This window comes from Symphalangus syndactylus, chromosome 12 (assembly GCF_028878055.3).
Source record: "Symphalangus syndactylus isolate Jambi chromosome 12, NHGRI_mSymSyn1-v2.1_pri, whole genome shotgun sequence".
Classification (NCBI taxonomy): domain Eukaryota; kingdom Metazoa; phylum Chordata; class Mammalia; order Primates; family Hylobatidae; genus Symphalangus; species Symphalangus syndactylus.
Genome location: NC_072441.2, coordinates 81,136,090 through 81,208,178, shown reverse-complemented (window position 1 = coordinate 81,208,178; position 72,089 = coordinate 81,136,090). Strand labels below are relative to the sequence as shown.

General features: G+C 40.3%; 5 protein-coding genes across 5 annotated transcripts; 1 reads left to right on the top strand and 4 right to left on the bottom strand.

The window, feature by feature from the left end:
- Positions 1 to 17,602: 17,602 nt before the first annotated feature.
- Positions 17,603 to 34,740, bottom strand: LOC134734706 (late cornified envelope protein 1C-like). Its single transcript, XM_063628066.1, has 2 exons — positions 34,688 to 34,740; positions 17,603 to 18,257 (listed from the first exon to the last, which is right to left on the bottom strand). The coding sequence occupies exon 2, from the start codon at positions 18,234 to 18,236 to the stop codon at positions 17,904 to 17,906; it is 333 nt and encodes a 110-aa protein (XP_063484136.1). The 5' UTR covers positions 18,237 to 18,257; positions 34,688 to 34,740; the 3' UTR covers positions 17,603 to 17,903.
- Positions 24,022 to 25,868, top strand: LCE1C (late cornified envelope 1C). Its single transcript, XM_063628064.1, has 2 exons — positions 24,022 to 24,105; positions 25,202 to 25,868. The coding sequence occupies exon 2, from the start codon at positions 25,222 to 25,224 to the stop codon at positions 25,576 to 25,578; it is 357 nt and encodes a 118-aa protein (XP_063484134.1). The 5' UTR covers positions 24,022 to 24,105; positions 25,202 to 25,221; the 3' UTR covers positions 25,579 to 25,868.
- On the bottom strand, positions 33,287 to 34,789 carry LOC134734705 (late cornified envelope protein 1D). The gene is made up of 2 exons (XM_063628065.1): positions 34,688 to 34,789; positions 33,287 to 33,683 (listed from the first exon to the last, which is right to left on the bottom strand). The coding sequence occupies exon 2, from the start codon at positions 33,659 to 33,661 to the stop codon at positions 33,329 to 33,331; it is 333 nt and encodes a 110-aa protein (XP_063484135.1). The 5' UTR covers positions 33,662 to 33,683; positions 34,688 to 34,789; the 3' UTR covers positions 33,287 to 33,328.
- An 8,734-nt stretch (positions 34,790 to 43,523) lies between these two features.
- Positions 43,524 to 45,666, bottom strand: LOC134734703 (late cornified envelope protein 1E). The gene is made up of 2 exons (XM_063628063.1): positions 45,616 to 45,666; positions 43,524 to 44,646 (listed from the first exon to the last, which is right to left on the bottom strand). The coding sequence occupies exon 2, from the start codon at positions 44,622 to 44,624 to the stop codon at positions 44,292 to 44,294; it is 333 nt and encodes a 110-aa protein (XP_063484133.1). The 5' UTR covers positions 44,625 to 44,646; positions 45,616 to 45,666; the 3' UTR covers positions 43,524 to 44,291.
- A 15,167-nt stretch (positions 45,667 to 60,833) lies between these two features.
- Positions 60,834 to 62,719, bottom strand: LOC134734702 (late cornified envelope protein 1F). The gene is made up of 2 exons (XM_063628062.1): positions 62,669 to 62,719; positions 60,834 to 61,508 (listed from the first exon to the last, which is right to left on the bottom strand). The coding sequence occupies exon 2, from the start codon at positions 61,484 to 61,486 to the stop codon at positions 61,130 to 61,132; it is 357 nt and encodes a 118-aa protein (XP_063484132.1). The 5' UTR covers positions 61,487 to 61,508; positions 62,669 to 62,719; the 3' UTR covers positions 60,834 to 61,129.
- Between the last annotated feature and the right edge of the window lie 9,370 nt (positions 62,720 to 72,089).

The window sequence follows — 72,089 nt, the reverse complement described above, 5'->3', positions numbered from 1 at the left end:
TCAGGATGAAGGCAGATATACTGAATGACATGCTGATTCTTCTCGTAAGTCTATGCCTTGGATGCAAAGGTTCCAAAGTATGTGTAAGAATGTTAAAAAGTAGCACTTTTTATAAAGTACAAAGTGAAAACAAGGTAAGTACCCAATTTCAGGTGAATGCATTTTAAGTAAAGTATGAATATTCTTACACTGGAATGCTATACAATAGTGAGAATAAATTAAAATGAAATTGAGTCATCTGTATCAACATAGATAAATGTCTCAAAGTCATGGAGTAGATCACTTTTAGAAAATTAAAAATACAAATTATAATTAATATAGAAATAAGTTATAAATAAAATATAGCTAAGTACAAATAAAGTACAGAGGAATTGTTACATTTTTAACTTATAAATAAATTATAAGTTAAGGATAGATAAACACAGGAAAGTATATGCATTACACAGGAAGGAAAAACAGAAAATACAGAATAATGAATATCTCTAGGTAGAAGGGACATATAAGGGGGTGGTTTCAATTATATTTATGATGGTTTATTTCTTAATATGAATGGAAAATACACGCATGCGGTGTTTACCAGGAAATCCTTTTAAGTTTGTATCTGTGTAAAATATTTTATTTAAGAAATTTATACATATGTAAAATTTAACACATACTTATGTAGTAAGGTATTAGTCTATCATATTTCATATATATTAAAATATTTCAAAAAATTATTTTACTTAATTTTGTTTTCTTCTCTAGCAAAATATTTAATTTAATATGCATGTATTTGTGCCTATTTTTCTTTATAATTTCTTTAATTGTTTTTATATTGAGAATGTTTTTCTCAATCCTGGGAGAAGATAAACATTTAGTTACAAGTACTTCTTTCTTTATAATTCAATTTCCTCAAAATATTTAATCCCATGGATTTTGTCTTGGCATCTAATACTAAATGAGGGTTTACATTTTCTTTTCAGTTATCAAAATTCCCTAACTCCAGGTATTGAATAGCCATCTTTTCCCCATTGATAACCATCACCTGCATCATCATATTTTAAATCTTTGTGTGTGTGTATATATATAGATTTAATAGTATATATGTATACATACATATGTGTATACATACATAGGTATATGTGTGTATATACATACATATATGGATGTGTGTGTATATATGTGTATATATATACTATTACATTCTTTTTGTTTTTTAATTTGCACCAGTCTCAAGATTTGGGGTTTAATTACATGAAAGTTACAGATAAGTATTTTATCAGATTGGGACTTGTGGTGGATAAGAAAAATCCTCTAGATTTCTGGCAAACAAAAGGAAGAAAGAGAATTTCCTGGGACTAGAAGCTTAGGATACTGCCCTCTTTGTCCTTTGCCAGGGAGGAGCCTGCAGGTGAATTCCTGATATGGGGGATATACAGAACGAGGACCCAACTATTCCCTCAGGAAACGTGGAGGAAATGAAACCAGTTTTGTCATCTAAGCAAAGATGAGTTTCTAGTTCCTCTGCAAGTGTGGATCAAATGATGCATGAGTGCTTTCTATGACCAGATGTGGATCACATTGGAAAGACCAACTGTTCTTAGCCATTTATCCCCTGTCTAAGAGAAGATTCTGGAACCAAGGCTGAACTTTGAGAAATTCACCCTGGAGAGGCATCACTCACATCATAGATAGAGGGGAGACACTAAAATGCCCAAGAGAGGAGGAGTCAGAAGTTGGATTCTGCTTCCTGGTTGCTGTCAGAAGGAAATTGTGCCTACATGTCAGCTTGAGCCTCTTCTTTGTTCTCCATTCAGAAAATACATTTAGAAAGCTGGAGAAGGACAGATATTAGGTGGGGAATCAGTAGAAGGACCAGGCTCCCTTTCTCTGGTATAGTGGGCCAGCCCACTGGAGCAGGGGTATGGGCAAATATGCCATTCAGTCAAATTTGGGGCCAGGCAGAGTGGCTTGTGCCTGTAATCCTAGCACTTTGGCAGGCTGAGACAGGCAGACCACTTGAGGCCAGGAGTTCGAGACCACCCTGGACAACACAGCAAAATCCTGTCTCTAAAAAAAAAAAAGTACAAAAATCAGCCTGGCATGGTGGTGTGCACCTGTAGTTCCAGTTACTCAGTAGGCTGAGGTGAGAAGATCACTCATTCCTAGGAGGTTGAGGCTGCAGCGAGCCATGATTGCACCACTGCACTCCAGCCTGCACAACAAAGTGAGACTCTGTCTCAAAAAAAAAAAAAAAAAAAAAAAATCAATCAACCAACCAATCAAATTTGGCATTGATATTGTTTTTCCGACTGGATATTTCATTACTGAACTGAAACCAAGTTTGTAATTTTTTTGTTTTAGAGATGGGGTCTTGCTTTGTTGCCGCACTTGGTCTCAAACTCCTAGGTTCAAGTAATCCTCTCTCTCGGGCCTCCTGAAGTGCTGAGATTATAGGCATGAGCCACTGCACTGGGCCCACGTTTGTGATTTCAAGTAACAAATCACTTTCCATTACTTCGAAAGAGCTGTAAAATCAGTTGGCCTTTCAATTTTTCATTTAGGAATGGAAAACCATCCCACTGAGTAAAATTTTAAGGACAATTTTACTTTTAAAATTTTTAAATTTTTAAAAAGCTATAATTTTATTACATCCTCCAAGCTAAGCTTGCTCAATGTGAGGGTTATAGACAGATTTTTTAACATGCACCAGCTTAAGAAAACACACAATCGGATAAGATTTCATAGAAGGATGACATTTGAGGTGAACCTTAAAAGAGGGACAGAATTACAAAATGTCCAGATGGTGGGGAGAGATTTGGAGGAACTTTGATAGAGGAAATAGCAAGTAATGCTGCTAATAGTGATAGTAAGTAGTGATTATAGTAGTTAGTAGTGATAGTAAGAGTAGCAGTAGTAGTAGTGGCAACACTTATAAAATATCAAGAGAAGCTACTCTTTATTGAAGACATAGTATTCTGGATACAGAGCTATGAATGGTAAATTCTACTTACAGCTTTTCAGAAAAAAAAAGGATGAAGATATACAAGTGTAAGTTGCTTAGTGCAGCAAGAACATGGGGTGTCATGGGAAGCATGAATGGTAAACCTTAGAAAAGAAGTTGGAAACAATTCCTCCTGAGTCTCAAATGTAATACTTAAGAAGCACATGCATTTTTCTATAGAAAGCCTCTGTTTTGCAGAAGTAGAGTGACAATTTCAGACATGTGGTATAGAGAATGTGTTCTGGAAAAAAGTGCAGAGAATTTAATGGAGATGGAAGAGGAAGAAAGAGATAAGATTTAATGGAAGGTTAATACAAGTGCAATTTTTACACAAAGATATGCCTCAAACTAAACTGATTTCAGAAGTAGTTAGTGGGAAAACTGTATTTTCAAAATATATTTCTGTTTTTTGCTTTCTATTTTGTTTTATTAATCTATTCATCTATTTTTCTTTTCTTTTTTCTTCCATATGCACACATCCATGTGTGCATGTGTGCGTGTGCACCTGTACATGTGTGGAAGTGTGTGTATTTGCATGTGATGTGTGTGTATGTGCATACATGTGTGAGGGAGGAAGGATGTTGGGTGGAGCTAGATGAGGAGGAGAAGATGGTGCTCACAGAGGGAGAGGAGCATGGAGAGACCAGTCAGGGCCTTGAAGGGGACCAGAGGCAAAGGAGCTGTGTTTACAAAAGACATTTCAGACTTGGTCACATGCAACGCTGCTTCAGGCCAATTGACATAGGACAGACAGCGTTGGAAATCCCTTCCCACTCCTGCCCTCATTGGCCCCAATTCAAGCCAGAGTGTCCCACTGGCCCCTGAAGTCCCAAGGCCACCACCTGCAGAGGACAGGGTGAGGAGAACAATAGCCACTCAAGGAGAATAGGGGAAGAGGTATGTACAGAGATCTCTTTAAATGAGCGAAAAATATATTTGTGTTACATATGAATGTTTACTAAACAATAACCTTAGCAGAGACTTTAATAAATAAGTGGATAGGATAACCTATTCTGTGGATACCAGTCAGACTCTTTGCCCAGCCTCTCCTGTCATTTCCCAATGAGCTCATGAACAAAGTGGCCATGGTGGAAGGTAAGATAATGAAGTTGTATTGCTGCCCTTGCCAGCTGAAAACAAACTGATTCTGGTAGTCATTACTAACAGGTGAGAAGAAAAAAAATCCAGATCAATAGCTGCATAATAGGGGATGTGCTAATTTGCTCAAGGAAATACCACACCTAGTACAACACCTGTAAATGGAATCACCCCCTGGCTAGGCTTATAATAATTCAGTGTATTAGTCTGCTCGAGCTGTCATAACAAAATACTATAAATTAGGTGGCTTAAATAATAGAAATTTATTTCTAGTAGTTCTGGAGGCTGGGGAGCCCACCAAGGTCAAGGTGCCAGACGATTTGTTTTCTGATGAGAGCTCCTTTTCTGGCTTACAGATGGCTACCTTCCCATTGTGTCTTCACATGGCTAAAAGGAAATCTCTGGCATCTGTCTCTCTTCTTATAAGGGCACAAGCCCTATGAGACGAGGGCCCAACACTCATGACTTTATCACCTTCCTAAAGGCCCTAACTCCAAATATAGCCAGATTGGAAGTTAGGACTTCAACGTATGGATTTTGGCGAAACATAAATCAGTCCATAGACACCCAATTTCATTCTTCAAGATTCAACTATTTTCTGAACAAGTTAAACAGGTGAGTTGAATAGGGATGTGGTGAGAATTATCATCTCTGTGTCTTTCAAGTCCTTGATAATGGCACCAATATCTGCAATCTCTCCAGTAATATGGTGTTGCTCTTTGTTCATTATTTTCCCAGGTGGAAGCAGTTCTAAAGGCTTCCACTTGGCCTTTTCCACCCTAATAGCCGTCACTCCACAGGTCAGGGAACTGATAAGAGGATTCTGCCAGTTGCCCAGCATGCCTGTTAAAATTATGCCTTCTGGAACTGAGTAAATAATCACAGAATGGGTACAGAGACACACTATGAGGTGGAACTGAGCTAAAATTCCATGGATCACTGAACTTCCATAAGTTCCTACTCTGAGTGGTGGAGTAAAGTGGCATTTTAAGTCTCTTGAAATTAGTGTCAATTTAGAGCCAGTGTCCAGTTATCCAAAACAGTCTGATTATTATTTCCTTTTTCCCATCCTGGTAAAAAGCTGTAGGTCCCTTTGGGAGAAAGAAAAACAGTATAAATGTTTAGCAGTGTACTAGGCTCTTTCTTCAAGGAGATCTGGCCTCTCCTTCCTTCATAGAGTTCTGAGTCTATAAAGTAGCTCAAGCCTGGGCTTCGATTGAGGAACTGTGACTGTTTTTATGACTCAAGTTGGACTTTTTTTCACTTATCTAGAACTCTTCTCTTACACAGATCAAAAAATAATTTACTAGACTTCCCATTTATTTCACTTCCAGGGATAGCATGACCAACTAGCCAGCACTCTACATGCCTGTGGGTCAGAATATTTTGATTGCTGCTTGGATTCTGCTGTCCATCTGGTAGCCACACCCACCTACTTTGCCTTTGGTGATTAAGTGCCATTCCTTAGCCCCTGACACCAGGGATCCAATTTTCCCCATCGTTTTCAGGTTTTCCAATTCAGTAACAGCAGATCCCACTGAAATTGTTGATCTACAGAGAAAATGGCAATCTGAGCTTTTTCTTTTAATTATACTTTAAGTTTTAGGGTACATACGTGCAGGTTTGCTACATATGTATACATGTGCCATGTTGGTGTGCTGCACCCATTCACTCGTCATTTACTTTAGGTATATCTCCTAATGCTATCCCTCCCTGCTACCTCCACCCCACAACAGGCCCCGGTGTGTGACATTCCCCTTCCTGCATCCATGTGTTCTCATTGTTCAGTTCCCACCTATGAGTGAGAATATGCAGTGTTTGGTTTTTTGTCCTTGTGATAGTTTGCTGAGAATGATGGTTTCCAGCTTCATCCATGTCCCTACAAAGGACGTGAACTCATCATTTTTTATGGCTGCATAGTATTCCATGGTGTATATGTGCCACATTTTCTTAATCCAGTCTATTGTTGTTGGACATTTGGGTTGGTTCCAAGTCTTTGCTATTGTGAATAGTGCCGCAATAAACATACGTGTGCATGTGTCTTTATAGCAGCATGATTTATAATCCTTTGGGTATATACCCAGTAATGGGATGGCTGGGTCAAATGGTATTTCTAGTTCTAGATCCCTGAGGAATCGCCACACTGACTTCCACAATGGTTGAACTAGTTTACAGTCCCACCAACAGTGTAAAAGTGTTCCTATTTCTCCACATCCTCTCCAGCACCTGTTGTTTCCTGACTTTTTAATGATGGCCACTCTAACTGGTGTGAGATGGTATCTCATTGTGTTTTTGATTTGCATTTCTCTGATGGCCAGTGATGATAAGCATTTTTTCATGTGTCTGTTGGCTGCATAAATGTCTTCTTTTGAGAAGTGTCTGTTCATATTCTTTGCCCACTTTTTGATGGGTTGTTTGTTTTTATCTTGTAAATTTGTTTGAGTTCATTGTAGATTCTGGATATTATTAGCCCTTTGTCAGATAAGTAGGTTGCAAAACTTTTCTACCATTCTGTAGGTTGCCTGTTCACTCTGATGGTAGTTTGTTTTTCTGTGCAGAAGCTCTTGAGTTTAATTAGATCCCATTTGTCAATTTTGGCTTTTGTTGCCATTGCTTTTGGTGTTTTAGACATGAAGTCCTTGCCCATGCCTATGTCCTAAATTGTATTGCCTAGGTTTTCTTCTAGGGTTTTTATAGTTTACCAAAGCCTGGCAGAGACACCACAAAAAAGGAGAATTTTAGACCAATATCCCTGATGAACATTGATGCAAAAATCCTCAATAAAATATTGGCAAACTGAATCCAGCAGCACATCAAAAAACTTATCCACCATGATCAAGTGGGCTTCATCCCTGGGATGCAAGGCTGGTTCAACATATGCAAATAAATAAATGTAATCCAGCATATAAACAGAACCAATGACAAAAACCACATGATTATCTCAGTAGATGCAGAAAAGGCCTTTGACAAAATTCAACAACACTTCGTGCTAGAAACTCTCAATAAATTAGGTATTGATGGGACGTATCTCAAAATAATGAGCTATCTACGACAAACCCACAGCCAATATCATACTGAATGGGCAAAAACTGGAAGCATTCCCTTTGAAAACTGGCACAAGACAGGGATGCCCTCTCTCACCACTCCTATTCAACATAGTGTTGGAAGTTCTGGCCAGGGCAATCAGGCAAGAGAAGGAAATAAAGGATATTCAATTAGGAAAAGAGGAAGTCAAATTGTCCCTGTTTGCAGGTGACATGATTGTATATCTAGAAAACCCCATTGTCTCAGCCCAAAATCTCCTTAAGCTGATAAGCAACTTCATCAAAGTTTCAGGATATAAAATCAATGTGCAAAAATCACAAGCATTCTTATACACCAATAACAGACAAACAGAGAGCCAAATCATTAGTGAATTCCCATTCACAATTGCTTCAAAGAGAATAAAATACCTAGGAATCCAACTTACAGGGGATGTGAAGGACCTCTTCAAGGAGAACTACAAACCACTGCTCAATGAAATAAAAGAGGATATAAACAAATGGAAGAACATTCCATGCTCAGGGGTAGGAAGAATCAATATCGTGAAAATGGCCATACTGCCCAAAGTAATTTATATATTCAATGCCATACTCATCAAGCTACCAAAGACTTTCTTCACAGTATTAGAAAAAACTACTTTAAAGTTCATATGGAACCAAAAAAGAGCCTCCATTTCCAAGTCAATCCTAAGCCAAAAGAACAAAGCTGAGGGCATCATGCTACCCAACTTCAAACTCTACTACAAGGCTACGGTAACCAAAACAGCATGGTACTGGTACCAAAACAGAGATATAGACCAATGGAACAGAACAGAACCCTCAGAAATGATGCCACATATCTACAACTATCTGATCTTTGACAAATCTGACAAAAACAAGCAATGGGGAAAGGATTCCCTATTTAATAAATGGTGCTGGGAAAACTGGCTAGCCATATGTGGAAAACTAAACTGGATCCCTTCCTTACACCTTATACAAAAATTAATTCAAGATGGATTAAAGACTTAAATGTTAGAGCTTTTTTTTTTTTTTTTGAGACAGTCTCTCTCTGTCACCCAGGCTGGAATGCAGTGGTGCGATCTCGGCTCACTGCAACCTCTGCCTTCTGGGTTCAAGCAATTCTCCTGCCTCAGCCACCTGAGTAGCTGGGATTACAGGTGCGTGCCACCATGCCTGGCTAAGTTTTTGTATTTTTAGTAGAGACGGGGTTTCACCGTGGTAGCCAGGATGGTCTTGATCTCCTGACCTCGTGATCTGCCCACCACGGCCTCCCAAAATGCTAGGCTTACAGGCGTGAGCTACCATGCCCGGCCAATCTAAGCTTTTTAGAGCTCTTCAAGGATGCTGACCTTCCCCTCACAAATATATGTTTCACAATTGTGATGAAAGGTGAATCATCTGGACCTTCCAAGGTGGGTGATTTGTCATTTCATGACAAATTAATTCTAATATTCCAATCTCCCTAATGCTCTGAATCTCTTCCTCTGCAGCAAACCAAGGCAGGCCTGTCATTTCTAGGTCACACACACTGGGCCACCTTTCAGGCCATGTTTTGGCCAGCCAACCAAACAAACTCTTAGGGCCTTTTCGTACTCCCCGAACTGTAACATTGCCTAGAATCTCTGCAATCAATTCAGCCTCATCCCATCTTATATTCCTTCCACAATTGTTCCACATTCTTAATATCCATTTCCACATGTATTCCCTGAATGTCTGTCTGTAAACACTGTAGTTCTTTTGGAGCACAGTGCACCTTGCCATGGGTCACATGTTGTATCTCACCATTGGGGACCTGCTGGGACTTCACTCTAGAAGCAAAACGAGGTGATAGGATGGGGTCCTGAGAAGAATCATCAATGTCTTTCAAGGCAACTGCCTCACAGGAGCCCATTACAGTTTCCTTAGGAAAATCAGGGTCAGTCTCCTCAAGTGGATGCGGAAAGGCTGCTTCTACCGGCAAAGAAGACTCAACCAAACCAAACTCAGAGGTATAGTGTTTCCACGGTCATCAGGATTTTCTCATTGGTCCTCATTCCAATTTTCAGGGTCCCATTTCTTCTTCTTCTCCTTTTTTTTTATTATTTTTTTTTTGAGACAGAGTCTCACTGTGTCACCCAGGCTGGAGTGCAGTGGTGAGATCTTGGCTCACAGCAACCTCTGCCTCCTGGGTTCAAGTGATTCTTCAGCCTCAGCCTCTAGAGTAGCTAAGATTACAGGTGTGTGCCACAATGCCAGGCTAATTTTTGTATTTTTTTTTTTTTTAGTAGAGACAGGGTCTCACTATGTTGTCCAGGCTGGTCTCGAACTCCTGACCTCAAGTGATCCACCGACCTCTGCCTCCCAAAGTGCTAGGATTACAGGCATGAGCTACTGCGCCTGGCCCCCATTTCTTCTTAACCAGTGGTCTCATTTTAACGGTAGACATGCTGAGAATTTGGAAATTTAATTGGCATTTTAATTCAGTCATTCACTGAAAAGATTTTGGGTTTAGTTTTTAGCAGTCTCAGCTCTGAGACTACAGAAGATAAGGGTTCTTTCAGAACAGACATAGAAACTTTCAGGTTATTTATGTGCTGCATGGTTATTTATGTGGTGCACAAACTGAGGATTCCAATCCTGGACCTCATCATTTTCTTCTCCCATCTTACTTAACACAATAAGGAGCAACCAGCCAATCTCTTTATATTCATTAGTTTGACAAAAGTATTCTCAGGTAGCAAATCCATAGCCACTCAAAACCTTGTCTCTTACAAGCATTTGATTAGAAACATCCAATAGTGATATTTTGCAAATCCCTATAGCCACATTTACTATCAGTGTTCTCTTCACTATGGGAAATAGGGTTCATTAGTGCACTTAAATCTAGTTAGGCTAGAGAACAAATTCCAGAAATCCCAGAACTCATTCAGAAAACTTGTCCTTAAGATTCTATTCCTTTAGATTCTGTTATGTTTTGGTAAAGTAAGTGTGAGCAAGAAAGAGAGAAAGAGGACTATTTTGCAGCATTGGTTCAAGTGACTATTAGGGATGGCAAAACCAAAATTTGTAGGGAAGGATGGCAGGATGCAGATTCAGGGGAGAGCTGATGTTGCAGTCTCAAGTCCAAAATCATTCTGGAGGCAGATTTTGTTTTAACTTCTTATTTTCAGTTTAGGGGTACAAGTGCAGGTTTGTTACATAGGCAAACTTGTGCCATGGGGGTTTGTTGTACAGATTATTTCATCACCAAGGTACTAAGCCTAATACCTACTAGCTATTTTTCCTGATCCTCTCCCTTCTCCCACCCTCCACCCTCTGACATGCCTTCTATGTGTCCATGTGTTCTCATCATTTAGCTCCCACTTATAAGTGAGAACATGCAGTGTTTGTTTTTCTGTTCCTGTGTTAGTTTGCTAAGGATAATGGCCTCCAGCTCCATCCATGTCCCTGTAAAGGACATGATCTCATCCTTTTTATGGCTGCATAGTATTCCATGGTATATAGGCACCATATTTTCTTAATCCAATCTATCATTGATGGACATTTAGGATGATTCCATGTCTTTGCTATTGTGAGTAGTGTTGCAATGAACATACATGTGCATGCGTTTTTATAATAGAATAGTTTATGTTTCTTTGGGTACGTACCTAGCGATGGGATGGGTTGGTTGAATGGTATTGCTGGTCTTTGAGGAATTGCCACACTGTCTTCCACAATGGCAGAACTAATTCAGACTCCCACCAAGAGTGTATAAGCATTCCTTGTTCCTGGAGGCAGAATATTTTTTCCCTCTCTGGATATCAGTCTTTTCTCTTAAGACTTTTGACTGATTGGCTGAGACCTGCCCATATTATGGAGGGTAATCTGCTTTACTCAAACTCTACTGATTTAAATATTAGTCACATCTAAAAAAAAATATGTTCACAACAACATTTAGACTGGTGAGTGGTGCTAGAGCAAGATCTAGGAAGCATAGCCTAGCCAAGTTGACACACAAAATTAACCATCACATATGTACATATACATGCAAAGATAATGGCAAATAAAATTCAGAAAGGCTGGGCATGGTAGCTCACACCTGTAATCCTAGCACTTTGGGAGGCTGAGGTGGGTGGATCACCTGAGGTCAGGAGTTCAAGACCCACCTGGCCAACATGGTGAAATCCCATCTCTACTAAAAATACAAAAATTAGCAGGGCATGGTGGCAGGCACCTGTAATCCCAGCCACTTGGGATGCCGAGGCAGGAGAATCACTTGAACCCAGGGGGCTGAGGTTGCAGTGAGCCAAGATTGCACCACTTCACTCCAGCCTGGGCAAAAGAGTGAAACTCCGTTTAAAACAAGCAAACAAAAAAATTTCAAAAAACATGTTCAACTTTACTGATATTCAAACAAATGCAAACAAAATAAAAAAGAAATATCTTGAATTTGAGAAAGGAGACTAACAGATTTATTTACTTATTTCAAAATGACAATTATTTTAATGACTAACAAAATAGTATGTGACAGTTGGTAATAAACATATTTTGAGATGGTAGTATGAATTGGCATAACAATTCTGGATAGCAATTTGGTACTTATTGAGGTGTAATGAGTTTAAATTTATAATAAGCAAATCTTTTTACACAAAAACATTGTGTTCTAGGAATTTACCTGAAAGTAGAGTTAAATATAGGAGAGATAAATGGATAAGGATGGTCATCACAGGAAATTAGATATAATAAGAGTTCAACAAGAAGAAATTGTAATGGCCTTCCTTCCAGTAGTTGTGTTGCAGGACATTGCTGATTTTGCTCAGGACCCATCCTCACCACCTCTCTTTGCTTTACATATGTACATAGATTCAGGGTATTAGATAAATATATGTTAAAAAACTATACTCAACGATACCAGCAACACTATAATAATAATAATTTTGTAAAAGAACATCAATTATACTAAAAAAGTTTGGGGAAAATGTTTGATACAAAATAAATGTTTAGTCTGGACACTGTGGCTCACGTCTGTAATCCCAGCACTTTGGAAGGCTGAGGTGGGCAAATAACTTGAAGTCAGGAGTTCAAGACCAACCTGGACAACATGGTGAAACTCAATCTCTACTAAAAATACAAAAAGTAGCTGGGCATGGTGGCACACACCTGAAATCCCAGCTACCTGGGAGGCTGAGGCAGGAGAAATGCTTCAACCCAGGAAGTGGTTGTTGCAATGAGCTGAGATAGTGCCACTGTGCTCCAGCCTTAGTGACAGTGAGACTCCAACTCAAAAAAAAAAAGTTTAAATATTCTCTCCTTCATAAGTTTTTAATTCAAAGGAATAAGTATTAAATTTGCAATAGAGAAAGCTGGCAGATCAAGTGGTCAAAGTTATATCTCCAGGAATGGGACAATTAGACATGATGTAAGGCTTGATATCATGCTCTAAGGACAACACCACTTTTGTAGGATATTTGCAAAAATGTGTAATCTGAGCCTGGTCAAGAAGAAACATCAGACAAACCCAAATTGAGGGGCATTCTACAAAACCAATGGTTCTTTAAAAAGGTCAATGTCAAGGAAGACAAAGAAAGACTGAAGAGGCCTGGCAGTCGGCAGGCAGAGCCAAAGAAGGAAGGCTTCCCTGACCGGTAATTGAACCCAGGCCGCGGTGGTGAGAGCGCCAAATCCTAACCACTAGACAGGAGAACTTCCCCAATCTAGCAAGGCAGGCCAGCATTCAGATTCAGGAAATACAGAGAACGCCACAAAGATGCTCCTTGAGAAGAGCAACCCCAAGACACATAATTGTCAGATTCACCAAAGTTGAAATGAAGGAAAAAATGTTAGGGCAGCCAGAGAGAAAGGTCGGGTTACACACAAAGGGAAGCCCATCAGACTAACAGCTGATCTCTCAGCAGAAACTCTACAAGCCAGAAGAGAGTGGGGGCCGATATTCAACATTCTTAAAGAAAAGAATTTTCAACCCAGAATTTCCTATCCCGCCAAACTAAGCGTCATAAGTGAAGGAGAAATAAAATACTTTACAGACAAGCAAACGCTGAGTGATTTTGTCACCACCAGGCCTGCCCTAAAAGAGCTCCTGAAGGAAGCACTAAACATGGAAAGGAACAACCAGTACCAGCCACTGCAAAAACACGCCAAATTGTAAAGACCATCGAGGCTAGGAAGAAACTGCATCAACTAACGAGCAAAATAACCAACTAACATCATAATGACAGGATCAGATTCACACATAACAATATTAACGTTAATATAAATGGGCTAAATGCTCCAGTCAAAAGACACAGACTGGCAAACTGGATAAGGAGTCAGGACCCATCAGTGTGCTGTATTCAGGAAACCCATCTCACGTGCAGAGACACACATAGACTCAAAATAAAGGGATGGAGGAAGATCTATCAAGCAACTGGAAAACAAAAAAAGGCAGGGGTTGCAATCCTAGTCTCTGATAAAATAGACTTTAAACCAACAAAGATCAAAAGAGACAAAGAAGGCCATTACATAATGGTAAAGGGATCAATTCAACAAGAAGAGCTAACTATCCTAAATATATATGCACCCAACACAGGAGCACCCAGATTCATAAAGCAAGTCCTCAGTGACCTACAAAGGGACTTAAACTCCCACACAATAATAATGGGAGACTTTAACACCCCACTGTCAACATTAGACAGATCAACGAGACAGAAAGTTAACAAGGATATCCAGGAATTGAACTCAGCTCTACATAAAGTGGACCTAATAGACATCTACAGATCTCTCCACTCCAAGTCAACAGAATATACATTTTTTTCAGCACCACACCACACCTATTCCAAAATTGACCACATAGTTGGAAGTAAAGCTCTCCTAAGCAAATGTAAAAGAACAGAAATTATAACAAACTGTCTCTCAGACCACAGTGCAATCAAACTAGAACTCAGGATTAAGAAACTCACTCAAAACCGCTCAACTACATGGAAACTGATCAACCTGCTCCTGAATGACTATTGGGTACATAATGAAATGAAGGCAGAAATAAAGATGTTCTTTGAAACCAACGAGAACAAAGACACAACGTACCAGAATCTCTGGGACACATTCAAAGCAGTGTGTAGAGGGAAATTTATAGCACTAAATGCCCACAAGAGAAAGCAGGAAAGATCCAAATTTGACACCCTAACATCACAATTAAAAGAACTAGAAAAGCAAGAGCAAATACATTCAAAAGCTAGCAGAAGGCTAGAAATAACTAAAATCAGAGCAGAACTGAAGGAAATAGAGACACAAAAAACCCTTCAAAAACTTAATGAATCCAGGAGCTGGTTTTTTGAAAGGATCAACAAAACTGATAGACCGCTAGCAAGACTAATAAAGAAGAAAAGAGAGAAGAATCAAATAGATGCAATAAAAAATGAAAAAGGGGATATCACCACCGATACCACAGAAATACAATCTACCATCAGAGAATACTACAAACACCTCTATGCAAATAAACTAGAAAATCTAGAAGGAATGGATAAATTCCTCGACAAATACACCCTCCCAAGACTAAACCAGGAAGAAGTTGAATCTCTGAATAGACCAATAACAGGCTCTGAAATTGTGGCAATAATCAATAGCTTACCAACCAAAAAGAGTCCAGGACCTGATGGATTCACAGCTGAATTCTACCAGAGGTACAAGGAGGAACTGGTACCATTCCTTCTGAAACTATTCCAATCAATAGAAAAAGAGGGAATCCTCCCTAACACATTTTACAAAGCCAGCATCGTCCTGGTACCAAAGCCTGGCAGAGACATAACCAAAAAAGAGAATTTCAGACCAATATCCCTGATGAACATTGATGCAAAAATCCTCAATAAAATACTGGCAAACCGAATCCAGCAGCACATCAAAAAGCTTATCCACCATAATCAAGTGGGCTTCATCCCTGGGATGCAAGGCTGGTTCAACATACGCAAATCAATAAATGTAATCCAGCATATAAACAGAACCAAAGACAAAAACCACATGATTATCTCAATAGATGCAGAAAAGGTCTTTGACAAAATTCAACAACCCTTCATGCTAAAAACTCTCAATAAATTAGATATTGATGGGACGTATCTCAAAATAATAAGAGCTATCTACGACAAACCCACAGCCAATATCATACTGAATGGGCAAAAACTGGAAGCATTCCCTCTGAAAACTGGCACAAGACAGGGATGCCCTCTCTCACCGCTCCTATTCAACATAGTGCTGGAAGTTCTGGCCAGAGCAATCAGGCAGGAGAAGGAAATAAAGGGTATTCAATTAGGAAAAGAGGAAGTCAAATTGTCCCTGTTTGCAGATGACATGATTGTATGTCTAGAAAACCCCATTGTCTCAGCCCAAAATCTCCTTAAGCTGATTAGCAACTTCAGCAAAGTCTCAGGATACAAAATTAATGTACAAAAATCACAAGCATTCTTGTATACCAATAACAGACAAACAGAGAGCCAAATCATGAGTGAACTCCCATTCACAATTGCTTCAAAGAGAATAAAATACCTAGGAATCCAACTTACAGGGGATGTGAAGGACCTCTTCAAGGAGAACTACAAACCACTGCTCAATGAAATAAAAGAGGATACAAACAAATGGAAGAACATTCCATGCTCATGGGTTGGAAGAATCAATATCGTGAAAATGGCCATACTGCCCGAGGTAATTTATAGATTCAATGCCATCCCCATCAAGCTACCAATGACTTTCTTCACAGAATTGGAAAAAACTACTTTAAAGTTCATATGGAACCAAAAAAGAGCCTGCATCGCCAAGTCAATCCTAAGCCAAAAGAATAAAGCTGGAGGCATCACGCTACCTGACTTTAAACTATACTACAAGGCTACAGTAACCAAAACAGCATGGTACTGGTACCACAACAGAGACATAGATCAATGGAACAGAACAGAGCCCTCAGAAATGATGCCGCATATCTACAACTATCTGATCTTTGACAAACCTGACAAAAACAAGAAATGTGGAAAGGATTCCCTATTTAATAAATGGTGCTGGGAAAACTGGCTAGCCATATGTAGAAAGCTGCAACTGGATCCCTTCCTTACACCTTATACAAAAATTAATTCAAGATGGATTAAAGACTTATATGTTAGACCTAAAACCATTAAAATCCTACAAGAAAACTTAGGCAATACCATTCAGGACATAGGCGTGGGCAAGGACTTCATGTCTAAAACACCAAAGCAATGGCAACAAAAGCCAAAATTGACAAATGGGATCTCATTAAACTAAAGAGCTTCTGCACAGAAAAACAAACTACCATCAGAGTGAACAGGCAACCTACAGAATGGGAGAAAAGTTTTGCAACCTACTCATCTGACAAAGGGCTAATATCCAGAATCTACAATGAACTCAAACAAATTTACAAGAAAAAAACAAACAACCCCATCAAAAAGTGGGCAAAGGACATGAACAGACACTTCTCAAAAGAAGACATTTATGCAGCCAAAAACCACATGAAGAAATGCTCATCATCACTGGCCATCAGAGAAATGCAAATCAAAACCACAGTGAGATACCATCTCACACCAGTTAGAATGGCCATCATTAAAAAATCAGGAAACAACAGGTGCTGGAGAGGATGTGGAGAAATAGGAACACTTTTACACTGTTGGTGGGACTGTAAACTAGTTCAACCATTGTGGAAGTCAGTGTGGAGATTCCTCAGGGATCTAGAACTAGAAATACCATTTGACCCAGCCATCCCTTTACTGGGTATATACCCAAAGGACTATAAATCATGCTGCTATAAAGACACATGCACACGTATGTTTATTGCGGCACTATTCACAATAGCAAAGAGTTGGAACCAACCCAAATGTCCAACAACGATAGACTGGATTAAGAAAATGTGGCACATATACACCATGGAATACTATGCAGCCATAAAAAATGATGAGTTCATGTCCTTTGTAGGGACATGGATGAAACTGGAAAACATCATTCTCAGTAAACTATCGCAAGGACAAAAAACCAAACACTGCATGTTCTCACTCATAGGTGGGAATTGAACAATGAGAACTCATGGACACAGGAAGGGGAACATTACACTCCGGGGACTGTTGTGGGGTTGGGGGAGGGGGGAGGGACAGCATTAGGAGATACACCTAATGCTAAATGACGAGTTAATGGGTGCAGGAAATCAACATGGCACATGGATACATACGTAACAAACCTGCACATTGTGCACATGTACCCTAAAACCCTAAAGTATAATAAAAGAAAAAAAAAAAAAGAAAGACTGAAGAACCATTTCAGATTGGAGGAGACTGAAGAATCATGGCAACTACGTCAAGGCAATGGAGGATCCTGGATTGGATTTTGAACCAACAAAATTTTCTTTTGTTATAAAAGATATTAGTAGGAAGATTGGCCAAATTTGAATAAGGTCTGTAGATACTAACATCTTGGGAGAGCCTGCAGGTGAGGACAGAGTATGAAAAGCAATGAAGAAATAACAATCAGTCAAGGCAAAAAGGAATGCATATTTCTGGTTTTATTGTTTCACATCAGGCTGAGCTATGCAAAAAGACAAGCTGTAAAGGGATATAGGTCTGTGCTTTGGGCTTCCCAGAGCAACCACACATATGCAAACTGAGGTCATTAAATGGCTTGGCTTTGAGGGAGAAGTTTTGGGCCTCTGAACTCCAAGACAGAAGAATCCTCTATGCTTGAGTTGAGCCCTCACCAAGACCTCTCAACCAGGCAGGCCCAGAAGGAGAAGGAAGACGAGAGGGAAATATTTGGCCATTTGTGTTCTTCTAGGCTCAGGATCCACTTCAGCAGCAGCCTCCAGAGTGCTGGCCACTCCCCCCTCCACAGCAGCTGGAGCCCCCTGAGGGCTGGCTGCAGCAGCCAGAGCTCTGGGGTCTGTGGCAGTGGGACCTACGGCGCCTGTGGTGGCTCAGGCAGCAGCCACCTCCCCCAGAACTGCAGCAGCCCCCAGAGCTGGAGCCACAGCAGCCTCCGGAGCTGACACTGCAGCAGGAAGAGACTGGAGGACACTTAGGGGGACACTTTGGGGGGCATTTAGGAGTGGGGCACTTGGGAGGGCACTTGGGGATGCACTTGGGAGGGGGCTGGCACTGCTGCTGGTTCTGCTGGCAGGACATCTTGGTGCAGGTGTTCACGAGCTGAGAGAGAGTCAGACAGCAAGTTAGACCCAGGCAGAGGCCACCCCTGCCTATTCTTGCCCTTTCAGCGTCATTTCTAATCCCTACATTTTGATGAACTGCTTAGTGTAGTTGTAGCTAATTAATCACGGGAAGTTTCATTATGTCTAATAGTTGGCTAAACACACTTATAGCCTCTGTTTTGAACCTAATGCTTTTTATACACGTATAAAATCATAAAGCATTTTCAACTATTTTATAATTAGAAAACCGAAGCCAAAAGATATTAAGAAAGTATTCTCAAAATCAAGCATGTAGTATGTAGAGGAGACATTCTGCTTCAACTACACACCTAAATCATGAAAACAATCTAGAAAGGGGTTTGGAAATAAAATTGTTTCTCAAGGGAAACAGTCATTCTCTCTTGGAAGAATTTTCTAGATTACCTTGTTGTAAGGACATAGAAGTTCAGAACTGCAAAGGATGTTGGAGAACTAACTGAGGAAAAATATCATTGAATTAAGTTGAGAATTGTGTACAAGTTTCTGACTTAGTCCAGTGCTCTGGCATTTTTCAGCAGACAAACACCTGTACCGAATGCTCAGCACTTATATTTTGTTTGTCTACTGTACATGTCTCACCAAGTTAAATACCAGTAAATGTGAGTTTAAGAGAGTCAGTTAGCTGTGATATTCTCTACACTGGCTGGGAACCACTGTTTCCATCTCATCTTTTCAGGAAAGGACAGCTATATTTTTCAAGGTAAACCTCCCTTCCTGAAAGCAGTTACAGGTGAACATGGCAGGCAATGTTGCAACGCCTTCAGACTAGAGACCCAAGAACTCTAGATCCATCTCATTTCTCCAGAACACCAAGTCATCATCACAGGACTCCTCATTCTCATGTCCCTGGTCTGTCCCCATTGCCTTTGCTCAGTTTTCTTGAGACTCCCTCCTTCACTCATATGGATGCCAGCACCACCCCAGCCCTGGAGGCCCTGCCTGCCCTCCCCTCCTGCCCTGATCTAGGCATCCATTTGTGGAAGCCCCTGCTTAGGTACCCAGGGAACACTTACTGAGGTCACAAGCAGCACAGGGTCCTTCAGCACCTCAGGAGGTGAGTGGTTGGGGTGCTCTGGCCCTGAGCCCTTTTATCCTGTCCTTTGGGCTCTTCCTGCAGCAGTGAGACAGGGCTTGGGCATGAGAGGATCTGCCTCCTGACACCCACGTAGGTCCTGTGACAGGTGGTGACTGGCAGCTCTGCACATGTCTGCCTTCGTGGGTGTTCAGGAGAGCTGCTGCCAGCATGGAATGTGGCCACTTAGAAATAGAGGTGGGGTGGGGAAATCCCTAGCATCATCTCCTACCTTGATCTGCCTGAAGGGCACCTGCCTTTAAGGTTCTCACTTCTCATTCTTGGAGCTTTGAAGTTTTGGCCCTAATACTACCCTTCTTGCCTCCCCAGTGTTAATGAGCCCATGCAACCTGGTTCAAACCAAATTGTAATGTATTCCTTCCAATTTTATTCTGTACAGGTTACCCTGATACAATATATATTATGGATTACATGGTTTTAACTCTATAGAAATGGCATCATACTTAAGACACTCATTTTTGACTTGTTCTCTTCCTTAAACACTATTTTTGCTAGTTACTCAAGTTGATGTGTATAGCCATAGTTTATTCATTTTTACAACTGTGTAGTATCCATCTTATGAGTGCATCATAATTTGTTAGCTTCTCTCTTTTGGATGGACATTTAGAGTGTTTTCACTTTTCACTGTATCAATATTGCAGCTAAGGAAATTTTTGTGCATGTCTGCTTGTGTATTTGTGGGACAGTCTCACCAAGTTATGTAGGTATAAGTGGAACTGTTGAATTTTGGATCACACCCATCTCTCTAAATTGCTCATATGGATTTCAGTTTGCACCTATGTTGTATAAGAATCATTCTTGCTGCACATCGTTGCTAAACTTCAATAATTGCCATTCGATGGATGTACACTGGTATCTGTCTGTAGTTTAATATGTGTTCCTCTGCTTTGTAGTGATCAGAGCATCTTTTAATATATTTTTGGTTAGTTGAGGTTTCCCTTCTGTGACTTGTCTGCTTTTTCTCAAAAATGTTTTTCAATTTGTTTATCTCCTTTTGTTAGTATTTGTAAATGTTCTTTACCTATTCTTGTTACTAATGTGCTGCTATTAAATGCGTTGTGAATATCTTTCCCAAATATGTTCTTGTTTGCATTTTAATGGTGTCACTTGATGAACTAGTGTTTTATTTTTAACATAGTTGAATTTCTGCAACAATAACTATATTGTTTGCGATTTTCATGATTTTAATAAATCTCAACCATTTGTAAGTTTAGAAATCTTTTCCCTAACTTTAAAAAGTTGAAAACTTTTTCTTTTTAAAAACGAAGGTTTTTGTTCAATCAAGAAAGGGATTTTTGTACATTTTATATATTTTAAACATTTTCCTGAATGGATAACCAATTGTCTTAGTATTGTAATCAAATTTTCCATTTTCCCCCACTCATCTGAAATACCTATGGGTCAGAATCAATTTTTCACATTTCTGTAGATTTATAATTGGGTGAACAATTCTTGTCATTGCCAGTTTGTCAACACCTCTGAGAACATCCTGCTGCCTAAATTACCATAGGTGTATAATCAATTGTGATATCTAAATCACACAGGTTCCATCATTCCTTAAGATTGTCTTGGTGATTATTAAACCTTTGTTATTTTATATAAACATTAGAGCCAGTTTGTCACATCCCACACAATGAAGATGAAGCAAAACAAATCATTATTAGAATTTTGATGAAAACCATCATTGAGAATATGCATTAATTTATGAATAATTATTATATTTTATTATAATTTTTTTCTACTTACCCGTAAATATGGTATATCTCTTTATTATGGTATTCTGTAATGCTATTTAATAGTCTTCTCATTTTATTAAATGTATTTTACATTAAAATTGTATTTTAGACTTTATGTATTTTTGCTATTTTAAATGGCAATTTTTAAAATTATATTTTTGAATTATTTGTTGCTGGTTAATGTAAATTTATTCTTATATCTTGCAACTTTTCTAACTCTTAATATTATTTTAATCTTCTATAGTAATCATTCTTGTCTATATATCTTCTTTCTCAAAGTTTTTTCTCCTTAAGTTAAATTCTTGGAAGTACAACTGTTGGATAAAAAGCATGCGCGTTTAAAATTTTGATTTATATGCAGAAAATTATTATTTGTTGAGTAATGGGTCACCAAATGTCATCTTAATTTTCATTATTATGCCAATTTATAAGACCCATTTCCTATCACCTTCAGTAATACTGTTTTGTTATTGATTTTAAGTTTCTTCTAGTTCAATATAAAGGAATATCTTCTAATCCTTATCATCCTTGAAATGGATGGGCTGTGCTTCTAGAGCAGAACTACTAACGTAAGCTGAGTAACCAATGTCTTAACTACTCTCACATTAAATACATTGTTTGGAACAACATGAGCCACAGCCAGGCAATTCAGTGGCAGACTCAGACCTCATCCTTGAAAGACCATCCTTGTTTTATACACAAGTCTTTGGTTATTTGTATATGTAAATATGAAATAACAAATTTCAAAATGTGTTGGTCATGTATTTCTTTCCAAGCTATCTGTTTGTTCATGCACTTTGCCCATTCATTTGTAGATAGGCTTATTTCTTTTCTATAAAGTTGTAAGGACTTACTATTTATCATAGATTTTAATACTATTCCTGACTTACATACTTTACTTTTTCTCAGCTGGTTATTTATATTTTTCATCTTTTAAAATTGTGCTTTCTGACATATAGTATTTCTTTCACTATGTGATGAGATTTATCAAGTTTTTTCATGCTTAAATATTTTATCTAATTCTTTATAAAGAAATAATTCGATAGTCTATATATTCTTCTAATAATTTTGGAGTATCAGTTTATTGTTACTACTCTATGCAGGGGTTGCAGAGGAAGGAAACAAATTAAAAATCAGTCATGTGTGGTGCTGGCTCTGGGACACAGTAAATCCACTGTGTCTAAGTTAATTTTTACTGGGTCTCAGCATTCTTCCAACCAATCTCTTGTGATATGACAGCCTGACAACATAGAAATGTATTCTCAAAAAATCACTCCTTTGCTAGTGCATATTGTTAGCATTAAAATGGTACCAAATTCAATAAATTTCAAATGCTATTGAAATCTAACACCAAACATAAGGAAACAATCCTCATGATGTTACATCATATTGCTACCTTATTAACCCAATCCATGTCAGATTAATTGACAGTTTGGGTGCTACCCTTTGTGGTATCAGAGTCATGGATAGAATAGCTTCTAATCCTCATCATCCTTGGAATGAGTGGGCTGGGCTTCTGGATCAGAACTGCCAATGTAAGCTGAGTAATCAATATCTTGGCTACTCTATTATTAAATACATTCTTTGGAACAACATGAACCATAGCCAGGTAATTCAGTGGCAGACTTCTGCAGGGTGATAAGGCTAGTGTACTGTAATGTAAATGTCTCAGAGTGAGAATTCCAATGATGATGGCTTAAGTCATACACAAAGTAAAGATGATGCTAATAGAAATCAATTCATTTTTAAATTGCTTACCTATGGAGTCCACCTCTGTTTTAGAAACTGTTGAGGAGTACATAAATATAAGAACAAAGCTGCAGAATCAAGGATAGTTTATTGTAGTCATATTTTAAAATTAAGACTCATAAAGAAGTTACAGTTGAATGGCACTGTTTTAGAAATGCATAGGTCATGGACTAAAGCCTGGATGTTGAAGAAGGAGGGTTACCCAAATGAATATAAATTGTTCTATCATAATGACATATGAATGTATATGTTCACTCCAGCACTATTCACAATAGCAAAGACATGGAATCAACCTAAATACCCATCAATGGTAGACTGGATAAAGAAAATGTGGTACACATATACCATGGAATAGTATGCAGCCATAAAAAAGAATAAGATCATGTCCTTTGAAGAAACATGGATGGAGCTGGAGGCTATTATCTCTCCTTAGAAAGCAGCTATAATTTAAAAATATTAATGCATTGGCATTTGTTTAGAGAAAATGACATGTTATAAGCTCTCCACCAGAAACTTCCTTTGCATTATTTCATTGACTCTTAGCCATCCCTGGACAATTATTTTTATATTATCTCTATTACAGAGTTGACAAACTGAAAACAAGAACGATGAAGTATTAATGTTTTTCATAAGGTCATGCAGGTAATAAGTGGCAGAATCAGGTCTCTCTCTAGGTCTGACTCTTTAACCAGTTACCTAATGGCTGTAACACAGAAAAACACACACACATGCACACAGACACAGTCTGTCTCTCTACCTCTGTCTCAGAAACACACACACACACACACACACAACTATAAGATAGTTGAGGGTTGGAGGATTTATGAAACTTGAGTTAAGCCAGGTTGCCCAGAGCCACAGAGGTAAGATTTGGGAGTTAACAAAACAGAGAACTCAAGCTCAAAAACTAAACAGATTAGGTATTCTCCACGGAGAACAACACAGGAAATGATGGTAGGGATTTTCCCACTCCATTTCTATTTCTAAGTGGCCATAGTCCAAGCTGGGAGCAGCTTTTCTGAGCCCCATGGAGGAAGGCAAGTGAGGAGCTGCCAGTCACCACCCACCTGAGAACCCATGTGGGTGTCAGAAGGCAGGTCCTCTCATGCCCAGGCCCTGTCTCACAGCTGGAGGCAGAGCCCAGACCAGGATAAAAGGGCTCTGGGCCTGAGCACTCCATCCACTCATCTCCTGAGGTGCTGTATGACCCTGTGCTGCCTGTGACCCCGGTAAGTGTTCTTTGAGAATAGGAGCTGAGGCTTCCACAGAGGGTTGCTCAGCCCTAGGCAGGAGGGGAGGCTGGGCAGGACCTTGAGGGCTGAGATCCATCTGGATAGAAGTCAAGACCTCAGAAAGATTGAAGGAGGATGTGCAGCACAGGAGGCAGGGAGAGGGCCAACTGGTAACACAAATAAGAATTAGATGTCTCTGTCTTTGTGCTTCAGCTGGCTGAGTTTTAAAGACAGAGGGAGTTGAAGCCCAGGCAAATAGACTCTGCTAGGACACCTTCAAATAGGACACTTACTTTTCAGAGCAAAACTGTGACACTCCTTGCAAATTTGAGCTGGAGATAGTAGTTCTCAATCAGTGGAGTAGAGATAATTAATGGATCTTTTTGAAACCCACTTATCTCTAGATTCAAATTGGAATTGAGAATCTCTTTAAGTAGTTAGACATAGCAAGCTAAGGATCACTGTGCCAAGATGTTACTGTGAGGCCTTTGTGTGATGAATATGGCAGTGCACCAGCCTAGAGCCAGGGCGCCTGAGTTCAAATCCCCTCTATGCACCAAAAATACTGTTCTTCAGCATCTTCCTTAACAAAGGGAGCCTGTGAGACCAGCCTGTCTCCAAAACCATTTACAATTGTACATGCGCTGGTTTTTACAAGACAAAGTCTCCTAGGAAGTTACTCCAAGAGATAATCCTTCATTATCTTTTTCCAAGAAAATATTTATATCCTCAGGTTTCCACACTGGACAGTTTCAGGGTTTTATTTGACACAATGAGAAAAATTGCTTCCTTTAATTTGCTAAATGTTTAATCTTGACAGATTTTTTTTCATATGGGTTACTGCCTCAGTTTCCTTCTTTGTAAAAGATATAGTAATTCTTGACTGTCTTAAGATGAAATTGTGAACTCAAAAGATACAGTGTGAGAGCGTTTGCCAAACTACAAGAAATAACAAAATTTTCAGTGATTAATGATTTACCATGACATTTGAACAGTTCATCAAAATGAAGGAAATAGAAACAGTGTGGAAAGGACAAGAATAGGCAGGGGTGGCCTCTGCCTAGGTCTGACTTGCTGTCTGACTCTCCTTCAGCTCCTGAACCCGCCACCAAGATGTCCTGCCAGCAGAGCCAGCAGCAGTGCCAGCCCCCTCCCAAGTGCACCCCCAAGTGCCCTCCGAAGTGCTCCACCCCAAAGTGCCCCCCAAAGTGTCCCCCTAAGTGCCCTCCTGTCTCTTCCTGCTGCAGTGTCAGCTCCGGAGGCTGCTGTGGCTCCAGCTCTGGGGGCGGCTGTGGCTCCAGCTCTGGGGGATGCTGCAGTTCTGGGGGTGGCGGCTGCTGTCTGAGCCACCACAGACGTCGCAGGTCCCACTGCCACAGACCCCAGAGCTCTGGCTGCTGCAGCCAGCCCTCGGGGGGCTCCAGCTGCTGTGGAGGGGGGAGTGGCCAGCACTCTGGAGGCTGCTGCTGAAGTGGACCCTGAGCCTAGAAGAACAGAATCCAGGACAGCAAACTGCCAAGGACATCCCCCTTCTCCTCCTAGTCCTGCTTGAGAGGCTCACAGGTCCAAGGGAAAGCTCTGAACTTGCCAAGAGCATATCTTCTCCCTGGAGTCCAGAAACTCAGATCCTCTCCTGGATCTCCATTCACTGGCCTTGGACCTCACCTTTCTGGCTACCCTCCCACCCTCTGTCTAAGCCCCTAGCTCACTCCATGTCATTTGCTGTGTGCATCTGCTGATTAAAGGAATAAAACAAGGAATCTGCTCAGTGTCTTGTTCTATGAGGACCCTATTCTCCTTGAGTGGCTCTTGTTCTCTTCACCTTGTCCTCGCAGTTGGTGGCCTTGGAACCTCAGGGGACAGTGGGGCCCTCTGGAGTGAATTGGGGTTGATGGGGGCAGGAGTGGGAAGGGACCATTGCTCCCAACTCTGTCTGTCCTATGTCAACTGGCCTGAAGAAGCATTGCTTCTGACGAAGTCTGAACTGTCTCTTATAAACATAGCTTCTTTGTTTCTGGTCCCTTTCAAGGGCTTGACCAGTCTCTCCATGCTTCTCTTTCTCTGTGAGTGCAGTCTGCTCCTCCTGACCTAGCCCCACCAACATCCTTCCTCCCTCACACACATCACATGCAAAAACACACAGTTCTGCACATCTCCAGGTGCACACACAAACACGCACACGCATGCATGTATATACATGGATAAAAAAGAAAAATATAATAAATAAACAAATGAAATAAAAGAGAACAAAACCCATGAATATATTTTGAAAATACAGTTTTCCCACTGACTACTTCTGCAATAAGTTTAGTTCCAGGCACATTTGCAAGTAAAAATTGCTTTTCTGTTAACCTTCCATCAAATCTTGTTGCTTTCTTCCTTCTCCATCTTCATCAAATTATCTACACTTTATTCCAGAACACACTCCCTGTACCATATTTCTCAACTTGCCTGAGACTCTCTATAGAAAAATGCATTTGCTTCTTAAGTATTACATTTAAGGCTTAACAGAAAGTGTTTCCAACTTCTTTTCTAAGTCTTACCATTCATACCTCCCATGAAACCCCAGCACTAATACTGCTGACAGGATTTAAAAAGTTTTAACCACCCATGTGGCCATGACCTTGTACTAGTAGCTGATGGAGACTACACAATATAAGTCACAAACTGTGCTGTCCAAAGTTTTGTTAAAACCTGATTCATGAGGTATGTCAAAAAATAAAAATAAAAAAAGGAAAATGGAGCAAGTGAGATTTGAACTGCAGTGTCTCAGAGAGAAAAAAAAATATTAGAATAAAACATAGAGGTAAAGTAGGAAGAGACATCTTCAAAGTATAGCTAATAGGCAGTCCTGCTTAGCAAAGCATAATTAGAGGAATTGTACAGGGTCTTATGCACAGAGCCTTGAATGTCACTCAATGGACATTGACCTTGATCCTGAACACAGTGCAGAGCTCTGGATGAGATTTTCTTAATGGCCAGCAGTAATTATTTCTGGAGTGCTGGGTAGTGTGGAAAGATCATTTTTCAATTCCAGTGAAGATTAGAATCATGGAGAAACCCTAGAGAAGTGAGGCATTGCAACTTCAGGGAAGGCCATGCATCTTGAGATACATGATTCTGTAATAATAGAACAAGGCCAAGTATATATCCATATCTATATAATCTACTTCTATATCTATCTATGCCTATGTTCATATACGTATCTCAGATATTGATTGTCTATACCCGTTATGACCTGGATATTGGTATTATTGTGGCCATTTCTACCTCATCACACGTTCTGGAGAATTGTTTTGGACACTTCCTGAAAAAAGAACTTTTTCACATGATTACTCCCTAGTCTAATTTGCTTTCATCTAATTAGTTCTTTCATTTTTTAAATAATATTGCCCTCAAGATACAAAAGGAACACCTGTTATATATCAAATTAACATTAGTAAATCTTAATCTCCTAAAAATGTTTTTAAATAGACCTTCAGACAAAATATTTTGTTCATGTTGAAACAAAGCAATAACACTAAAACTTTCCCATTGTATTTCAAGTCCTCCCATTTTTTCAGGTCTTCTAGCCTCCTCCACTAGGGAACTCTTTTCCATGGGGTCCTTCACTCCACATAGTGCCTGAGACTTGGACCATCTCAAAAAGTGTTCATTCCCTTTAAAATTATTGATAGACAGGTGTTTCATATGAGGGTTCACTGTGTTACAGGAACTTTAATGGGCATTTTCTTTCTACAATTTCATTGATCCTCACGACATCCTGGAGACTAATCTTTATTACCTTCATTTTAAATTTCAGGGAATGGAGGATGAGATAATTTGGGATTTTCAGAAGTCACACAGCTAATAAGTGACAGAACCAGGATTCTGTCCCAGGTGTGTCTGACTCCTACCAGGCTTGTAACTGTGATGGCATAGACATGTATTTGCACACGCATGCGTACACCCACACACACACACACAGAATCTGGGACACATCAGGGACATTAAAAGACTTCTGTAAAATTTTGGTTTAAATGATACCATCAGGGATATAGAAAAAGAGGGCTTGGGAGGCCAAACTCCAAGAAAAAGGCCTAAGGCAGCTCCAAGAAAAATGAAGTGGCACTGATGGGAGCTATTCTGATCTCCTGTGGAGCGAGGCAGGTGAGAAGCTGCTGGTTATCACCTGGTCATACAACCCATGTGGGTGACAAGAGGCAGGTCCTCTTATGCCCAAGTACTGCCTCACCCATCAGGAGCACAGCCCAAGGTCAGGATAAAAGGGCCTCCTTGATACTGTTCCAGTGTGAGATTCAGGAAAAGACTCTCTCATCTCTATAAATAATTAACACTCAATCAGTATTAAAGTCTTGTTCAGGACTGCACACTGTTTAAGGGTAAATGTCCAAATTCCTGCAGTGAAATAAGACTTTGTGTGCTCCCTCTCATTTAAGCCTTTGTCGTGTACTCTCAGAAATGACCTGAAGCTGAACTGGATTATTTTTTGTACTTTGATTATGCTTTTCTCTGCGATGCAAGCCATGGGCTCTGCCCTTCCAGGACAGTGTGGCTCAATCCCACTTTTTTTTCCCTTCCTGCAGCATATAACTCCAATGAGGTAATAGTAAATTATTTGATGGCCTGCCTTGGGTGTTTTATATTTCTTTACCTCAATTATTCAACACAGTGCTATGCGCACAATGGATATTAAATGACTTTTAAATCCTCTCATTGGTAATAGCATTGACTTTACAGTTATAAACAGCTATTCCTTATGACTCAGGCCACCATCATAGGAGACACACTCTGAGACAGGCAGAGTGAGGTGTGTGAGCCACATCACCTTGAGAGGTCCAACACCATCTTTCCTGGGTATGACGTTTGTTCTCCTGCTCAGATTGTTCCAAAAGGCTTAGTAATGGGGGAGTGCTCAGGACATTGGTTCCCAGGTTGTTACAATGGCAGGTCTACTCAGAAGTTCAACTCCTGGTATCTAGGATGATGGGGCTGGGATGCCATCTGGTCCATGCCTCTGCCTTCATGCAGGGCAACACCCAAGCTCTCAACTGACGTAACTCAGATGTAGGTGATGAGTCAGCAACATAGTTGTATCAGGAAGACTGGAAATTAAGTCTTGGCTTTGAGAAATCACAGCCTAGGTATCAGGTCAGTACAGACATGTTGATCAGCAAAGCATTGATTTTTCTGAGGGTCAAGGAATTTATCTTTTACATCATCAATATTTTATCCTAACATGGGATGGAAGGAAACATTACTGAGATCTAACTGGAAATATAATAATTTAAGCAGAGTTGTATTTTTATCTCTGTGCATCAGAGCCAGCACCAAGGAAACTGGTGATCTTGTTTTGCTTTCTCATCTTGACAAACTCTTAATAATTATACATGAAGGAACTCATACAACTGAATGGCAACAACCAAACAACCCAATTTAAAAACGACCAAAAGACTGAATAGCTATTTCTCAAAGACATACAAATGTCCAACAGGTATACAGAAAAAGGTGCTCAATCTCACTAATCATCAGGGAAACGCAAATCTGAACCACAATGAGATATCACTTCATGCCTGTTAAAGTGGCTATTATCAGAAGGATGAAATATAACAAGTGCTGGCAAGGATGTGGCAAAAAGGGAATTCTTGTATACTGTTGGTGGAAATATAAATTGGTACAGCCATTATGGACAACCATATGGAATTTCCTAAAAGTATAGAAAATAAAACTACCTCATGATCTACTAACTCCACTTCTGGAAATAAAATCAGTATTTTCCAGAGATATCTGTACTCCCAGCATTATTTCGGCATTATTAGCAATAACCAAGATCTGGAAACAACCTAAATGTCTGTCAGTGGATGAATGAATTTTAAAAATTCTGAATATATATACTATATAGCAGAGGGAATATTATTCAGCCTTAAAAAAGAGGACAATCCTTGATTCTGCTGATGTGATGCATTATGTCTATTTATTTGCATATGTTGAACCATTCTTGCATTTCTGGGATGAATCCCACTTGATCATGGTAAATAATCTTTTTAGGGTAGTGTTGAATTCTGTTTGCCAGTATTTTGTTGAGGATTTTTGCATCTATGTTCATCAGAGATATTGGTATGTAGTTTTCTTTTTCTATTGTGTCTGTTTGATTTTGATATCAGTGTGATTCTGGCCTTGTAGAATGAGTTTAGAAGTATTTGGTGTTCTTCAAACAGTATGACCAAACACGAGACAACATATTAGTAACGGTTGTCTCTGGGGATTAGAATTGTCAAAAGCAGAAAATGAACTTTCATTTTCTACTTTGTACTTACAGGTATACATATATGTATAGGCACACACACGGTATTTTCATAGAACCGTAGAGACAGCTATGAAAATAGAGAAATTCTAACGAATCCAATCATCATTTAAGTAAATAGAGCAATGAACTGTTACCAAAAGGCCCAAATTCTAGTCCTGGACAGCTAACTTTAGACAAGTCACCTTTAAATATTAAGTATCTATCAGGATCCTTGACAACTATATGATATATGCTACAGCTTATAATAAAGAGGCATAAACAAAGAAACATTTAAATTTTTTCCAAAGCACTATAAACTTTGAAAACCTCATACATAATTTCAAATAGGTGATTTTATCATAAGTGATTATAAATTATATACTCAAATTATTTTGTAATGCAGATTTTAATGCCAAAAATTACTCAGAGGTTATTATTGAAAATGTGACTAATTATTTGATATAGAATATAAGAAGTGGCACTCTATACTAATGTTTTAAAAAACTGTAAAAATAAAACACAAGATATGTTTATTTTATTATAGGACTTTTGAGGAATGGGGCAAAATTCCCAGACTACTCTTGCCGTCTTTCTGGTTTAAACAAACTCATTCTCTTTTGTTTACAGATAAAAAAAACCAATTATATATGTTAAAAAAAAAGTATTTGATGTTCTTCAGTTTTTTGAAATAGTTTGAGTAGAATCAGAATTAGTTCTTCTTTAAATGTTTGGTAGACTCCAATAAGGAATCTATCAGGTCTGGGGCTTTTTCTTGATGGGAAACTTTTTATTACTGCTTTAATCTCATTACTCATTATTGGTTTGTTCAGGTTCTCTATTTCTTTATGGTTCAATATCAGTAGGTTGTCCAGTAATTTATCTATTTTTTTCTAGGTTTTCCAATTTGTTGGTGTACAGTTGTTCATAACAGTCTCTAATTATCCTTTATATTGCTGTGATATAAGTTATTATGTTTCATTTTTTATCTGATTTCATTTTTCTGGGGCTTCTCTCTTTTTTTTTGGTCTAGCTTAAGTTTTGTTAATAGATGCTGAAAAAGCATTCAATAAAATTCAACATCTCTTGGTGGTTAAAAGCCTTCAAGACATTTCATGTAGAAGGAACATACCTCAACATGATAAAACCCACACCTAATACCATATTGAATGAAGAGAAATGGAAAGGCTTTCTACTAAGTATGAAATAAGACAAGGATGCCCACTTTCACCACTTTAATTCAACATAGGGTAGAAGTCCTAACCGGAGTAATTAGCCAAGGAAAAGAGATAAGTGGCATCCAGATTTGAAAGGAAGAAGTCAAATTACCCTTTTTGCAGATAACATGATATTAGATTTAGAAAAACTAAAGACTCCACCAAGAAACTCTTAGAAATGATAAATTTAATAAAGTGGCAGGATACAAAATCAACATACAAAAATCCGTAGTGTTTCTACACACTCATAGAAATCAATCTGAAAAAGAAATCAAGAAAACAATCTCACTTATAATAGCCACAAAAATAAAATAGCCAGAAATAAATTTAACCAAAGAAGTGAAAGAACTACAACGAAAGCTAAAAGCATTGATGAAGAAATAGAAGAAGACACAAACAAATGGAAAGATGTCTCAGGCTCATGAACTGGAAGAATTAATATTGTTAAAAAGTCTACAGTATTCAAAGCAATCTACAGATTCAATGCAATCTCTGTTGAAATACCATGCAAGCCAATTCTCCCTAATAAACTTCTTTTCATGTATACATATATCCTATTAGTTCTATCCCTCTGGAGAACCCTGACTAATACAACAGAAAAAAAAGGCTTAACATTTTTATGGAACCATAGAAGACTCCAAATAGCAAAAGTGCTCCTGAGTAAAAAAGAATAAAGCTGGAGGCATCATACTACCTGATTTCAAATTATACTACAAAGTTACACTAACCAAAACAGTATAGTACTGGCATAAAAACAGTACAAAAAAACAAAATAGAAAATCCAGAAATAAATCCATAAACTTACAGCTTATTTTTAAACCTTACTGCAAATAATGATTAATAAATAATCAACTACATTTTTAGAGTGTTCCTTGCAATTGTGGTTACAAGAGTGTATACATTTGGTACAACTAATTGAATTGTATATTTTAAAAAGGGGTTTTATTGTGTGAAAGTTATACATCAAAAAAAGCGATTTAAGTTTAAAAACTAAAGATTTATTCCATATAATGTGAGTATATATAAATATGTGTGTATATATACACATATACACACACACGTGTATTTATATGTCTACTACGTGTACATACCATCTGAAGGAGGAGTCTGGGAGATTGTTAGTGAAAGGAGTGGGGAACGAGGAACACAAGAGTGAAGAGGTGACAGTGAGAAGGAGGATGAAGTCGGCCTCCTGGCTATGCCTGACGGATGCAGTTACATAGGTGAAAGGAACCAGAATTTGAAAGAACAATGCTTCTTAAAGCTACTTCAGTCCTTTGGTTTAAAAGGAAAACACAGAAAGAAGAAAAAACACAAAACACACAAAAATGCAAGCTTTTTCCTCCTGACCCCTTTCCCCATCCTCTGTCCACCAAGGCCTCAGCAGCCACCAGCAGACACAGGGGAGGAGAACAAGGATGACACAAACAGGAAAATCAAGCAGGCTGGTAGCAAGTTGGGGGGCAGATTCTGGATTTTATTTCTTCAGTTCAGGCAGCAGAATACAGCAGCGTGAGCTGTGGAGGAACTAGGTGTGTGCTTTGGAGTTCCCAGGGCAGCCATGGATATGCAGAAGAAAGTCTCTAAATGCCATTAAGGAGAAAGATTTTGGGTTTCCTGACACCAGAGCAGAGGGATCTCCAGGCAAGACTTCAAGCTTTTACTGGAACCTCTCAGCTATTCAGGCAGAATCAGAAGGAAGAGGAAGTGAAGGTCCACTTCAGCAGCAGCCTCCAGAGTGCTGGCCGCTGCCCCCTCCGCAGCAGCTGGAGCCCCCTGAGGGCTGGCTGCAGCAGTCAGAGCTCTGGGGTCTGTGACGGTGGGACCTATGGCGCCTGTGGTGGCTCAGGCAGCAGCTGCCACCCCCAGAGCTGCAGCAGCCCCCAGAGCTGGAGCCACAGCCGCCCCCAGAGCTGGAGCCACAGCAGCCTCCGGAGCTGACACTGCAGCAGGAAGAGACTGGAGGGCACTTAGGGGGACACTTAGGGGCGGGGCACTTGGGAGTGCACTTGGGAGGGGGCTGGCACTGCTGCTGGCTCTGCTGGCAGGACATCTCGGAGGTGGGTGTTCAGGAGCTGAGGGAGAGTCAAATAACAAGTCAGACCCAGGCAGGGGCCACCTCTGCCCCTGTGACACTCTTAGCATCTCTCAAGTATAAAAGCATCATCTTCAGTAGTTCTATTTCCAACAATTTCCTCAAAATCTCGCATCATCTTTTTCAAGATATCTTTGGATGTCAGACAACTGTAAACTAAGACTAAACAATATTGCAAAATGCATCTAAGATTCTGATGTGTTGTCAGTGGAGGAGAAAATTATTACAAATATATCTTAAGACTGAAATTGTCTAATTTATGAGTCATTTAAGGGAAAATTATTTTTAAAGGAAAAGAAGCAGTCATTCTCTCTGGTCATAACTTGCAAGACGATTTTACTTTGGAAGGTCAGCATTGCGCAGGATCTTGGAGACTACTAGGTCAGTAAACTCACTTCAATAGAGGTAGATAAACTTAGCAATTGCTGCAGACCTAGTACTTGAACCCTGACCCCCTGATCTCCAGTTGGAGCTCAGACTTCCTCACTCACCACCTGCTCAGGCTGATGGGCTGACACAGTGGGTCTCAGGCTTGGTGTGTCCTAACTAAGCTGGGAAGTTTGTGAACAAATCTCAGACCCATGAAAATGTGGGGTTCATAAACCCCAAAGAGTCTTTTGTCCCATGTCCACAGCTCTAGTTCTTCCCTTGCAGGCAGAGACAGGGTTGTATCTTCAGAGGTGGGCTTCCCTCCTGTGGGCTGCCAGAGTGGAGCAGGTCTCTGTGCTTCAAAGTTCCCATTCTGGAACACCCACCTCATCCCAGAGCAGTTTGTTTACTCTAGAGTTCAAAGGCACGTGGCACAGTCAGCCAGCTCTTTTCCTCTTTTCATTCCTGCTCCCAGTTAGCGCCAGACCCCTTTTTGCCCCCCGCCCCTTCAGACTTTTCTAAACTCTCCACCTCTGATAACATGGCCCTAGCCCCCGAGGCCCTGCCCCTCCTTCCCTCCAGCTCTGTTCTAAGCATCCCTGCTCCTGTTCTTACCGGAGTCACAGGCAGCACAGGGTCCTTCAGCACCTCAGGAGGTGAGTGGATGGGATGGTCTGGCCCTGAGCCCTTTTATCCTGGCCTGGGCTGTGCCCCAGCTGTGAGACAGGGCCTGGGCATGAGAGGACCTTCCTTCTGACACCCACGTGGGTCTTGTGATGGGTGGTGACTGACAGCTCCTCACCTGCCTCTCTCCCCAGGCTCAAGGCAGCCACTCCCAGGTAGGAAAGTGCCTACTTGAAATGGGGTTCCAGGATGGCTCCTACCATCACCCACCTCATTTACTTGAAGGCTGCTTGCCCTGAAAGCCTCTCAGTTCTCAGTCTTAGAACTTAGGACCGATCTCATTTCTGTCTCTTCCAAAGTACCTGAAGCTCCATGTAGCCTGGGTTGAAGTTGAAGTACTAATCCCTGAGGTTTCCGTGCATGTTTACTTCTGTCCCTGTGCACCACCAAACTGTGTGGCTGGGGGTGCATTGTAGACATCTACACAAGTAAAACCCTGGAAGTAGAACCCGGCCCAGGACCAGGCCTGGCGAGATGGGACTGTTGAAACTATTTAGCCTGTACCATTTTTTAAACCATAAAGCTGGAAGATAAAAAAGAACTAGTTACAGAAGAATTAGTTGGTTGTGAAAGTCAATAAAGCAACACAAAAAAGAGAAAATGTGCCTGATAGAGAGACTGAAACGTTGTAGGCTCTGAATAAGTGAAACATTCATAACTTGCTGAATACAGAGTGAAGATACTGATCTTTGTTTAACAAACGAAGCACAGCTTTTTTCTAATAGAGTGAGTCTGGCTGTTTGGTGATCTGTTTGCTTTTAAATAGCCCTTTTCTTCTGGTGGGGTCCTTGATGTGTCAGCACTGAGATGTGAACAAGGAAGCAGCTCATTAGAGAAACAAGAAGCAGCAGCTCTGCTCTTTGTATTAGTGTGAGAATTTGGACTTTTCTAGGTTCACACTGGGAGCACCGGATGATGGTCACAGATGAGAAACAGGAAGAAAAGAGACATGGTTGTGAGACATTATAAGTCTATGCTTCCATGTGGGGTCAAATGACTGGTGGAACCCCATCCCGGACCATAAGGGGACGGGTGCCTTTTAAGAACAAGAGTCCTTAATATTTAATATGAATGTGTTTATGCTGCTACTTTGGAAGCCCCTGTCCTCTCTCTTCCCTAGAATCACTAGCTTTCTACATGTCCACAGGATTTATACGAATGGAGTGTTTTGAATTTATACATTTTTAGGATATTAATGAAACGGGCTGCTGTTCATTCTAGGACACATGAGTCACTAAGACAGCCATGACTGCAAAGTTATTGACAAATTAAACTATTTCTTCAGAGGAAGACCAAGAAAAGCCAGATTAAATCATATGAGGGACAAGTCCTCTTCTTCCCAGCCCCTGACAGACTCTGGATATGCCTAGAACTTGGGAATGATATCTAGGTCAAAATGGACATGGTGACCCTAACCAAAATGTGGTGGAGATACATGTGTATTTATAAACACATATACAGAGCTTACATATTGAGAGAGATGTATATGTGTGTGTACCACCTGTCTCAGAGCATCAATTATTACAGCTGCCCAGACTCCTGTGACAATGTAGTATCTCCAAACACTGTAGTGTGTCTTTGATTCTGTTCTTTTATGACATCCAAGAAAACACTCTCCCATCCCTGTACATAATTAACACTAAATCATTAGTAAAGTCTTGTTCATGATTGCACACTGTATAAGGGTAAATGTCCAAATTCCTTCAGTGAAATAAGACTTTGTGTTCTCCCTTTAGTTTAAGCCTTTGTCATCTACTCTCAGAAATGTTCTGAAACTGAACTGGATTATATTCTGTACTTTGATTATGCTTCTCCCTGCAGTGCATGCCGTGGCCTGTGCCCTTCCAGGACAGTGTGGCTCAATCCCACTTTTTTATTTATCCTTCATGTGGCATATCACTCTAATGAGATAATAGTAAATGCTTTGATGGCCTGCCTTGGGTGTTTCATATTTCTTTACCTCTGTTTTTCAACACAGGGCTATGTGCACAATGGATATTTAATGACTTTTAAATCCTGTCATTGGTATTAGCATTGATTTACAGTTTATAAATAGCTATTCCCTATGACTCAGGCCACCCTCATAGGAGACACACTCTGAGACAGGCTCAGTGAGGTGTGTGGGCCACATCACCCTGAGAGGTCTGACACCATCCCTCCTGGGTATGATGTTTGTTCTCCTGCTCAGATTGTTCCAAAGGGCTTAGTAATGGGGGAGTGGTCAGGACATTGGTTCCCAGGTTGTCACAATGGCAGGTCTACTCAGAAGTTCAACTCCTGTATCTAGGATGATGGGGCTGGGATGACATCTGGTCCATGCCTCTGTCTTCATGCAGGGCAACACCCAAGCTCTCAACTGATGTAACTCAGATGTAGGTGATGAGTCAGCAACATAGTTGTATTAGGAAGACTGGAACTTGAATCTTGGCTATGAGGTATCATGGCTTAGCTATTAGGTCAAATAAGATATCTTGTCCAGCAAAGCATTGACTTTCTGAAATTTCCTATTTGTCAAGGTTTTTCTCTTTTAGGTAGTCAAAAATTCACCGTCTCATGGGATGTGAGTGAATACTGTTGAGATCTAACCAGAAATAATTCAAATGGAATAATTTTTTTGTGTGTGTTCTATAACCAGTAACAAGTTAAGTTAGTAATCTTTGTTTTGTTCTTTCCATATCTACAACCCTTTAAACAATTACAGTGATGAGAAAATACTATTAAAGTCTAGAAGAAAATTCTATTCTATTTAAATAGTATCTTTTAAAAATATTTTTCTTGCTGTTATTGTTATTTGTTAATATATTGATATAATACAACTGTGTTGAACTCCTCTAAATTTTTACAGTGAACACTTTTCTAAAAAAATTTGGTAAAATACATAATCCAAAATTTACTGTCTTAATCATTTTTTTAGTGCACAGTTTAGCAATGTTAAATAGAATCACATCGTTGTGTAACCAATCTCTAGAATTTTTGTCATCTTGCAACACTGAAACTCTACACCCATTAAGCAACAGTTCTCCCTTACTCCCTCTCTCCAGCACCTGGCAATCACCATTTTACTGTCTTTTTCTATGAAATGGACTACACCTCGTATCTTACATAAGTGGAATCATATAGTGTTTGTCTTTTTGTGACTGGCTTATTTGATTTAGCATATCTTTAGGATTCATTCACATTGTAGCATGTGCATAAATTTCTTACCTTTTTAAGGCCATATAATATCACATTGTATGTGTATGCCTCCTTTTGTTTCTATAATCATTCAGTAGTAAATGCTTGGATTGCTTCCACCTTTTAGCTATTGTGAATAATAAAGCTATGAACATGGGTGTACAAGTACCCTGTCAAGACTCTACTTTCAATCCTTTTGTATTGTGTATACCCAGAAGTGGAATTGCTGGATCCTATATTAATTCTATTAACTTTCTGAGGAATCACCATGCTCTTTTTCATAGTAATTATACCATTTTACATGCTCAACAACAGCGCACAGGGGTTCTGATTCCTCCACATCCTCACCAACACTTGTTATTTTCTGTTTCGTTTTGCTTTATTTTGTATAGTAGTCATTCTCTTGGGTTTGAAGTGGTATCTTATTGTGGGTTTTACTTTAAATAATTTAATCTAATTATGAATGGTGTTGAGCTTATTTTCATGTATCTTTTGGCTATTTGTAAATTTCTTTTGGATAAGTGTCTATTCAGGTCTTTTTTTTCCATTTTTAATAAGGTTGTTTGTTTACTTGTTGTTTAATTGTGGGGATTCTTTACATATTTTGTATAGCAGCCCACTACCAGATACGTGATTTGCTAATATTTGGTTCCATAACAAAGATTTCCTTTTCATGGTATTGATTTTGTTCACTGATGCACATACATTTCTAATGTTTATGTAGTCTAATTTATCTATTTTTACATTTGTTGCCTGTGCTTTTGGTATCATAGTTAAGAAATCATTGTCAAATCCAATGTCATGAAGATTTCCTCCTATGTTTCCTTCTAGGAATTTTGTAGTTTTTTATTTATTTATTTATTTTGAGATGGAGTCTTGCTCTGTCATGCAGGCTGGAGTGCGGTGGCATGGTCTCGGCTCACTGCAACCTCCGCCTCCCGAGTTCAAGCGATTCTCCTGCCTCAGCCTCCCAAGTAGCTGGGACTACAGGTGTGCACCACCATACCCAGATAGTTTTTGTATTTTTAGTAGAGACGGGGTTTCACCATGTTGGCCAGCCTGGTCTCTATCTCTTGACCTCGTGACCTGCCTGCCTTGGCCTCCCAAAGTGCTGGGATTACAGGCATGAGCCACCACGTCCAGCCTGTAGTTTTAACTCTATGTTTATGCCTTTGATCCTTATCGAGTTAATTTTTGTGTATGGTGTAAGCTGAGGGTCCAGCTTCATGCTTTTGCATGTGCATATCTAAATTTCCCAACACCGTCTGTTGAAAAGATTGTCCTTTCTTCATTGAGTGGTATTGGCACCCTTGTCAAGAATCATTTTAATCAGCTAGGCATGATAGTTTGTGCCTATAGCTCCAGCTACTAAGGAGGCTGAGACAGGAGGATTGCTTGAGTCCAGGAGTTTGAGTCCTGCCTGGGCAACATAGCAAGATCCCGTTTTTGGACAAAAAAAGAATAATTTGACCATATATATGAAGGTTTATTTATTTTAAGTTTCTCTGCTACTCTTCTATTCTATTTCATTGACCTATATGTCTATCTTTATGCCAATAACACACTATTTTCTTTACGGTTGCTTTGTTGTAGTAAATTGTATTAATTTATTTTTAGTTTTTTTTAGAGACAAGGTCTCACTATGTCACTCAGGCTTGTCTGGAACTCCTGGGCTCAAGGGATCCTCTATCCTCTGCCTCCTGAGTGGCTGAGACTACAGGTATGCACCACTATGTCTGTCTGTGGTAAGTTTTAAAGTCAGGAAGTGTGTGACTCTAACTATATTTTTCTTCTTCAAGATTGGTTTGGCTATTTGAGGAATAATTCACAATTAGTCATGGTGTATAGTCCTTTTGATGTGCTGTTGAGGATTTTTATCATCCCTCAATATCATCAGAGATATTGTTATGTAGTTTTCTGGCTTTGGCATCAGGATAATGCTGGCCTCAGAGAACGAATTCATAAATGTCCTCTTTTCTTCAATTTTTTGGAAGCATTGAGTAAGATTTGTGTTGATTTCTCTTCAAATGTTTGGTAGAATTAATGAGTGAAGCTGTCTGGTCCTGCACTTTATTCTGTTGGCAGAGTTTTGATATTTGCTAGTTATAGGTCTGTTCAGATTTGTTTCTAGGGATCTATCCATTTCATCTAGGTTATCCAATTTAGCATAGCATTCATGGTATTCTCCTATAATTTTTTATTTCTGTAAGTTAGTTGTAATGCCTTCCCTCTCATTTTTTATTTTAGTTCTTTGATTCTTCTCTTTTTTCTTCGTCAAGCTAGTGAAAAGTTTATCAGTTTTGGTGGTCTTCTCAAAGAGCAGACTTTTGGTTTTGTTGATTTTCACTATTGATTCTTCTAGTTTTCATTTCATTTATTTCTGTCCTAATCTTTTTTTATTTCCTCATTCCTTCTACTAGCTTTATGCAGACTGTTTTTTTGTTGTTGTTCTTGTTTGTTTTGTTGTTTTTTTTTTTGGTTTCTTAAGTCTTAAGGTGTAAAACTAGGTTACTGATTTGAGATTTTTTTTCTTTTTTAATGTAAGAGTTTATAGCTATAAATTCCTCCCCTAGCACTGCTTTCTCTGCATCTCATAAATTTTGGTACGCTGTGTTTTCATTTTCATTTTCTCAAGGTATGTTATAATTTCCTCTGTAATTTTTACTCTGACCCATTGGTTGTATAAGAGTGTGTTGTTTAATTTCCACATATTTGTGGATTTTCCAGTTTTCCTTTTGCTACTGAATTATAGTCTTATTCCATTGTAGTTGGAAAAATATACTTTGTCTAGTGTCAGTATTTTAACATTTATTAAGACTTGTTTTGTGAGCTTCCGTGTGAGGCCTATCCGGGAGAATGTTGCATGTGTATTTGAGATAAATGTGTACTCTGCTAATCTCAGGTGGAGTGTTCTGCATATGTCTTTTTGGTCCAATTGATGTATAGTGTATTCCATGTCCTCTGTATACTTATTGATATTCTGTATGGTTGTTCTATCTATTACTGAAAGTGGAATATGAAGTCCTTACTCTTATTGAAGACCTCTCCATTTCTCCCTTTAACTCTGTCAATATTTGCTTCATATATGTTGGAGCTCTGATTTGAGGCACATGTGTGTTTATAATGGTTATTTCTATATTCTTGTTAAATTATTCCTTTTATCATTATGTAATGTCCTTATTTGTCTTTTGTAACAGTCTTTGAGTTAAAGTCTATTTTGTCTAATAAGTCTCTTAGGTTTTTTCACTTTTCTTTATTTTCTTTTCATTTTCCTCCTCGAATTCAATAATTAAAAATAACTTGTCTTCAAATTTGCTGATTCTTTCTTCTGCCTCTTTGACTCTGCTGTTGAACTTCTCTAATTTTTCTATTAGGTTATTGTATTCTTCAGCCCCAGAACTTCTTTGTGAGTCTTTGTAAAAATAATTTCTATCTGTTGATATTTTTATTTGTTAATACATAATTTTCTTAATTTTATTAGTTGTCTCTGTGTGTTCTCCTTTAATTAAAGAATTAATTAAGACAGTTGTTTTAAAGCTTCTTCAAGGAATTCATTGGCTTGTGTTTCTTTAAAGTCAGTTTCTAGAGATATATTTTGTTTCTGTAAATAGGTCAAGTCTCTGTCTCTTTGCATGCCTTGTGTTTTTTGTTGTTGTTGTTGTTGTTGAAAATTAGATGTTTGCAAAAACAGCTATGTCTTTCCATCTTTGGGAGCTGGCTCTGTGCAGTGGAAAACCTTCAGTGTAGTGTGAAGGCTCAGAGTCCTCTCAAAACTTTTCTGGGGATGCACCTTCCCTGAGCAAGTGTTTGTGCTTGTGTTTGTGTGTGTGCACAGACACTTTCGTTTCAGTTCCCTGACTGCTTTTAAATGTCTACATTTTTCAGAGTCTTACTCTTGCTTCTTCTTGGAGCCTTTGCCTATTTTGTTCCTCTGCTGCTAATCTCTTATCTTTAGGCACTTGCAAGTCTGCAGTCTCCTTGCAGCTGTTTCATGCCACAGTGCAGCCTCTGCTTTCAGCAGCCTTCAACCGAATATTCAGACTATGCCACTGACTCATTGGTGCTCTAAAGTCAGGTGAGACAAAAACCGTTCCTCACACAGTCCTCACACAACCCACAATCTTGCATGCAAGTTCCACTCTTTTCCTTCCATCTGTAAGAAAGCCTGAGAAATTGTGCAGCCTCCTCTGACCACACCACATTATGCATAAGATGTGATGGGGTAGGGGTGAGCAAAAGCACCACAAAATTTCCTGCCATTTGAGTATGGTTACTTTCTTTATTAAAACTTTGCTTGGTTGCTGAAGCTTCTTACTTTGTTTTTAAAGTTTTCAGAAAGCTGTTTTTGTCTGTATATCATTGTCCAATGTCTCTGAAGTGAGGTAGAGCCTGGAGGTTCCTTATTTACCATCTTTTTTTTAATTGTACTTTAGGTTTTAGGGTGTCACTTCAGCAGTGAACACTCTTAAATATCTATTTATTATTATTATATTTTGTCTCATTTGCCTAATACTAGAAATCCAATAAGTATTGTTAAATGAATAAATTAATCACCAAATCTTTTGCATGAATTGTTATGCCAGTTAGCATTCTAAATTACAAAGAGTAAATGATCATTTCCACATAGCTTCAACAACGTTTTGTGAGCTAAAATGCTCACAAAAAGCTTGTGAACCAATAAATGAGTTCTCATCCCCAAAAGATGAGCTGTACTTTTATTAATGAGATTAAATTGCTTTTAAAATCTAATTTCAGAAGTTATTGGTTTTCTTCATTAATTATTTGAGAATTAAATATGAATCCTGCCAAAACTTTTATAGGAACATTTATTTACCCAGTTTTTATGAACTCTATGTTTCTTACCAATATGAGTCATCTCCCTATCACATATATTATAATTTCCCAAAGTTAATTTTTTATCCTTCCTTGCTTTTAGTGGTACTGATACTTAGAATTACTTTTTTATTTTATTTTATTTTATTATTATTATACTTTAAGTTTTAGGGTACATGTGCACAAAATGCAGGTTTGTTACATATGTATACATGTGCCATGTTGGTGTGCTGCACCTATTAACTCATCATTTAGTATTAGGTATATCTCCTAATGCTACACCTCCCCCCTCTCCCCACCCCACAACATTCCCAGTGTGTGATGTTCCCCTTCCTGTGTCCATGCACATGTATGTTTATAGCGGCACTATTCACAATAGCAAAGACTTGGAACCAACCTAAATGTCCAACAACGATAGACTGGATTAAGAAAATGTGGCACATATACACCATGGAATACTATGCAGCCATAAAAAATGATGAGTTCATGTCCTTTGTAGGGACATGGATGAAACTAGAAACCATCACTCCCAGCAAACTATCACAAGGACAAAAAACCAAACACCGCATGTTCTCACTCATAGGTGGGAATTGAACAATGATAATTAGAATTTCATTTCAATGTGGTTAACTGTATCCACATTTTCATTTATGTATTCTAGATTTTGTGTTATTTTGAAAATCTTCTCAATAAATTAACTACATTTTTGGTGTGTTATTGAATTTGTAGTTATACAGCTATAAACATTTGACAAAACTCATTTAATTTTACTTTTAATTTTATTGAATTTTATTGCATGCAAATTATACAGCACTAAATGTGATTTAATTTTTTTACAATGCAGATTCATTTCACCTATGTGCATGTACACATGTGTATGTGAATGCATGCACATACAATATGGAGGAGGAGTCCGGGGAGATTGTTAGTGGAAGGAGTGGGGAACGAGGAACACAAGAATGAAGAGGTGATAGTGGGAAGGAGGATGAAGTCGGCCTCCTGGCCATGCCTGACGGATGCAGTTACATAGGTGAAAGGAAACAGAATTTGAAAGAAAAATATTTCTCAATGCTATTTCAGTCCCTTGGTTTAAAAGGAAAACACAGAAAGAAGAAAAAACACAAAACACACAAAAATGCAAGCTTTTTCCTCCTGACCCCTTTCCCCATCCTCTGTCCACCAAGGCCTCAGCAGCCACCAGCAGACACAGGGGAGGAGAACAAGGATGACACAAACAGGAAAATCAAGCAGGCTGGTAGCAAGTTGGGGGGCAGATTCTGGATTTTATTTCTTCATTTCAGGCAGCAGAATACAGCAGCGTGAGCTGTGGAGGAACTAGGTGTGTGCTTTGGAGTTCCCAGGGCAGCCTTGGATATGCAGACGAAAGTCTCTAAATGCCATTAAGGAGAAAGATTTTGGGTTTCCTGACACCAGAGCAGAGGGATTCTCCAGGCAAGACTTCAAGCTTTTGCTGGAACCTCTCAGCTATTCAGGCAGAATCAGAAGGAAGAGGAAGTGAAGGTCCACTTCAGCAGCAGCCTCCAGAGTGCTGGCCGCTGCCCCCTCCGCAGCAGCTGGAGCCCCCCGAGGGCTGGCTGCAGCAGTCAGAGCTCTGGGGTCTGTGACGGTGGGACCTGTGGTGCCTGTGGTGGCTCAGGCAGCAGCCGCCACCCCCAGAGCTGCAGCAGCCCCCAGAGCTGGAGCCACAGCCGCCCCCAGAGCTGGAGCCACAGCAGCCTCCGGAGCTGACACTGCAGCAGGAAGAGACTGGAGGGCACTTAGGGGGACACTTAGGGGCGGGGCACTTGGGAGTGCACTTGGGAGGGGGCTGGCACTGCTGCTGGCTCTGCTGGCAGGACATCTCGGCAGTAGGTACTTAGGAGCTGAAGGAGAGTCAGACAGAAAATCAGACCTAGGCAGAGGCCACCCCTGCCCCTCTGACACTCTTAGCATGACTTATAATTATAGAAACATCATGTCCAGTAGTTTCACTTCCAATACTTTCCCCAAATTATCTCATCATCTCTTTGCAAGCTCAGGATACTCTTGTGTGTTATCTGCTACACAAAATAGTAAACTAAGACCAAACAATATTTCAAAATGCATCTGACAGTCCAAAGTGTTGTAAGTGAAGGAAGAAATTATTCCAAATATGTCTTCACACCCTGAAATTATATGATTTATAGGTCATTTAGGGAAAATTATTTCTTAAAGAGAAAAAGTAATCACTACCTTTTGTAACTTGCAAGGTAGTTTTACTCTGTAAGATACATATTACAAAAGATCTTGCATATTACTGGCTCAGTAAACTTACTTTGTTGAAGCAGAGACAGACAAACCCATAAATTCCTGCAGCCCTGGAATTTGAAACCTGGCCTCCTGATCTTAGGCTGGAGCTCAGACTTCCTCAGCTCACCACCTGCTCAGGCTGATGGGCGGGCATGGTGAGTCTCAGGCTTGGTGTGTCCTAATCAACCTGGGAAGTTTGTGAACAAATCCTAGACCCATAAAAAGGTCGGTTCCATAAGCCCAAAGGAGCCTCTGGCCCCCTGTCCATGGCTCCAGCTTTTCCCTGCAGACAGGGACAAGGTTGTATTTTCAGAGGTGGGCTTCCTTCCTGTGGCCTATCAGAGTGCCCCAGGTCTCTGTGCTTCAAGGTTTCCCATCCTGAGAGGCCTGCTCCACCCTACAGCAGTTTTCTTGGAGCCCAAAGGCACAGCCAACCAGTTCTTCTTTCTGTCCCAGTTGTTACCAGTCTCCTCCCCGCCGGAGGCCCTGCCCACCACCCCTCCTACCCTGATCTGAGCATCCCTGTGTGGAAGCCCCTGCTCCTGTTCCCAGAGGACACATACCAAAGTCACAGGCAGCACAGCGTCCTTCAGCACCTCAGGAAGTGAGTGAATGGGGTGCTCTGGCCCTGAGCCCTTTTATCCCAGCCTGGGTTTCTGCCTCCTGTGGTGAGACAGGGCCTGGGCATGAAAGGACTCACCTCCTGATACCCACATTGGTCCTGTGATGGGTAGTGACTGGCAGCTCTTCACCTGCCTCCCTCCCTAGGCTGAGGGCACCTGCTGCTAGATAGGAGTAGGGCTGCTTAGAAACAAAGGGTGGGGACAATTTATACATGACCTTCTACCCCATTCTTCCTGGTAAATCCCAGCCTTGACCGCTTTTTAGTTCTCGTTTTTGCACATTGGCCCCCAATTCCTTTGTTCCTTCTTGTTGCCCATGGAACTCATTGGCTCTTGGCAGCTGAGTTTGGACTGTAATTTAGAGATTCTTTCACATTTTCCCTGTTAAGTCTAAGTAATCCTCCCAGGCTACTGGGGGTCAGCTAACTTCTTTTGCAGCCCAAATCTGCCTGCTGCCTGATTGGATAGCCTCCAAGGATTTTATGTGTTTAAATTGTTGAGAAAAGAAAGCAAAAAAGGAAAATATTTTACAACATATAAAAATTATATTAAATTCAAATTTCAGGCTTCATAAAGTTTTATTCTCTGACTCAGATAATGAGCCACATTCATTATTTTATTGATTGTGTCTGTGGTACTTTTCACGCTACAGTGGAGAGCTGAGTAACTGGGATAGAGATGCTATGGTTCCCAAAGCCTAAAACATTTATTCCTTAGAGTTTGTAAAAAAAAAAATGCTGACCCCTGATGCATTCCATTATATTTAAGAGCTTGCAGTCAGACAGACTAGAAAACCGTTCTGGTTCTGCCACCTAGTAGCTGTGTATACTTGTGAAAATTACTTAACTTGACTCCTTTTTAGTTTGTTGTTCTTGTTTCCTCCTCAGTTTAAAAGTACAGATAGTAATACAGATATCTCACAGGGTATTGAGCTAGCCAGTAAACTAATACAAGGAAAAAGTCTGGTAGAAGGTCCGTGACATGATAGACCCTTAAAAAATGTGATGCCTACGTATGCGTCATTAAAGGAATAGGTATTTTGAAGTCATAGATGCTTTCCAAGATGGAGGGGGTGGGGTATAAATCTGGGATTTGGGGTTGTTTGGTTTTCTCGATTATTTCCTTTTTTAGTGTTTAAGACCCCTTTGTTCTGCCAAGAATATTGATGTCTTTGACTGTGAAGTAGGAATGACTGAATGTGAATAGGGAAGGCATTTGTGTGGAGTAGGAGAACTCTAGAACTCTATATCGCTCCACGTAGAGTGAAAAATCCCAGAGTTTCCAAGGACCCTATGTTGGGAAGGAGGGAAGGGCACACATGGGGAGATGGAAGGGGAGAGGGGGACTTGGGGGAAGGCCAGGCCTGAGGTGCAGGACACTGTCCAAGACATGGTGGGAGAGCCTCTAGAAGCTTTTGCACCTCAGCAGCTCCCTCCTCCTAGGTTTCCCCCTATTGTCTCTGCTTCAAAAGTGTTTTCTTTCCCTCTACTTTGAGTAGATGAAGGGAAAGAGCAGGAGTTCCTATCTGGTTCAAGTTTGTGTACAACAATATGGTGAGCTTTTCCAACATAAAACTAATTCATGAATTAGAAGGTGCACTAAAGCCAGAATAAACATGTGAGGAAAAACCCTCTCTTTCCTGTCAGTGGTAGAAATACTGAGGGAACATCTAAAATTCTCCAGAGCCTGAACCAATATAATGCATTAGTGATATCTAGGTCACAAGGGGAAGAGTGAAGAGAGTTCACAAGTAATTGCAAAATATAAATATGTTTGTGCATGTGTATTGGGGTATCCAAATAATATATACACTAAATGTGTGTGTTTATATAAACACACATACATCATATATTTTATAGTGACTCTGTGTGTACATTTTTCTTAGCTGTTTCTCTGCGTCTCACCTTCTTGGTTTCTCTCTCTAGCTCTTCTTCATTAGAACTGTTCTAGAAATAATTGCCTGTGACCTTAATAGAGTGACCAAACATCCCAATTTGCCAGCAACAGTTTGGGATCATACCTTTTTGTCTCAACATATATTATCATAAACCTTCTTTTTGATCTCAATTGTGTCCCAGTTTGGATGTAAATAGTCATGCTACCATTGAACAAGTTTTCTCAAAGTCCTTAGCTGATTCATGATAAAGCCAAAACTCTTACCCTTTGCATTCAAGGACGTGTGTGATGTGACCTTATTCTATTTCTACAAGTTTTTCTTTTCTTTTCTTTCCGCCCACCCGCCCCCACCCCGGCTTTTTTTGAGACAAGGTCCTGCTGTGTCACCCAGACTGGAGTGCTGTGGTGCAAATGCAAATCAGGGCTTACTGCAGCTTTGAACTCCTGCTAGAACTACAGGCACACACCATCATGCCCAGGTAATTTTTAATTTTTTTGTAAAGTTGGAGTCTCATTATGTTGGCCAGGGTCTTCTTGAACTCCTTGCCTCAAGTGATCCTCCTGCCTCAGCCTCCCAAAGTGCTAGAATTACAAGCATGAGCCACTATGCCTGGACAACTGCTTTGCTTTTTCAGAGAAGAAATCCTGTACAGCTGACTTGGTCAGTTAACTCTACTTTGAACAGACTACTCCTTGCCTTACCTGTGTTTTGCTTTATGTGATGTATCTCTGAAACGAGATTGAATATTTTGTCTGGATGTGATGTTTGTATCTTTTATCAGCGCTTAGAGCAAGGATATGCATGTAGTCATTTCATCAGCATATCATAGCACCTGAGAGCTTGCAAATAGCTCTTCCATCTGACTTGAGATCATCCCATATGGGATTGATCCTAAGACAGGCACAGCGATAAGTGCTGGCCATATCCTTTGGAAAGATGCCTCTGTATTATTCAAGGATGATGTTTGTACTTAGGTTGTCCCAAAGGGCTTTGTTATTGTAGGAGAGGTCAGGGTATTGATTCTGTGGCTTACACAGGAAGTACTACTCATACGCCCAGCTCACTGATTCCTGGTATGATGGTATGATGGGGCTGACATGCCACTGAGCCATGCCTCTGTCTCCAGGAAGGGCAGCACCCAACATCAAGTACTCTGACTTGGGTTTGGTGATAAATCAGCAGCATGGTTGTAGTATCATGAGGACTCATTGCTAAGCCTTGGCTATTAGATTTAAATTGGCTGGATATCATCTCAATGGAAAAAAACATTTACTGAAAAGTGATTGGCTTTCTGGGGTTATCTTTTCATCAGGGGTATCTGTCTCTTATAATCTCAGGAGATGAGAGGAAACATGACTGAGATCCATGGGAAGTAATTCTAACTGCATAGATATCACTTTGTTCCCTGGACCCTACAGCCCTTTCCAGAGAAGGATCTCTTACATTAGCAGTTTTTAGTTTATTCCCCTTTTTTTCCAAAACTTTTATTTTGCATTGTAAATTCCTTTTAATGCATACTTAGGTGAAGATATTTATGGTTTCTAATTCATTGATAAAGAAAATTCATTGATAAAGGAAATATAAAAGAAAAATCAATAAGTGCATTTTTAAAACTTAGAAATCTATATAGCAAATAGCATCATAACTAAGACAGAAAGAAAAGTAATCGGTTGGGGGAAATTGCAATACATTTGCTAAGAATATAGAAAAAACAGTCCTTACAATTTAATTGGAAAAATGCAAGTCTGCCAATACAAAGAACAATCAAAGGCCGTGAACAGGCAACACACATACTAGAAAAGAAACACAAATGAGAAAAACAAGTTAAAAATATGTTCAATGTGGCCAGGCACGGTGGCTATGGCTGTAATCCCAGCACTTTGGGAGGCCAAGGTGGGTAGAGTTTGAGACCAGCCTGGCTAACATGGTAAAATTCCGTCTCTACTGAAAATACAAAAAATTAGCCAGACGTGGTGGCGGCACCTGTAATCCCAGCTATTTGGGAGGCTGAGGCAGGAGAATGACTTGAGCCCGGGAGGTGGAGGTTGAAATGAGCCATGATCGGGCCACTGCACTCCAGCCTAGGTGACAAAGAGAGACTCTGTCTCAAAAAAAAAAAAAAAAAAGGTGGAGCCAAGATGGCCGAATAGGAACAGCTCTAGTCTACAGCTACCAGCGTGAGCAACGCAGAAGACAGGTGATTTCTGCATTTCCATCTGAGCTTTGAAGAGAGTGGTGGTCCTCCCAGCAGGCAGCTGGAGATCTGAGAACGGACAGACTGCCTCCTCAAGTGGATCCATGACCCCTGACCCCCGAGAAGCCTAACTAGGAGGCACGCCCAAGTAGGGGCAGACTGACACCTCACAAGGCCGGGTACTCTGAGACAAAACTTCCAGAGGAAAGATCAGGCAGCAGCATTCACAGTTCACGAAAATCCGCTGTTCTGCAGCATCCGCTGCGGAGACCCAGGCAAACAGGGTCTGGAGTGGACCTCTAGCAAACTCCAACAGACCTGCAGCTGAGGGTCCTGTCTGGTAGGAGGAAAACTAACAAACAGAAAGGACATCCACACCAAAAACCCATCTGTACATCATCATCATCAAAGACCGAAAGTAGATAAAACCACAAAGATGGGGGAAAAAACAGAGCAGAAAAACTGGAAACTCTAAAAAATCAGAGCACCTCTCCTCCTCCAAAGGAACGCAGTTCCTCACCAGCAACAGAACAAAGCTGTACGGAGAATGACTTTGACGAGTAGAGACAAGAAGGCTTCAGACTACTCTGAGCTACAGGAGGAAATTCAAACCAAAAGCAAAGAAGTTAAAAACTTTGAAAAAAATTTAGACAAATGTATAACTAGAATAACCAATACAGAGCAGTGCTTAAAGGAGCTGATGGAGCTGAAAGCCAAGGCTCGAGAACTACGTGAAGAATGCAGAAGCCTCAGGAGCCAATGCAATCAACTGGAAGAAAGGGTATCAGTGATGGAAGATGAAATGAATAAAATGAAGCAAGAAGGGAAGTTTAGAGAAAACAGAATAAAAAGAAACGAACAAAGCCTCCAAGAAATATGGGACTATGTGAAAAGACCAAATTTACGTCTGATTGGTGTACCTGAAAGTGACAGGGAGAATGGAACGAAGTTGGAAAACACTCTGCAAGATATTAAGCAGGAGAACTTCTCCAATCTAGCAAGGCAGGCCAACATTCAGATTCAGGAAATACAGAGAATGCCACAAAGATACTCCCTGAGAAGAGCAACTCCAAGACACATAATTGTCAGATTCACCAAAGTTGAAATGAGGGAAAAAATGTTAAGAGCAGCCAGAGAGAAAGGTCGGGTTACCCACAAAGGGAAGCCCATCAGACTAACAGCGGATCTCTCGGCAGAAACTCTACAAGCCAGAAGAGAGTGGAGGCCTATATTCAACATTCTTAAAGAAAAGAATTTTTAACCCAGAATTATCCAGCCAAACTAAGCTTCATAAGTGAAGGAGAAATAAAATACTTTACAGACAAGCAAATGTTGAGAGATTTTGTCACCACCAGGCCTGCCCTAAAAGAGCTCCTGAAGGAAGCACTAAACATGGAAAGGAACAACCGGTACCAGCCACTGCAAAATCATGCCAAATTGTAAAGATCATGAAGGCTAAGAAGAAACTGCATCAAATAACAAGCAAAATAACCAGCTAACATCAAAATCACAGGATCAAATTCACACATAACAATATTAACTTTAAATGTAAATGGACTAAATGCTCCAATTAAAAGACACAGACTGGCAAATTGGATAAAGAGTCAAGACCCATCAGCGTGCTGTATTCAGGAAACCAATCTCACGTGCAGAGACACACATAGACTCAAAATAAAAGGATGGGGGAAGATCTACCAAGCAAATGGAAAACAAAAAAAGACAGGGGTTGCAATCCTAGTCTCTGATAAAACAGACTTCAAACCAACAAAGAGACAAAAAAAGCCATTACATAATGGCAAAGGGATCAATTCAACAAGAAGAGCTAACTATCCTAAATATATATGCACCCAATACAGGAGCACCCAGATTCATAAAGCAAGTCCTGTGTGACCTACAAAGAGACTTAGACTCCCACAAAATAATAATGGGAGACTTTAACACCCCACTGTCAACATTAGACAGATCAATGAGACAGAAAGTTAAAAAGGATATCCAGGAATTGAACTCAGCTCTGCACCAAGTGGACCTAATAGACATCTACAGAACTCTCCACCCTAAATCAACAGAATATACATTTTTTTCAACACCACACCACACCTATTCCAAAATTGACCACATAGTTGGAAGTAAAACACTCCTCAGCAAATGTAAAAGAACAGAAATTATAACAAACTGTCTCTCAGACAACAGTGCAATCAAACTAGAACTCAGGATTAAGAAACTCACTCAAAACCACTCAACTACATGGAAACTGAACAACCTGCTCCTGAATGACTACTAGGTACATAATGAAATGAAGACAGAAATAAAGATGTTCTTTGAAACCAATGAGAACAAAGACACAACATACCAGAATCTCTGGGACACATTCAAAGCAGTGTGTGGAGGGAAATTTATAGCACTAAATGCCCACAGGAGAAAGCAGGAAAGATCCAAAACTGACACCCTAACGTCACAATTAAAATAACTAGGAAAGCAAGAGCAAACACATTCAAAAGCTAGCAGAAGGCAAGAAATAACGAAAATCAGAGCAGAACTGAAGGAAATAGAGACACAAAAAACCCTTCAAAAAATTAATGAATGCAGGAGCAGGTTTTTCCAAAAGATCAACAAAATTGATAGACTGCTAGCAAGATTAATAAAGAAGAAAAGAGAGAAGAATCAAATAGATGAAATAAAAAATGATAAAGGGGATATCACCACCGATCTCACAGAAATGCAAACTACCATCAGAGAATACTACAAACACCTCTATGCAAATAAACTAGAAAATCTAGAAGGAATGGATAAATTCCTCGACACATACACCCTCCCAAGACTAAACCAGGAAGAAGTTGAATCTCTGAATACACCAATAACAGGCTCTGAAATTGTGGCAATAATCAAGAGTTTACCAACCAAAAAGAGTCCAGGACCAGATGGATTCACAGCTGAATTCTACCAGAGGTACAAGGAGGAACTGCTACCATTCCTTCTGAAACTATTCCAATCAATAGAAAAAGGGAATCCTCTCTAACACATTTTATGAGGCCAGCATCATCCTGATGCCAAAGCTGGGCAGAGACACAGCCAAAAAAGAGAATTTCAGACCAATATCCTTGATGAACATTGATGCAAAAATCCTCAATAAAATACTGGCAAACCGAATCCAGCAGCACATCAAAAAGCTTATCCACCATGATCAAGCTTATCCACCATGATCATCCCTGGGATGCAAGGCTGGTTCAACATATGCAAATCAATAAATGTAATCCAGCATATAAACAGAACCAAAGACAAAAACCATATGATTATCTCAACAGATGCAGAAAAGGCCTTTGACAAAATTCAACAACCTTTCATGCTAAAAACTCTCAATAAATTAGGTACTGATGGGACATATCTCAAAATAATAAGAGCTATCTATGACAAACCCACAGCCAATATCATATTGAATGCATAAAAACTGGAAGCATTCCCTTTGAAAACTGGCACAAGACAGGGATGCCCTCTCTCACCACTCCTATCCAACATAGTGTTGGAAGTTCTGGCCAGGGCAATCAGGCAGGAGAAGGAAACAAAGGGTATTCAATTAGGAAAAGAGGAAGTCAAATTGTCCCTGTTTGCAGATGACAGGACTGTATATCTAGAAAACCCCATTGTCTCAGCCCAAATTCTCCTCAAGCTGATAAGCAACTTCAGCAAAGTCTCAGGATACAAAATCAATGTACAAAAATCACAAGCATTCTTGTACACCAATCACAGACAAACAGAGAGCCAAATCATGAGTGAACGCCCATTCACAATTGCTTCAAAGAGAGTAAAATACCTAGGAATCCAACTAACAAGAGATGTGAAGGACCTCTTCAAGGAGAACTACAAACCACTGCTGAATGAAATAAAAGAGGATACAAACAAATGGAAGAACATTCCATGCTCATGGGTTGGAAGAATCAATATTGTGAAAATGGCCATACTGCCCAAGGTAATTTATAGATTCAATGTCATACCCATCAAGCTACCAATGACTTTCTTCACAGAATTGGAAAAAACTACTTTAAAGTTCATATGGAACCAGAAAAGAGCCCGCATTGCCAAGTCAATCCTAAGCCGAAAGAACAAAGCTGGAGGCATCACGCTACCTGACTTTAAACTATACTACAAGGCTGCAGTAACCAAAACAGCATGGTACTGGTACCAAAACAGAGATATAGATCAATGGAACAGAACAGAGCCCTCAGAAATAACACCACATGTCTACAACCATCTGATCTTTGACAAACCTGACAAAAACAAGCAATGGGGAAAGGATTCCCTATTTAATACATGGTGCTTGGAAAACTGGCTAGCCATATGTAGAAAGCTGAAACTGGACCACTTTCTTACACCTTATACAAAAATTAATTCAAGATGGATTAAAGACTTACATATTAGACCTAAAACCATAAAAACACTAGAAGAAAACCTAGGCAATACCATTCAGGACATAGGCATGGGCAAGGACTTCATGTCTAAAACACCAAAAGCAATGGCAACAAAAGCCAAAATTGACAAATCGGATCTAATTAAACTAATGAGCTTCTGTGCAGCAAAACAAACCACCATCAGAGTGAACAGGCAACCTACAAAATGGGAGAAAATTTTTGCAACCTACTCAACTGACAAAGGGCTAATATCCAGAATCTACAATGAACTCAAACAAATTTACAAGAAAAAAACAAACAACCCCATCAAAAAGTGGGCGAAGGACATGAACAGACACTTCTCAAAAGAAGACATTTGTGCAGCCAAAAAACACATGAAAAAATGCTCATCATCACTGGCCATCAGAGAAATGCAAATCAAAACCACAATGAAATACCATCTCACACCAGTTAGAATGGCCATCATTAAAAAGTCAGGAAACAACAGGTGCTGGAGAGGATGTGGAGAAATTTGAACACTTTTACACTGTTGGTGGGACTGTAAACTAGTTCAACCATTGTGGAAGTCAGTGTGGTGATTCCTCAGGGATCTAGAACTAGAAATACCATTTGACCCAGCCATCCCATTACTGAGTATATACCCGAAGGACTATAAATCATGCTGCTATAAAGACACATGCACACGTATGTTTATTGCGGCACTATTCACAATAGCAAAGACTTGGAACCAACCCAAATGTCCAACAACGATAGACTGGATTAAGAAAATGTGGCACATATACACCATGGAATAGTATGCAGCCATAAAAAATGATGAGTTCATGTCCTTTGTAGGGACATGGATGAAACTGGAAACCATCATTCTGAGTAAACTGTCGCAAGGACAATAAACCAAACACTGCATGTTCTCACTCATAGTTGGGAATTGAACAATGAGAACACATGGACACAGGAAGGGGAACATCACACTCTGGGGACTGTTGTGGGGTGGGGGAGGGGAGAGCGATAGCATTAGGAGATATACCTAATGCTAAATGACGAGTTAATGGGTGCAGCACACCAACATTGCACATGTAAACATATGTAACAAACCTGCACATTGTGCACATGTACCCTAAAACTTAAAGTATAATAATAATAAAATAAAAAAAAAAACAAAGTTCAGTGTGACCAAATAATCAAAAAATGAAAAATAACAAAAGGAAATATTTTGGATTTTTCTGATGTAGGTTGTCTGTCCAGTTTATTCATATCAGATTGGCAAAGATTTATCACCTAATAAAAACTCAGTGTTGGAGAGGATTTGTGGAATGGAACACTCATGCTTTATTAGTGTGAAAGCAAATTGCCATAATTATTCTTCATTGTAATGTGATGATTAATTCATTCAACATATGCTTGATTGTGTGTAAATGAGTTAAAATGTAAAATGAACACACTCTTTTACAAGGTTTGAACATCTAGGAATTTCACCTAAGGAAATAAGGGAATGAAGGAAAGAATATATGCATAAGAATGTTTACAGTAGCAAATTAGAAATAATAGGAGTTCAGTAAGTTTACAGAATACAAGACCAATATTTTTATATCTCTGAAAATAACAGAAGATAAAAAATTTAAAGATGCTATTTTAAACAGAAAAATGCATGTTATATAATAATATATATTTTTAATGAACTACATACTCAGGAAAATGGATCACATGACTACAATGAGAAACTATTTCACACTCATCATTGGATAATTATATAAACATCTAATATCACACAGTGTTGCCAGCATGTGAAGCTACAGGCATTCTCACACTAACGGAGGGAGTGTGAGCTGGAGATCAATGTGACAGCATATTGTAAGGTTAAAGATGAGCCTATCCACAATTCAATTGTGTGATCCCTCGGCACATATCCTAGAGAGACTTACCTAGGCATAGAAAACAGAGAATTTTAAATAGTGGAATTATTTAGATTTGCAAGATAATTAGAAACAACTTAAATATTCATTAAAAAGAGATTTCTTAAATATGTAGTAGTGTGGTTGTAAGGTGAAATATTACATAGCGGTAAGAAATGCACTAAGCTAAACCAATTAATAGGAATATCTCACAAATGATTCTGTGATAGGAAAGCAAGTTTGGGTAAGATTGCATCAAGTGTGTAATGTTTGAGTTGAAAATATGTAAACTAAATTGCATATTTTAAAGAAACTTACAATGTAATAGAAGTTTAAAGAAATACATAGGAATACTTAACTCCAAACTCAGGATATTCCTCTGGAGGGGAGGGAGAAGATAGGTGTCAAATGTATAAAATTGTTTGCATCTTTGTTGGGTAAGGGGCAAGGAATTATTTATTAAACAAATATTTATATTTTTTAAATATCAATTTCTCATAACAATTACAAATATTTTAACTAAAACTTTAAATTAAATAAGAACTTTTAAATTTTAACTTTTATTTCAATAATTTAATTTAAAATTTAATTTAAAATTCTGACTTTAAAATGTATATATATGTAAATTGTATATATGCCCTTTTAATTATTAAAAAAAGAAAAAAATGAAACATTTTGTCTTTTTCTGATGTAGGGTGTCTATTCAATTTATTTATTTATATCAAATTGGCAAAGATTGAGTGCCTAACAAGAAATTTATTATATTTTATTATATGAAAATTCTGAAATAGTACTCACTGAAAATCTTTCAATAAAATCAAATCTATGCGTGCAGGAATCTTTTTTCTATTTGCTCACTAGTATGCCTCAACTGTCTAAATAAACTCCTAGAATATTTTAGGCTCTTAGTAAACATTTATTGAATGTTTTATTTATAGTATTATGGCTTTCTAGTTTGTTTCTTTCATATGATTTTCAATGTACTGACAATTTTATTTTGATGGTATTAGATCTATCAAAATTTCTCACTAACATTTTTTCTGTTTCTTTTGTGCATAAAAAATATTTTTCCATTGAGAGTTCTACTTTGTGATTTGATTTTAAAAATTAGCTCCTTAATTCTCCTGAAACTTATTTTGTTACAGAATATAACTTGTTTTTTTTTCTCCAGTTCGACTTACTAAGTAAGCCATCCTTTCTCCACTGATCTATATGCTAACATATTTTAAATTCTTTTCACACTAAAGGGTCTTCTGGCTATTTGTGGTACTCCATTTCCTACCATCGTATGTGTTCAAGATGAAGATATTTTCTTTGCACTTGGGTGTTTTATTGTGCAAAAAATCATAAGGCCTTCAAAATAGCCCCTTTCATCACTCTGAGACCTGTGGAGATGAGGAGTTTTCCGGAGTTTTCCAGAGTTTCTGGGAAGCTAGGGATGGAAAGGGGAATTCTCAGAGGACTGTGATGGGGCCATCTCCTTAGGATCCTGAACACTGTCTTTCTGGGGAAGGTCCACAACACGGCCCAACAGATACCACCCTGGGAGTCCACTCTCTGGCTATCCGTCGTGCGTTTGGTGAGCAGAGGAGGGGGATAGTGTTGGCATAGATAACTGTGGCAAGTATCTCGAAAAAATACTTGCATTTAACTTTCTGTACCTAAATTTCTGATTTTTAAACTGAGGCTAAAAATGGACCTGCTTCATAGAAATTTCAAGGATTAAATAGTATACTGTGAGCACACAGTGCCTGGCATATTGAAATTGCTCAATCAGTGACAGTTCTTGTAATATTACCCATTCATCAGAACACAGAACGATACAGAGTAAGAGATGTTCTTCAGGGAATGAGCAGATGGGAGTCACCAAGGTGGCTGAGAAGATTGTCTTTCCCCTAACAGCCCAGGATGGTGGCACTCCTCTGCCACTGGTCTGAGTATCTAACATGGGAGGAAGTGCTCAGAGAGGGCATTCTGGATCTTATGCTGCTTGGACTGTGTCGCGATCCTGGTCTCAAACTGAGTGGGAATTGTGGAGCATTTGTATGTATGAACAGGAGGGTCTTGTTAAAGTAAATTAAAATGGACACCAGACCTGAAGAGTCCCTGGACAGACAAAGCCAGTTAGGCCTCATAAATGACCTCAACTTTACTTGATCTCCAAACGTACGGGTAACGTAACTTAGGCTATTTCTTGTGAACGCCTATATTAAAGAAAAATGATACTTAAAACCAACCAATCAGAAGCCACCAGCTACCTTAAAATTATGCAACTAGGGACTTTCAGCAGGATAGACTGAGTAAGAAAATGGTGTAACAGCAACCAATCAAATATTTTCTTCACTTTACTTTTGTATTTGCTTTATAAAAGCTTTCGCCTTGTGTTCTCTTGACAGAGCCCTTAAACCACTTTTCGGTTTCATGAATTGCTGTTTGCTCAAATAAACTCTTTAAAATTGTATTATACCTCAGTTTACTTTTTTTTTTTTTTTTTGAGACGGAGTCTCGCTCTGTTGCCTAGGCTGGAGTGCAGTGGCACGATCTCTGCTCACTGCAAGCTCCGCCTCCCGAGTTCATGCCATTCTCCTGCCTCAGCCTCCCAAGTAGCTGGGACTACAGGCGCCCACCACCACTCCCGGCTAATTTTTTGTGTTTTTTAGTAGAGACGGGGTTTCACCGTGTTAGCCAGGATGATCTCGATCTCCTGACCTTGTGATCCACCTGCCTCGGCCTCCCAAAGTGCTGGGATTACAGGCATGAGCCACTACACCGGGCCCTCAATTTACTTTTAACAGTCCCCACATGTGGAAAGCAGAGAAGAAATGAAGTCCAGTCCCACTGCTTGATACTGGTTTCCGGACTCATCAGAGAGCCGAAGAAGAAGGGAAAACTTACAGCGACCCAGCAGAAAACTGATGTCCTTGTATTTAAGGAGCTCCTTACCTTGAAGCATCTGTGAGTCCCTGCCTAAATAGCTCTGGTTCTTGGAGCTTGGAAAAGGCAGGAAAGAGATAAAAATGTTGTCACCTTTAGAGGGAGTACTGTGAGATGTCCTCTCCTCCCTGGAGAGGAGAGTTAAAAGTTAAAACACAGGTTCACCTGCCTTAGGGAGCCACAGGACAAGGAGGGAAGCCCAGCCCTGCTCCTCAGAAATCCCCCAGGATGGTGTAATACCCATATCCCCTGAACTCAGGAAGTCCTTACCCAAGGCCTATATGCTGCCTGTGCCTATGGAGTATCCCTGATCCCAATGCAGAGGGCTGGTAATACAGGGTCTACAATTTATAGGGATTCAAACTGCCTTTTCTTCAGGGACTCCATGCCAGATGTGGAAAGAGGAAGCACATCTGGTTGGTTCCAGGAGGAAAGGACACAAAAAAGCATGATAGGAGAGAGGATAGCCTGAGAATACTAATATTGAAGGATTGAAGTGTTAAAATGGTGTGAAAGTAGAGGACATATTAGGGAAGCTTCCTGGAAATGGAAGAGGCTGACTGATATTCATCCAGAATCCAAACCTCAGGACAGACAATCAGAAGGACCTCTAGAAGCACAGAGGCAGGGTGTCTTTCACAGAGTTGGACATTGTTTCCAAGCTCTTGACACCTGGGATGAACACTGGTGTGTTTGTGTGTATGTGTGTTTGGGTGTGTGTGTGTTTGCATGTGTGTGTCTGAAATTTATGACTCCATTTGTATAGGCAGTGGCAAGAACAGAAACTCTTTGAGGTCCATTTGCAGAAGTGAGCTTAAAGGTTTATTTGTACTAGAGCAGTCTGCATTTTAAAAGTATAAGCTACATGGAGTCATTTTGCTATGTTTGCTGAAGGAGGAGCATGGTAAAATTCTTTGGGAGAATAGCTGGGGAGAGAGCGAGGGTATCAGGAAGAAGGAGGGTGACAGCTGAGTAGGATAATGTCTGTCTTCCTTAATAACCAGGGTTATTAAGTCATCATTGCTCCACTTCGGTCCTCCCTTCCACATCTGGCCTTTATGATGGAGGGTTGGGACTGCCAACCCCATTTCTCTTTGCCGGAGGTTTCCTGAAGTCTCCGCCAGTAGGCGGAGCTAGAGAGAACTTGGAGACTGGCAGAGTGACAAGGACCAGGCTTCCTTAGATTCCCTTAGAATTCTCCAAGTCACCCCAATATTACTTCTCACCCCAGCAGGAGCAATTTATCCCAGTAGCAACAGTGTGGTTCCAGTGTGCAGTTTTTCCTGCTCACAAAACCAACCTTGTTGGGTTCTCATGGAGACAGACCCTAGGGCCAGCACTGGCTTGCACCCCTCCTCAGAAGCCTGAGTCCAGACACACAAGGCCCCTCCTCTGAGCTCAGGGACCCCGGAACCCACGAGAAGGGCCCCTTTCCTAGAGACCTGAGTTTCAGTTCATGGGCCACTGCTCCAAGTTTCTAAGTTTTGATAGTTTCAAGACACTCCCTTTCCCTGCCATTGGTAACATGGTGGCAATGACAGTTACCGCCTCCGTGAGCTCTTTTTGTCTTCTATTGGTCTTTTCAGTTCTCTGATGCCATGTAAGCAATTCTTTATGTAAACTTTTGTCTATTAAAGTACATCTCATAATTCTCTTTCCTGACTTGACCCTGACTGAGGCACTGAGGGGTGATGGTCAGCTCTGGTGAGGACCAGGAGTTGAAGGAGTTAAGCAAGCCATGCTGCTTCAAGGCCCAGATAACTGGGTGATGGAGCTGAGATCAGACATGCTTATTCCCCCCGGCACATTTACAGACAAGAGTAATGCAGTCTAGAAAAAGATGATGAGCAGATTTTTTGTTTTATTGTTTCATGAACAATGGAGATTGCCAAGGAAATCAGGGGAATGAGGCAAGGACTTCTATTTGGTGTTCCCAGGCCAGGTACACAGATGGAATCAGACGTCAGAAGATGAGTTCTTGTGAGAGGGCAGATTTCTGGATTCTAGGTCAGAGGAATCTTCCAGGACAGAGTGTGAAATCTTTACTAAAATGTCCCAGCAACACAGTCAGTCCTAAGGAAGATGAAGTTGCCCCTTTCATGCCTCTAAATCCACTCTTCTAGGCACAGGGTCCACTTCAGCAGCAGCCTCCAGAGTGCTGGCCACTGCCTCCTCCACAGCAGCTGGAGCCCGCTGAGGGCTGGCTGCAGCAGTCAGAGCTCTGGGGTCTGTGACGGTGGGACCTGCGGCGCCTGTGGTGGCTCAGGCAACAATCACCTCCCCCAGAGCTGCAGCAGCCACCACCCCCAGAGCTGCAGCAGCCTCCAGAGCTGGAGCCACAGCAGCCTCCGGAGCTGACACTGCAGCAGGAAGAGACTGGGGGGCACTTAGGGGGACACTTTGGGGGGCACTTTGGGGTGGGGCACTTGGGAGGGCACTTGGGGGTGCACTTGGGAGGGGGCTGGCACTGCTGCTGGCTCTGCTGGCAGGACATCTTGGTGGCGGGTGTTCAGGAGCTGAAGGAGAGTCAGACAGCAAGTTAGATGTAGGCAGAGGCCACCCCTGCCTATTCTTGTCCTTTCTGCATTATTTCTAGACCCTTCATTTTGAAAGCCTTATATCAAACATAGGAAAATCACCTCTAATGTTTTTATCACTCTCAATGTTTACCAAGTGCTTTCATTCATGGATTCTCATTTCAAACCTTATTTGAGATGTTGTCATGCAATATATAATCTCCAAATATGTAAATAAAGTTTCTGCTCATTAAAAGCTCCTAAGTGTGGGAGAGAAGTCCAGGAAATAAACTGGCTCCAGGCCAGCATTCATTCTATCACATCACCAAGAATTCTGAGAATGTTCAATGTTGAGACCAGTCTAGAGATGAAAATCTCTTTAAGGAAAAATCAAAATAAATTTCTATTGGAAGAACTGATATATTTCAGTTTGCAGAAATAGAGAAAACTATAACCGCAAAGGATGTTGGAGTCAATTTGTTCCAACCAACTCAACATATAAATAAAGAAACTGAAGCCAAAAGAGGTAACTTCACCGGCCCAAAGTTATTCACTAGCATGTCACATTTGTTCCTGGGTCCCCTGGTTCCCATCCTGGACTCTGCCCTTTAGCACATGCTGCCTCCCCAGGCCTGTCCCCACGCGCTGTCACATGGCTTCTAAACTCCAGTATGTACTCAGTTTTCCACTACAGATCTTCTTGTTGGCATCTAACAAGATCCACAGGTGTCTCTGATCCTTTCTTCCTCTAAGTAGCAGTGTTCTCAGCATATCTTTTCTAAAAGTGAGTATGTCTCTATTTCCAAAATTATATTCCCACTATGCAGCCCACTCCAGCATAATCCAGTGGCCAATGTGTTTATTCTCTAAAACCAGAGAAACACACTGAGCAATTGAAAATAATTTGGTTCCTCTAAATCTGTGTCATACAGCCCTCTAGATCTTACCAGTTCTTCTTAATCTCTCTCACTCCACCCCACCCCTCTACCTCCTCTTTCCAATTTTCTGCCCCCACCCCATTCCTTGCCAATCACAATTCCAGGCCCCTGGGGCCCTGCCTAGACTCTTCTCCTGCCCTGGTCTGAGTATCCATTCCCTCCTTCCCTGACCTGGGCATCCCTCTGTGGAAGCCCCTGCTCCTTTTTCCAGGGCACACTTACCAGGATCACAGGAAGCACAGGGTTCTTCAGCACCACAGGAGGTGAGTGGATGGGATGCTCTGGCCCTGAGCCCTTTTATTTTGTCCTTGGGTGCTGCCTCCAGCAGTGAGACAGGGCCTGGGCATGAGAGGACCTGCCTCCCGACACCCACATAGGTCTTGTGATGAGTGGTGACTGGCAGTTCTGCACATACCATCCTTCATTGGTGTTCAGGGGAGCTGCTTTCATCTAGGAAAGAGCTTGGTGGAAATGGGGGCTTGTGGTGGGTGAAAATGGACATCATGTTTCCTGGAGTCCTCAGTAGCCTATTTCCTATGAAGATGGCTCTCTTCACAGTCTTGTAGTCACACTTATGAATTCTGCAAAAACAACTTTTCCCTTCTATCCTCGATACTAATTTTCTATCTAGGCCTTTGAGTCCAGATAGCTTGGTTAAAAATCCACATGCCTGCATTTTGGAGTTTGTCCATGTGCATAGGCGCATGTGTGTGCATCATAGTAGTTAAGTAAAGAGGCCTTGGAGATCCTGGCAAAGTACTCAATATTTTTGGCCATTGGCTTTCTGATGTTTTAAATGAAGATAATAAGAGAAATATCTTTTCTGCAGGATTTACAAATTAATTAAGATAGCAAAGGGGAAGTAGCTGAAATAGTATGCGGCATGTGGTTATAATCAGGAAATGGATGGATAGGTAGATAGAGATAGATATAGATAGATAGATAGATAGACAGAAAGAAAGAAAAATAGAGGCAAATCTGAGATTTTAATGGACATTGGGAATTTTTAAAGTCACAGGTGCCTTTTACGTTAGGTGGCTCTTATTAAAACTAAAGGCCATTTTTTTCCTCCTACATACCTCAGTGAATTGGGCTTTCTGAAGTTAGATTCAGAATGGTTATAAGAAAAGAAGACTAAAGAATGTATATTGCCCCAAATTATAGCATAAAAGAATTTGCAGTTTCCTGAGGAAAAGCTGAAGGGATGAGGTAAAATAAAGATGAGAAGGGTGAAGAGAAGAGAACAGCCAATGAGGTGGCTTTGAACTGTGACTTGGAGTGGTGTAGTTGATATAGACAAGAATAGACATAGTCAATATTTAATTTGAAATTATTGGCTTTGTTGCAATATACATTTCCTGGGTTTAATTTCCCAGTTTCCCATGCTCAAAACTAACCAAATGCAAAATCTAAAAGTGAAAAACCAATATTTGAAAAATAAATGTGGTCAAAATCATATATAACATCAAAAAATTATTGGATGGTTTAAGCAGATTATAAGTTGCAGAAGAACAGATCAGTGAACTTGAAGAAATTGTTCAAACTGAACTGAAGAAAGGGAAAATTATTTTAAAAAATGAACAGATGAACAGTGACCAGTTGAATAATATCAAACATTCTAGCACCCATGTATTTAGAGTTTCAGGAAGAGAACTACAAACCACTGCTCAATGAAACAAAAGAGGACACAAACAAATGGAAGAATATTCCATGCTCATGGGTAGGAAGAATCAATATCATGAAAATGGCCATACTGCCCAAGGTAATTTATAGATTCAATGCCATCCCCATCAAGCTACAAATGACTTTCTTCACAGAATTGGAAAAATCTACTTTAAAGTTCATATGGAACCAAAAAAGAGCCCACATTGCCAAGTCAATCCTAAGCCAAAAGAACAAAGCTGGAAGCATCACGCTACCTGACTTCAAACAATACTAAAAGGCTACAGTAACCAAAACAGCATGGTACTGGTACCAAAACAGAGATATAGACCAATGGAACAGAACAGAGCCCTCAGAAATAATGCCACATGTCTACAACTATCTGATCTTTAACAAACCTGACAAAAACAAGCAATGGGGAAAGGATTCTTTATTTAATAAATGGTGCTGGGAAAACTGGCTAGCCATATGTAGAAAGCTGAAACTGGATCCCTTCCTTACACCTTATACAAAAATTAATTCAATATGGATTAAAGACTTATATGTTAGACCTAAAACCATAAAAACCCTAGAAGAAAACCTAGGCAATACCATTCAGGACATAGGCATGGGCAAGGATTTCATGTCTAAAACACCAAAAGCAATGGCAACAAAAGCCAAAATTGACAAATGGCATCTAATTAAACTAAAGAGCTTCTGCACAGCAAAAGAAATTACCATCAGAGTGAACAGGCAACCTACAGAATGGGAGAAAATTTTTGCAACCTACTCATCTGACAAAGGGCTAATATCCAGAATCTACAATGAACTCAAACAAATTTACAAGAAAAAAACAAACAACCCCATCAAAAAGTGGGCAAAGGATATGAACAGACACTTCCCAAAAGAAGACATTTATGCAGCCAAAAAACACATGAAAATATGCTCATCATCACTGGCCATCAGAAAAATGCAAATCAAAACCACAATGAGATATCATCTCACACCAGTTAGAATGGCCATCATTAAAAAGTCAGGAAACAACAGGTGCTGCAGAGGATATGGAGAAATAGGAACGCTTTTACACTGTTGGTGGGAATGTAAACTAGTTCAACCATTGTGGAAGTCAGCGTGGCGATTCCTCAAGGATCTAGAACTAGAAATACCATTTGACCCAGCCATCCCATTACTGGGTATATATCTAAAGGATTATAAAACATGCTGCTATAAAGACACATGCACATGTATGTTTATTGTGGCACTATTCACAATAGCAAAGAGTTGGAACCAACCCAAATATCCAACAACAATAGACTGGATTAAGAAAATGTGGCACATATACACCATGGAATACTATGCAGCCATAAAAACTGATGAGTTCATGTCCTTTGTAGGGACATGGATGAAGCTGGAAACCATAATTCTCAGCAAACTATCGCAAGGACAAAAAACCAAACACCGCATGTTCTCACTCATAGGTGGGAATTGAACAATGAGAACACATGGACACAGGAAGGAGAACTTCACACACTGGGGCCTGTTGTGGGGTAGGGGGAGTGGGGAGGGATAGCATTAGGAGATATACCTAACGTTAAATGACGAGTTAATGGGTGCAGCACACCAACATGGCACATGTATACATACGTAACAAACCTGCATGTTGTGCACATGTACCCTAAAACTTAAAGTATAATAAAAAAATAGAATGGGGGAGAAACAACATATTTTTAAATAATGGTCAAAAATTTTCCAAAAGTGTTAAAAACTATTAACCCATAGAGCCAAGAAATTAATAAATCCCAAGCAAGATAAATACATAGTAAGCCAATAAATGGTACTACCCGTCCAGAAAGAGGATACCAATTAATTAGTCTTGGAAGACTGGTGGAAGAGAGAGGGATTCTGAGGGAGGGTGTCTGGGAAAGGTTTGTTAAGGGCATCTGATAGGATACAGGCTTAAGGGGTGGTGAGGTTTAGATAGCTTAGAGAGATGGAGATGGTAGGGAGTAGGGAGGTATGTGGACGGCAGGAGGGGCAGGTGGTCTTCTGTGGTTGGAATGCAGGGCATGTGAGAGGAGGGTTTGAGCCCAGTTGTACCACTCATTAGCTGAGAAGTGTTGACTCAGGCAATTTTTCTGGCACTCAGTTCCCACATCTATAAAATGTGGCTGAAAATATGTCCACCTGTCTGGATCACACTGAGGATTAAATGAGATAAGCTATTTAAAATACTCAGTATATTATAAAACACTAAAAATATATTTGCTTTTGGCAGTGAAATATTCACCTGGAGAAAAGGGGGATGATTGTCTTGGGGAACGGCCTGTTTGATGAAGGAGGTGGGCCACAAGGGTTATTCAAGCCCAGGCAGGAGCAGAGACTGAATGAGCCACAGGGACGCACATGTAGGGATGCTTGTGGTCAGCAGGGGCAGGCAGGAAGCTTCAAGGAGGAGGAATTGAAGCGGTGGTGGGATATGGAATAGCAGAGAGGACATGGATGGGGCGAATTGGAAAAATGCCTTAAGCAAAACACTGAATCTAGAGGAAGTATAAGATCTGGGGGAAGGAAGTCCAGATGCCAGAGTGAGGGTGGGGTTAAGCACAGCAAGTTCAGCAGCCATCACAGACAGTCATCAGTGTATTGATGCCACTCAGCCAGTGTGCCACCAGCACGGCTCCTTAGTTCACCAGAGAGAGAGGAAATACGAGACAGGGGAGGCTTTGCAGTCAATCAGAAATACTATTTAGGCTCGAATTGGGATTGGGTCCTTAGTCACTGAAAGGTGCCCTTCCTTGACCTGGCCTGAATGTGAAATCTGGATTGAGCAATAAGTTAATTAATCCATCATTTCCACAGCATTTCATCAGCATTCTTCTGAGGTTTGTTTTGTTCAGTGAGAAATCCAGGAGGTGTCTCCAGTGAGTATTTCTCAGCCCCTTCTTCCACACATCTAGCTCAGTACTTCTCCCCTTTTTATACTGTCTAGGATGCTTGCCCAGGTCGTCTTCTTTGCTATATATGTTCTTATTTCCAGATTAGTTGTATGTTTTGATTTATTATATAATTTTTTAAAAATATGCCCAATGTTTATTTGTTTTTCTCTGCTAGAATTTAAACTCCTTGAAAGTAAGGATCTTGTTTTGTTCACTGATCTATCCCAATCATCCAAAATACTGTCTGGCACATAATAAATATTCAATTAACAATGACTAAATATTTGTTAAATGCATGGATGAACAACATGTTTCATTTCCAAACAGTTCTGACTATTACTGTTTCTTTATTTCTAGCCAGAATCTTCTTACAGTTTCCATGTATTGAAACTGAGCTCTTTGTTTTACCAAAAAAGCTGATTCTTTTTCTAAATGCAAGCACTATAAATAATGCAAGATGGAAGCATGCTAGTCCTTTCAAAACGTACTGTTACTCTTCCTTCCACAGGGCGGTAGATCAAGTTTTGGAGCAAGATTAACCTAGGCTTGAATTCCATCACTATCAGGTCTTAGATGTGTGACCAGATAAGCTAGTTAACCTCTCTAGATTTTGTGTCTTCTAATGTCGGCAAAATGGAGTGAATGATGTCACCTTTCCAAGTTGTGAGCATGAGGAATTATTTCCCACCTCAGATGGTGGCTGGCACATAGTAGATCACTATCCTCCAGCCCCACACATTTGACCTGAGCTGACCACAGTGCTCAGGTGTTCCCATATCTGTGCCAAGCAGAATGACCCCATCACACAGAGCTATTCAGAACAGGAGTTCATTGCCATTTGGCACAATCTCACTCTTGGCCCACACTAAGATTCTAATCAACCAAAATTTCTTCACGTGTGCAATTGTGCATATACCCACTCATCTTCTGCAAGTGTGGCTAATCTTTAATGTACATTAAAACTTAATATTTACCTTAATTACATTTTATCTTGTCAGATTAAATTCACTATTCTTGCCCATGTTAAATCAGAATGTTACTCTTCAATTCTCCTTCATGACTTGAAGTAACCTGAAATTTAGGCCAGTTTCTTTTCAAGTTTCTCCCCAAGGTGCTGATAAAAAGTTCATTACAACAGGGCTGAGAATGGAGTCCTGGGACCAGCATAAAACTTCCATATAGTGTTAGGAACCAGGAAGGATATTTAACTAATGAGGACCTACTCCTCACCGGGCTGTCTGTCACTAAGTCAATGATGCTGATAGCATGCCTGCTGTTATCTCTGAGAGGGCAGAAGGCTCCCCTCTCTCCTCCATCATCAGATAACTGCCACTCATTTGTCTCATCTCTGACTTGTAGTTGCCTCCTTTAGGCCCTGGACTTGCTAAACTGCCCCTTTTGTGGGTTTCCATGGTACTCTGAGCCTCCCGTATTGAAGTTCTCACCATATTATTGTCTGCATTGCTCACTAGTGTATCTCCAGCATCAATACCAGTTCCTGGAAGATAGCAGAGCCTCCATAAATATTTGTCAAGTGAATGGATGTGTTGACGCAAGTTCATAAGTGGTTTCCTCCCTCCCTGATGGGCATGCACTAGAGAATAGAGGAAAGTTGTGGATCTAGCTCAGGGTTCCTACGACAAGATGTGATGGGTAGATTTGGCACAGCTTGGGTTATTCCTAGGCCCCTAGATAGGTCTAACTTAGCCTTCCAGAACAGGAAACACCATCTTTTGGAGGAATGAGCTGGATGGTCTCTGGTGATGAGAAGCACGTAGATCATCAGGCATCATCGCGTCTTCCTGACTAGTCTCAGGCATAGGCATGTGGATCCTCTAGAATCCATTCATGCCATGCCAGAATTCATGATTCCCATTACTGCTGTCTACCTATGGATTCTAATATGAACAGCTGAGCTATTCTCTGATGCATAACAGTTGTATTTGTTGATGCATTAAAGGTTGTCATAATGTGTAGGACAAACTGTGGGATGTGGAATTTCTTTCTCTTAATGTCCGGGTAATGCCTGGGTAGAGGAGAGATATACTATGGCTAGACCCCCATCTCCCATATGTCTGTAACATATGCCAGATCTTCTCATTCTGGGTGTTTTGGGTGGCAGTGAAGTTGGGGATTTAACTGTGAAAAAGAGAGAGATTCCTTCATCTTAAGGTGCTTCTAGACCAAGAGGTAGATAATTTGTGCCCCCACATGGACAATTACATAAAACCTCCTACAAGAAACAGTCAGCTCTGTCTTCACCACCACTGCCATGTCCTACTCATGCTGGGGCCAGATGTGTACAACTTTCAACCCTCCTCCTAGGCATTGAGTAAGTTTACACACCTGGGTATTCATTATAGAAATGGTTTTCACTTCTGAATGATCAGAATAATTCTCAAATAGAGGTCCCCGATTTTCATTCTGGAAGTTCAAGCTAAGTAGTTCTAGGATGTATCCTGGGATTCTGTGTCTTTAAGTGAGTACCCCAAATAATTTCACTCTAGCATACTGCCTTCAACAAAAAGGAATTTTAGATAACCCACCTGGTCTGGAAGGAAACTCTGAGAACATCTTTCATTCTACAGTGAAGATCCCACAGTGGAAAGCTTAGAAAGAGAAGAAAGATACAGAATTGCAGAAGAATGTAGGCAGGATTCCAAAGTGAGAAGCATGATCTTCAGGCCCAATCTCTCTCATGTTCTCCCCTTCTCTGGGAGCCAGGCCCCGGTTCTGAGGCAGCATGGATGTCAGGTATGGACATCTGGACTGATCACTGCCTCACACTTTGTGACTTGGCCAATTCATGGCACTTCTGAGCAACAGTTCACCAAACTCTGGTACAGAAGCTACACAACCTGTGCGCTGCCTAACATCCATGTGGGATTTGAAGAGGAGCCTCTCTGGTGGGTTTTTGAGTACATTGAAGGGCCTTATAAATGGTCTCTTTTGCTCTTTGGGGTCTTCAGCTTTGGTCCTGGAGACACTTTAAGTTTTGTTCAAGTGGTTGACACAAAAGGAAAGGTCAGAAGGCCAAGATGCCTGTCATCAGTGAAATGGTGGATGGTGGAGAGTAGAAGAGATGACAGGGATCATCAAGGCTATTGCTGAAGGACTTAGGATATCCTAAAGCATACTTCTGAGGTCACAGCCCCTGTTGCCAAATGCATTTTAAAAGCTCCAAGCTTTTCAAGCAGACAGTTAGGCACAGAGACAGACACACAAAAAGAAACATGAAAAACAGACACACACCCCTGTGTGCCTTTTTCCTCTGAGGTGTTTGTCTCTGGCTGTAGAAATGGTCTGGGGGCTGGCTCCTGCATAGCCCTGGGCAGTGGAGAACACCAAGCCATTGGGGGTTTCTTGGCTCAGCTCCAGGTTTGCCCAACCAAAGACCCCTCTATTCTACCATCATTCTGGGAACCAGAGTCTATTCCCAGGGGATGGTGCAGACTACAGAGCATCACTCATTCAATAAAGATCCTCGATGGGGACTTGCTGCCCAGACCTGGGGGAGGTCAGGACTTCTTAGAAGTGAACCCCACTTTCTCACAGCCAGTTATGTGTTTCTTCAATATTTTGAAGGAGTGAATGGTCTGCCCCCAAGCATCCCCAGACAAGGGGTTCCTTGTCTAGCAGTGTGTTTTTGAGGCTATGGGAGGGATCTAACAAGAATCCCTTCCCAAACCAGAGCTTCTAAGCTTCTCCCTACCCTGCCCTCCTCACTCCCACCCAGAGGCCTGGGTGATGGAAACCTAGAGATGCCCTATGGGGCCAAATTCAGGCCCTGCCAAGCCCCTGGGGGATGTGCCACACAGCAAATTCAACTCTAGAGTAGCTTGGATTTTAAAAGAGGAGACAGATGTGGAACTGAAATAACCCATTCAGTGATTGAGAGAACTCCAAGATTGTGTTGGGAAAATAATTGGGTTAAAACAGGAAAGATCTTTGGAAGAGGCAGGGACTGTGACTAAGATCAAAGGTTCCATGTGTGGTAGAAAAGAGTGCAGACTGGGAGTCATGAGTGGCCGCATGGCTTGGGCAAGTGCTTAAACCCTGAGTGCTTAGGTTTTTAATTCTGCAAAAGGGCAAAATAATAATGCCTGCCTGACCGAATATTATGGGAATTAGAGGATGGATAGATATGTAGATATGTGTCTGTATACACGCACACAGATATACACATACTATATATGTATATTAATATTCTGTCTGCATATGGCCTTTCACCAAACCAGTAATGACCAAATGTTCCTGGGCATCAGCAACACCAGGAGAGCTGGTTAAAAGACAGCTTGCTGGGCCTTGCTCTCAGAGTCTTTACTTCATTAGGTCTGGGGTGATGCATTTCATTTGCATTGCTAACAAGGTCCTAGGTGTTGCCGGATGCTGCTGGTTCAGGTACCGTATTTTGAGGACCTGTATACTAGGTTATGCACTGACAGTAAACAAGGTTATGTCTGTCTCTCTAACCAGGACCATCCTAGCAGACAAGCAATAAATATTGCCCAATAAATACATGAATGAATGGATTTCACATGAAGGGCCTCAGTTTTCCTTCATATGACACAGGGTTCTACTAGTTGGTTTCTGAAGTCTCCACCATCAGCCTGGCAGAACTAGATCCCTTGGGCAAGGGAGACACATACTCAGAGCCAGGCCCTGGATCTGTTTCCCAACTATGGCTCTGTAGCTGTGAGGTCCTCTTGGGCATGGACTGTGAGGAGCAGGGCAATGGATCAGACCTTCAGAGGCCCGGGCCAGAGCTGCCCTCCGTTGTCCTCCTAAGTGGAGCTTTTTCATTCTCTCTCCCTGAGGGAGGTCCTGTCCTCCAGCACCCTCACCCTCCAGAGCCACATCCCCACCCAGCATTCTTCTCACCTGCAAGGACTGAGAGGAGAGTCACTGCTATCTCTTCTTCCCCTCCAGTCTTTACCTTCATGCTGCCAAGACCACCCATGCCTAATGGAATCTGGGAGCAACTGAGGAATGCAGAGTCAGGCTCAAATGCATCCATAAAAGAAAACAGAAAGAAAAGTAAATAATTTAGTTCTTTTTTTTTTTTT

Coding starts and splice junctions, on each gene's coding strand:
- LOC134734702 (XM_063628062.1), bottom strand. CDS start 61,486: ATGTCCTGCCAGCAGAGCCAGCAGCAGTGCCAGCCCCCTCCCAAGTGC.
- LOC134734706 (XM_063628066.1), bottom strand. CDS start 18,236: ATGTCCTGCCAGCAGAACCAGCAGCAGTGCCAGCCCCCTCCCAAGTGC.
- LCE1C (XM_063628064.1), top strand. CDS start 25,222: ATGTCCTGCCAGCAGAGCCAGCAGCAGTGCCAGCCCCCTCCCAAGTGC.
- LOC134734705 (XM_063628065.1), bottom strand. CDS start 33,661: ATGTCCTGCCAGCAGAGCCAGCAGCAGTGCCAGCCCCCTCCCAAGTGC.
- LOC134734703 (XM_063628063.1), bottom strand. CDS start 44,624: ATGTCCTGCCAGCAGAGCCAGCAGCAGTGCCAGCCCCCTCCCAAGTGC.